The 65999-nt window shown below is 38.5% G+C and overlaps 2 protein-coding genes across 2 annotated transcripts in view; both read right to left on the bottom strand.

Moving 5' to 3' along the window:
- Nucleotides 1-5627: 5627 nt before the first annotated feature.
- Nucleotides 5628-40705, bottom strand: SUSD1 (sushi domain containing 1). Its single transcript, XM_029284727.1, has 15 exons — nucleotides 40576-40705; nucleotides 40122-40132; nucleotides 38492-38611; nucleotides 34511-34657; nucleotides 33300-33479; nucleotides 27478-27657; nucleotides 26095-26274; nucleotides 20649-20740; nucleotides 17265-17460; nucleotides 14962-15056; nucleotides 13243-13429; nucleotides 11684-11777; nucleotides 8474-8732; nucleotides 7183-7222; nucleotides 5628-5726 (listed from the first exon to the last, which is right to left on the bottom strand). The coding sequence occupies exons 1-15, from the start codon at nucleotides 40692-40694 to the stop codon at nucleotides 5629-5631; spliced, it is 1998 nt and encodes a 665-aa protein (XP_029140560.1). The 5' UTR covers nucleotides 40695-40705; the 3' UTR covers nucleotide 5628.
- A 16367-nt stretch (nucleotides 40706-57072) lies between these two features.
- Nucleotides 57073-65999, bottom strand: part of PTBP3 (polypyrimidine tract binding protein 3) — a 57577-nt gene continuing 48650 nt past the window's right edge. Inside the window, exons 10-15 of the mRNA XM_015819208.1 lie at nucleotides 65429-65562; nucleotides 63714-63747; nucleotides 63378-63470; nucleotides 62456-62672; nucleotides 58686-58763; nucleotides 57073-57710 (exon numbers count right to left, since the gene is read on the bottom strand). Of these exons, the coding sequence (XP_015674694.1) occupies nucleotides 57578-57710; nucleotides 58686-58763; nucleotides 62456-62672; nucleotides 63378-63470; nucleotides 63714-63747; nucleotides 65429-65562 (689 nt within the window). The 3' untranslated portion in view covers nucleotides 57073-57577. The remainder of the gene's footprint in view (nucleotides 57711-58685; nucleotides 58764-62455; nucleotides 62673-63377; nucleotides 63471-63713; nucleotides 63748-65428; nucleotides 65563-65999) is intronic.

Here is a 65999-nt window from a genome sequence, read left to right as displayed (position 1 = left end):
ATAGCTTTGGAATTTGGCATTGAAGAGACTGAGAATGCTGTGGGCAGACAAGAAAACAAACCAATGGATCGTCAAAGAAATCATCCAGGGTTGAGTTCTCATTCAAGCCACAAATGATCAGGCTCAAATTATCCTACTTCATGCACATTACAGGTAAACATCAACTTATAACCATTCATTTAGTGACCGTTCAAAGTTACAATAGTATTATGACTGTTTTTCCCACTTACAACCGTGGCACCATCCCCATCGTCATGTGATCAAAGTTCAGATGTTTGGCAACCGGGATATATTTATAACGATTGCACTGTCCTGGGGTGATGTGATCACCTTTCTGACAAGCAAAGTCATTGCGGGGGATATGAAGTCTTTTAAGGGTGATGATGAGAACAGTTTATCTCCTAGAGCTCACCCAGCCCCACACCCATATTGCTACTCCCCTACCCCAAAATAAAAACATGCCATAAATGCAATATTACCCCAGTTGGGTATGGGTAACTTCATAGTAACAGCAGAAGATCAATTGCACATCTTCAGAAGGAAAGGAGGCCAAAATGAGGCCCCTGACCTCTCAAGTGTTGTGCCCATCTAATATCTTTTACCTGCAGCCCCTGGGAAAGTACAACCCTGACAAAAGATATTATGCCTCCCTGATCTTGAGAGATGATACTTTGAGATGGTGCTGCTGTCTTGATGGAGCCCACCATGCATAAATAACTTTTCAGTTGTCCTCCAAAGTTAAGATAGGACTTCTGCTGTAACTATAAGCCTGGGGGTTTCCATCACTATTCGCAAGTGATGGAATTATAGTTGTCATATGTGAATCAGGGAATGTTCTCTTATGAAAATCACTCTCTTCACATTGAAACTGGAGCGTTTGGATTTTTATGTCTGCCATCCTATGTTTACTGAGTGATACTCAAGGGTCATTGCAAATATCCTATTACTAGGAGTCCCAAAAGTGCTTTTTCAAGAGGCAAGTGGACTTTCTTGTTTTTCTTTGAAGACATTTCCCTTCTCATCGAAGAAGCTTCTTCAGCTCTGACTGGATGGTGGGGAGTCCACGAGTCTTAAAGTTGCCATTCCCTACCATCCAGCCAGAGCTGAAGAAGCTTCTTGGATGAGAAGGGAAATGTCTTCAAAGAAAAACAAGAAAGCCCAGTTGCCTCTTGAAAAAGCACCATTGGGACAAACATGACCTGGATGATTGAGAATTTCCAGAAACCTATTACAAGGACTTCCAGAATTCCTAGTATAAAATAGAAGAGGCTAAAAGGAACCAAGTTTTTCCAGTTAAAAAGGTCCTGTTATCTCGCAAAACAAGCAGGCATCCTGTCAACCTAATATGTACACCTTGCTGATATGACCCTCTGATTGGAGCCTGTGGATGGCTTTGTCAGTACATTTGTCTAAAATAACTCTTAACAAGGCCATATCCTGCTCAGAGTGATTTATTTTGCCTTATTATGCCAGCGCAATCGGTTCTGTAAACTCAATTTGGCTCAGAAATGTCTTTAAGCAGCCAGGCTCAACCTGTTGCTTGATATGTATCCTAAATGACTACAACCTTGTCATACCCACAAAGTAATTGCTGGGATGAAGGGAACTATAAGTGAATCAGGCTTTATCTAAAGATTACTTTAGTGGTAGAAAAAGCAAAAAGTTATATTGTAGGTGGGAAGAAAATCTGGATTAAGGTACTACTTTATCCAGGTGAATAAAGGTGGATAAATCAGGATAAAGGTGCTGCTAGGAGCTGTGGTAGCTCAGTACAGTATTGCAGGCTAATTCTACTGACTGCAGGCTAATTCTACTTACCGGCTCAAGATTGACTCAGCCTTCTGTCCTTCCAATGGGTAGGTAAAATGAGGACCCAGATTGTTGGGGGCAATACGCTGACTCTGGAAACTGCTCAGAGGGCTGTAAAGCACTACGAAGCGGTATATAAGTCTAAGTGATATTACTATTGCTGTCCAGCATTAATAAACTATACTCTTGTGGAAAACGAAAGAACTCTTACGAATTCCAGAGGGGTTAGCAGAGAAGTTTAATTGCGCAAGGTCCAGAGCATATTAGAGATAGGCAATTCTGTGGTTTGTAATTCCAATTTCCCAAAGAAAAAAAATAACATGAATACAGGTATATGGTTGATTTTCTCCTTGAGCACTTTCTTTTTTATCCAAGTTCCAATGAATGCCAGTGTCACATGCTTAAAAATGGTGCTCGCTGTTTTTAATAATTGATCTTATCAGGTGCCCAGCGAAGAAAATTCCTGATGCCTGCAGTAGGGATGTGGGTGCCGTGACGCGAAAATTAGGACAAACTAGCAATAAAGTTCTAGATTTCTTTGCAGAATTGTACCATCTTACAGATGAAAATACCCAATAGGTTCACCAGAGGTGATTTATATCTAGACATTAGTGATACTAAGAGCCTGAGAGGGCTCCAAAATTTGTCAAAGCGCCAAGGAGTGTAATATACAATAGCTAATGTACTTGGTTGGAAAGCGAGTGAGCGAGAAAAAAAAAGTAGACTTTATAAAATAATGTAAGTTACTTGTAACTGGAATCATTTTGAATGTATACACATTCTTACTGTTCTAACAGGTCATACATAGGCCTGGTTACCTCAGGAAGGAAAGCTGTATGATGTGAAACATTACTAAAACGACAATACATTTCAAAATAAGGAAGAAAAGGATAACTCAAGTGAAAAATAAATGCTTTTCTTTAATAATCAAGTGATCATCAAAGTTCTGTAAACATTTCTGCTTAACTGCTTTCTATCAATTATTTCTTAAAATCGTACGTCAAAAACTACATTTAAAAAAAATTCTAATGACAAATGCATCTCAATTAGAAATTCCCTGGATTTGAGAGTGGGTTGAAATATAGCTTCCAAGTTGCCCAACGTTTTCTTCCATGGAAGAGGCTTGTCTTTTCTCTTGCATTTTGTTTGTAAAATTCTTTTGGGTTTTTTTCTATTTTGAAATAATTTTACTTTTGAACAGAAAATGCAATTTATTTATTTATTTGGCAGATCATTGAACATCAGGGGTGAGCTATTTGCAGCACAAAGCTACAAAACGTCTAATCTAAAAAACCCTTTGAAAGATATTCCATTATAATTTTAAGTGTAATGTGAAAAGTGTGGAAGGCTACAAAATACTGTAGTTCTTGCAGTAAAATTTTCCAAAAATCATGAGAAATGGTAAAAAAAAAATCTTCTAACTTTTTAGCTTGGCCTTATTAAACAACTCAGTAGATATGAACACCTACTGAGTGGATGCAAATTACAAAAGTAAGGATAAATTCTATTAAAATAAAGGGAAAAGTCCTCTTGATTTCAAAAGAAAAGAAATCCAACGTTACATGATTTTCGGAAAAGTGTATTTCTGGTTTTAACTTGGGCTTCTAATATAAATGTTCTATTTTATTTCTGAAAGAAGAGTTACTAAAGGTTCTTATTTTAAAAATATTCAGTAACTCCCCATCCAAAAATAAATTCAGTGTCTTAACATGAACTGAAACAGAAGATACACAAGTTTGCTATGGATGTAAAATGGGTATGTGTGTAAACAAATATAACAAGCTTCTAGACTGAAAACTACATGAAGAAAACAAGATATCAAAACCCATTTTCTAAATGGGAAGGCAGGAAATGGTATTTTGCATATGGATTTCCTTCTCTTGAGCACTGAAGGATTGCTCCATATTTCTGTGTCTTGTTTTTATTCTCTTCCAAATGATCAGGAGTCGTACCTATTAGATAAAAGCATTTGCAGAATTCGTTTGCAGAATGCATTGCTTTCCTAGGCGGTACTAAGAGTAGTTGATAAATATCCAGTCTATCAAAAACATTTCCTTAGTGGTTCAGCTGGAGTTGAATGTACTGCTGCAGAAAAACATCGGGGAAAGGTTGAAAAGAGTTAAGCACAGTTAAACCAGTTGAAGCACAGAAATACAGAAAATAAGATAAAGTATCTAGGACGGTCATTTAGTTAAATGGAAATGTAGTTAACTCTGATATTTTGAGCAGCTTAGCTTTCTCAGCAGCAAAATTTGCCATGTTTGTTTGGTTGACAAATATATAATCTGTCTGAATGCCTTATAAAGTGGCAGAATATAATATTTCTAGCGATAAGGTTTTACAAGATTCACACAAATAATAATTTTGAAAAAGTCAAACATATAGGCAGATCCTATTAAGAGTTTTACATGAATATATACTTTTATAATACACTAGAAAAATCAAAAGGTAAATTTTTACAAAGTTATTATTTATATTGCTCTTCAGAGTAGTCATATAATATTATAGTTTGATAGATAGATAGATAAGATATATATATATATATATAGATAGATAGATAGATAGATAGATAGATAGATAGATAGATAGATAGATAGATAGATAGATAGATAGATAGATAGATAGATAGATATACATATAGATATACAGTAATATATTGCATGTATTGTATATCACACGTATACTATATATTGCACAGGTCAGAACGAAAACTGAGAAGTTATTTACAGACCCCTCACATCTTGGTCATAAACTGCTTTGACTCTTCCCCTCGGGATGGCGCTACAGGGCACTGCATGCCAAAACAACAGGGACAGGTTTTTCCCTCAGACCATCAATCTGATGAGCACCTAATTCTCATAGTGCTGTCTAATGTCTATGTATAATTGTGGTGGCACAGTGGTTAGAGTGCAGTATTGCAGGCTAACTCTGCTGACTGCCAGCAGTTCGATCTTGACCGGTTCAAGGTTGACTCAGCCTTCCAGCCTTCCGAGTTCGATAAAATAAGGACCTAGATTGTGGGGGCTATAGACTGGCTCTGTAAACCGCTTAGCGAGGCTGTAAAGCACTATGAAGCAGTACATAAGACTAAGTGCTATTGTTAGTGCTATAGTTACACATGTAGTATGGCTGTAGTATTATCATTTAGTCTTATTATCTTCTTTACTCCACCGTTATTGAGATGATGATGATGATGATGATGATGATGATGATGATGATGATGATGATGATGATGATGATTCTATTGCTTTGCATGTAGACTGAGAGCTTCTGCTCTGGAGACAAATTCCTTGTCTGTCTAATCACACTTGCCAAATAAAGTATTTTATTCTATTCTATTCTATAAAATATTAGCAACATTCACAAAAAGTATTGAGAAAAAATAGATAAAAGGGGCAGTGAAATCCAAGACAGTTAAAGATGTGAAAAAAATAGCTTTCCACTAATTCCATTGTTAATAAGCAGGCAAAAAAGCTTTTGAGTTTCCTACCTTTCCCCAACTATTCCCTAGATAGAATCTTATTCATTTTGCAGCAAGGAGACTTAGTAAACTATCAATTGTTCTTTCTTCTTTTTAATAATTTGAGTGGTGCAAAGCATCAGTGACATGGCCAATATACTACTCCTGGAACATTTTTCTAAGCAAAATATATAAACCAGCTTTTGCATTTTTTGCTAACAGGGTTTAATTATATGACTGCTGGAGAATTTTATCTTTATAAATCAATTATTGCTTATCTGATTGAATGCATTGTGAAAGGAATAACTGGTCTTTGACTTTAAATAAGGTATAATTTCAAGTAAGTCACGTAATGTTACCTACCATGCTAGGCAGAGTAATAATAAAAAGATGGTACTGATAGCAGCAACTGAGCTTAAAATAACAATAGTCAAATGCTGTATTGGGAATGATATATCTGAAAGAAAGAAAAAATAAAACAGCATTTACCAATTGTAAAACATGTAATGAACTCAGAAAATAAGAGTCTGTAACCATTTGAAACACACACACACACACACACACACACACACCTTATGCTTTGTTTTCCCATACTTTGCAGTGGGAATTGCCCAGAAATCTCCCCTTTGATCTGCAATTTGCGCTGAACAAGCTGTACAAGTCAAGTACAAGCAAAAAACCATCATCAGATCTGCGTGTAGCTCTTTAGTTGTTATTTAAAAAAATAGGAAGAATATCAGAGATGGAGGCAAAGCTAAATTGAGAGGCTCCTTGTTCTGACATGAAGACCATCTCTTACATACAAAGATTAGATGCAATTACCTCCGAAAACAAACAAAAAACAACGATTCAAAAACCTGAACTGTTTCTGGGGGGGGGGGAGGAAAGTTCATGAAGAGATAAGCAAATAAATTTCAACATTTGCAACCACGACCAAATTACAACTTATAACTGCAAATGGTCCTCGATAAAGAAAAAACATTCCAGCAATCCACAAAAGATCTGCCCGCTGACAATTTCATCCTCATCGCAATTTCAATCTTACATCAATTGAGCCACTCCGCTGCATCTGATAAAGCGAGCTATGCCTTTTAATAACCTTTGTTAGTTGGAAAAAGATGCCATCAGACTCCTAATATTGGGATACAACAGGCTTGTAGCTTTCCTCCTACAATTAAATGTGACACATCATGGTCCATATTTAATAGACTGAGAGGGAAACTTTTGAGGATGAGGGAACCAGTTTTCAGAATAGATTTCTGTTGACTGGGGTCATTCAAGACATTTCAATTACAAAGCATCATTTGTAAAACACTTAAGTTATGCTACACACTACATCCTAAATTAGCAAACCACATTTTCACTTAATGTATTGTGTAGGCCTAGGCCTCAGTGTTCAGTTGAATGTGATTTGCATGTCAACATTTTAGCCATTGTCTATCCACTGCAGGGTGAAGGCTCCTTCCACATGTTTCCAACCTTTTGCCAATTGGGCCCTTACTTTTTTCACCATTGAATTTCATTTTGTTAGATAGCGCCCAATGTTCAAGTCTGTCAAGATCCTTCTGTATCTTCCAGAGTGTTGGCTATTCCTGCTAGCTTGGTGTTGTCTGCAAATTTGATGACTTCCCCATCTATCCCCTCATCCAAATCATTGATGAAGATGTCGAAGAGCACTGGGCCCAGAGCAGAGCACTGGGGCACCCCACTACACACTTCCCTCATAGGAATGTAGCTTGTTTAGAAATTTGTTATGGTGTTATTGATGTTAATGGGTCTAGCTCTTAAATCTAGATTTGCAACAGTGTGGGGTGATAATAAATTTAATAGTAGTTCACGTGACAATTTTTTTCCCTATCATTTTGTCTCCTTGCCTCAACAGTGCAGCACTATTTTTTCAGCAGAAAACCTACCTCTAATATGGGCCCATATTACACAGGACTGTGTTCTCATCTGAGGGGAAAAAACACACATAAATTTACATTATTTTTTTCTCAATACATAAAAACTCTAATTCTCAATAAGGATGGGCAGATCTTTAAATTTTAGAACACAGGCGCTCCTCACTTTCTTATATATCATCTTACATTTTTCTACCCAGTCTCACAATTTAAATTTAAAACTTTAAAAAAAAACCAATATTTGCATGCATTTCACAGAATTTCTACATTTTTGCATGGCACTCTGCCATAATATGCAAATAAAGCAAGAAAAAGCTATTTTTACATATTCATTTCTCCATCTTTTGGTATGCAGTTTTTCTTAGCATACAATAAATATTCATTAAAATGAAAATTAGAATTGATCTGATCCTTAGTTCCACCTGACCACAGGATGCTGAGATCATAGTAAAAGTGTGCCAGTTGCGATTCCGGTCTGACACCATGGGTGGAAGAAACAGGGGCTCCGGCTTCTTAGCCTGATTTTGTTCGGTCCGGCAACCCCCAATCTTATTTGATCACACATGATCTCTATCTGGAATCTTAAAACAGGTTGCATCACATTTCCTGCCCTGTACTTCTGAATTTATTTATTTATTTACCAAAATAAGGAAATAATACAAACCGGTCAACACAATATCCCAATATATCAATACTGAGTTGACTAACTATCAATTCAATATCATCTAAATTTGACTTTGGGGGATAGGGGAGAGGTCTTATAAAATGGGGGAGAAACATGGCCCTGCTCTTGTTCCCACACATCCCTGACAGTAAATATATTCAAAGTCTTAAGGATCTTGGGATTGAAGGTTTGATTGGTGATCCATTTGGTGGTCATGCTCTAATTATTGATTTTTTTAAAAAAAAAATATTTCACTTCATTTACCAACTACCTCATTCAGTGACCATTTGAAGTCATGATGGCATTGCAAACATAGGGGCTATGTCCGGTCCTCAACCTGTGGCTGTGGCAGTTCTCCCTGAGCTAATATCATTTCAATTTAACTGAAATTTTTAAAAATTTTAAAAAAGACAGGTAAATATCTTTCTATATTCTCAGGCTTTCTTATCCTCCGTAAATTGTTTCAATTGTTTTGCATTCTTCTAAATATTATACTCTTTTTGGCATGGTCATGTTTGAAAGCGTTTGTTTTCAATTTATTTTATTACCAACATCTATTTTGCAAGCTGCCCAGGAATCTGTTGAAATGCAAATATAAATGGAGCAAAAGAATGGGAAGAATTTTAACAATATTCTTACCCCGTTCCACTTGCTGACAGTCCTAAGTACAATACAGTATGCTTTACTTGGTTTCAAGGGAGCGTTATAAAATCCTCCATAATATAGCCGGTCTCCGGGAACAAAACTCAACCTGTTCTCAGGAATGCTCTTGGCCGAGAATTCAGCTGTCACATAGCTATCAGATTCTGAACCTTTGCTGAAGTAGGAGAGGTTGGTCAAGGAGTAGCAATTAAAGTTGCAGAGTGGAATCCCAGGAATGACAATCACTTGGTAAGAACTAGAAATAGGAAGATAAAAGCATCAAGTCATGCTAAGAATTGTTTTTATTGCTACTGAATTTTGCAGCCTAGCCTGACTTTCTTCAAGATGCTGCTTTCAATGTCAGTTGCTCAGATGGCCAACATTAAATGGTTTGTGTACACCTGATCCATCTTATTTGCAAGGGCTGCATTCCAGCCCTAGCCACAAGAGACAATAATAGCTTGACTAAATGTACTTCCTGCACAAACAAAAGTCATCTGCCTTTTGTGCATGTGCAAAGTAACAAAAACAAGCCAAAACTTATGAACATACGAAAACCTCTTTTGTGGATATCCGGTTGCATTCTTTTTTTTTAAGTGTGGATATATAAAACTGCAAGTAATAGAACAGTAGATAATATTCTAGTAAAGCAATCTAAAATCCTAAGCACCTGACCAATACATGTAGTCCAAGACTTACGATCACAATTGAGCCCAAAATTACTGTTGTTAAATGAGACATTTGTTAAGGGAATTTCCTCCATTTTACGACCTTTCTTGCGACAGCTGTTAAGTGAATCACTGTGGTTGATAAGTTAGTAACACGGTTGTTAAGTGAATCTGGCTTCCCCATTGACTTTGCTCATCAGAAGGTCGCAAAAGGTGATCACATGACCTTGGGACACAGCAACGGTCATAAGTATGAACCAGTTGCCAAGCGTCTGAATTTTGATCACGTGATTATGGGAATGCTGCAAAGGTCATAACTGTGAAAGAAATGGTCATAAGTCACATTTTTCAGTTATAACTTTGAATGGTTACTAAATGAACTGTTGTAAGTAGAGGACTGTCTGTACTAATGAAAGCCAATTAAGGATTTGCAAAGAACAAATAACTGTAGAACTTTCACTTGGAAAGGCCCTGGGCTACAGAAGAAGCTCACATATTACTGGATATCTATTTTGCGTAATGCATTTCTATGTTGTCCAAATGGAAATACGAGCCATCTCTCTGTTCTGAAGGCCTAATTTAACTGAAGGCTGGAATACTTGGGTCCCTCAGTGATGCTTACATGCAATGGCTACAATTTTGGACATAAACTGAGGACATTAAGCATCAAATCAATTAAGAAGCTAAAGAAAAAGTTGCATTAGAAAGTTTTGATTTTAGAAATGTGTTTAAAGGAAAGTTTAGCAGTTTAATTTATTTTATTTATTTTTATTTTTTATTTTATTTATTAAATTTATATACCGCCCTATCTCCCTTATGGGACTCAGGGTGGTGAACAGGCGATACTAAAAACCACGATAATAAATAAATAGTTTCTGTTCTAAAATCGAATTAAATAATAGGCCTGTTCTAAAAACACACCCATACAAAAACCCCCACTGAAACATAATCAAACTACGCCAGGCCGGCCGCACGGAATAGATGGGCCTTCAGGGATCGGCGAAAAAGGTGCAGGTCCGCAACTGTACGTAGGTCGGGGGGGTAGGTCATTCCAGAGGGCAGGAGCTGCCCTTAAAAAGGGTAAAAAGGAAAAAGAGTATTTTTCGCTGTAAGGTCAACGAACCTGAAAGAATACAGTGAACCTTGTTAATAAAAATGGTGATAGTTCACAAAGATTATTAGGCGCAAACAGAAATACACACTATTTCCATAGCAAGGAAGATAAAGCAGGAATGAGTACACTGTTCGTTTTATTCAAAGAGGAGAATATATTTAAGTACTTTTTTCACTTGTATATCACTTCTGGATTTTGGGAGTGTGATGAAAAAAAAATGAAACGTTGACTTTAGTTTTGTCGATCAGATAGCTTTGTCGTTATAGAAATGGCTAGTTATATACTAATGCAGGGGTCCCCAACCCCCAGTCTGTGGACCGGTACCGGGCAGTGGCATGCCAGCAACCGGGCCGCACAATCAAGCAGCACACAAAACCATGTCCCCTCCGGTCCGTGGAAAAACCTCTCTCCACATAACCGGTCCCTGGTGTCCAAAAGGCTGGGGACCTCTGTACTAATATGTAAAAGCAAAAAGTTGAGGCTGGAGTATTTTTATCTTATATTGTGCTAAAAAGAGTTGGAAGTCAATGTGTTTTTTTTTTCTTTTTTCCTTTGTATCTCACCTTTTTTCTCTCCCCCTCTCTTTTTCCTTCCCCTAATTTCTTATTTCTATTTTTCTTTGTATTTTACATATTAAATAAATATAAAAGATTAAAAATAGAAGGATCAAATCAGTTGTGAACCTCACTGGGTTATTTCAATGAACAAGATTAAACTCCCCAAATCCACTTTTGCAAAGAAGCAAACTTGCCCTTAATCCGGTAACCAGCACTGCTAAAAAGCATTCTGAGACAATGATACCAGCTTACCCATTCCAACAACAGCCTCATAGAAAACAGCCCTTCTTTTTGAATGCTGCCCAGACTTCATGCAATTACGCTGAGGTGCCTTATACAGGTAGTCCTCGGCTTACGACCACAATTGAGCCCAAAATTTCTACTTCTATGCACCTTGTGAAGTGACTTTTGTCCCACTTTATGGCCTTTCTTGCCACAGTTGTTAAGTGAATCATTGTGCTTGTTAAGTTAGTAACACAGATGTTTAGCGAATCTGATTTCCCACACTGACTTTGCTTGTCGGAAGCTTACCAATGGTGATCACAGAACCCTGGGACAGGGCAACCGTCAAAAATACAGGCCAGTTGCCAAAAACCCAAATTTTGGTCCTGTAAACATAGGGAAGCTGCAATGGTTGTAAATGTGAAAACCAGGTCACTTTTTTCAGTGCCGTTGTAACTTCAAAAGGTCATTAAATGAATGGTTGTTAAGTTGAGGATTTAACACTTCCTTGAACGATAGTGATATTTGAAAGGAGAGGAAACAAAATAATCAAAGCCAGTAACATTAAAACAAAACAAAACCAAAACAATTACATGGAAGTAAGTGTTGTTGGGTGTCTGAAATATGTAGCGTAAAAGCCAGAGACCTGATTGGACCATTTCTTCCTTCAGCTTTCAGAAAGCTCAATAATGGTATAAAGTCTTGTGCTGATCTGAATTCTACTTGTGGCGATGGTGGATCTAAAAAAAATAAATACACGGTCCTTATTATTATAGCATTTTTAAAAATTTATTCATTCAGCATTGATTCATTCATTCTTTTTAAAATTTCATACTCTTCTTCATTAGGAATCCAAACCAACTTGCAAGCAGCAAAATTAAATCATACCAGATCTGGCAACAATAAAATAGAACAAAAATACTGTTAACAGAAAATTCAGCTTTATTTATAAAAATGAGATTAGTCTACACCAAAAGATTTTTTTATCTGTTGGCTGAAAAAGCCAAGCCTGCCGGTACTTTTGGCAACTACTGTCTATTCTCCCAAAATGCCTATCTCCTCATACAGGCCCCAAACCTCAGTCCTTAAACTCTATATGAAGGGGAAAAATGACGAATATTTCTCCTCGACCAGAAGTTTTCCCATTGTCCCAAAGCTTTAAAAAACCCAAACAGATGTAAATTACATTTAACAGCACGTTGTTATTGGGAGAAAGCAATCAGTAATGTTTTATATACCTTTATTAGTACCTAAAATGCTGCCAGTATGCATTTTATCATTATTTGGTCCTTGTCCTATAAATAAACTATTGACCACCATTAATTCTGTTATGCGTTAATAATTATATCCATAGGGCACTCTAGAAAGACTCAATATACCTGATGGATTCAGCAAGATTACAGATGGCACTTGAGGAGTTTCCCAGTGACCTGGGGGAATATTATTTTAATTTTAAATTGTTTTCGGTACCTGATATATGATAGGGATGAGTAAAACTCACTGATTCAAAAATAAAATATTGCGCAGAACTCTGGTATGCTCTGTTTCCCTTCTGGACCAATCTGAACTCCTCCTGAATCACTAGTAGTTTGCCCAACCTGTGGTCTTCCGGATATTTTCAAATTCAGTTTATATAATTTGGGATGGGAATTTTGGAAAGAGAAGAAACAGGACAGATAGTTTGATGTTACAACAGACCTCCCCAGAGCTACTTATGACCCAGTGTCAAAGTTCCAAAGGCTGCTCTCCCCACAATCAATGATTGAATTTGGGGTGCTTGGCAACCGGCCCGCATTTACGACTATTTGCAGCATCCCACATGAGCATAATTTACAATGTTTTTTTTGCTGGAAACGGGCCTGCTTCACAACTATGCCCAGGCATGGCAAGCATGCTCATTAATAAGGGATGAAGAGCCACTGGAGGAAGGACTGTTCAACAATAACGCTCCACTTTTATTAACTTTTAAAGATCTTCTACCTTGCTTCTTATGTACAAATAAGATTCCTGGTGAGAACAGGTCGTGTTTGAGGTCTTATTTGTGCAGAAATATTGAAAATGTGTCTGTATATAAAATTATTTAATCAAACATGGAAGCAAGGCTCTGGAGAATGTCAAGTATATTCAGTTGCTATAGATTCTCATACTGAAGGAACCACCTCGGGATAAGAAAAACAAGAAAAAAAGTGTAAATCAAGGCATTACCTGCTAATGGGATGCTCAAATGGAGGGGGACACTATGATTTAGGTCAGCAGTGGAGATATTTACAGTGTAATTGCTGCCTGAAGATAAATTGAGGCACAATTCTGGATTCCATGAATTTGTGGTAAAGTTAAGAATCATTTTATGACTGAATTCCTCCTGATACCAGCGTAGACCCACTAGGTGAATCTATAAAAAGAAATGCATAATTAAACATATCTGACACTGTGGATTATGCTGTGAATCAAACAGGTATGACACTAATGGACAGTCTAAATATAAGTGTACTGAAAAAGTGTCTAATTTAATAGAGAAAAATTGTATACAAGGCATGATGGGTAAGACGTTTTCCGTAACCTGATGCTTCCTGATCAATTGGGACTACAATCCCCAGCCAACATGGATCATTCCAAATCATCTGGAAGGTATGGATTGAGGAAGACAGGGGGAAAAACCCAGAAAGTGCCAAACTAGATAGTAATAGCACTTCGACTTATATACCTCTTCATAGTGCTGTACAGCCCTAACAGGTTTATAGAGTTAACATATTGCCCCAAACAATCTAGGTCCTCATTTTACCGACCTTGGAAGAATGGAAGGCTGAGTCAACCTTGAGCCGGTCAGGATCAAACTCCTGGCAGTGGGCAGAGTTAGCCTGCAATACTGTACTCTAAACACTGCACCACCATGGCTCTTGATAAGTAATCCATGCCTTGGGCCTTATTTCAAAATTCTTGAAAGTGATTTGTTCAGACTTCTGACAAGAACAATCCACCAGGTAGAGAGGAAAAAGTAAAAAGATCAATTTCACAATCCATGATATGCATGCATGAGCAAGTTAAAGGCTGCATGTGCAAATCATTCACCAGACCCAGGAAGCACACAAGGCCACTCCATTCCCCCCTTCACATGTTTCTGTGTCAAGAGATAGATTGTCTTGTTCTTTAAAGGCTGGCAGGTGCTATTGGGATCTGTAGTTCTGCAACATCTGAAGGGTCCCTGCTTTATACCTTACAGGCCTATACAAATCTTGATACAGTTTACCACAATCTACGAAGGAAAAAGGCATAACATAATAGTTTTTCATAAAAGGTATAAGAATACTTGTAATTCTATGCTATCGGACAAAAAGACTTCAGTCAAAATGAAACGTCTTTCCTTACATAAATCTACATTACTCCTACGAGTTCTCAACTTATGACTGGTCACTTAGCAACTCTTTGAAGTTTTGACGGACCTAGAAAAAGGAAGTTCTAACTTGATTCTGATGGTTGGCCCCATCTCCCATGTGACTACACTTCTGCTTGGTATTTGCAGCAACCTGTAGTGATGCGACTGTGTTTTTATGACAGTTTTGCCACCAAATCACGCCATAGTGTGATTTGCTTAAAGACACTTGTGTTCATATAACAATCACTGCAAAAAAGGTCACAAAATTGAGTTGATCACATGACAACCCAATTTATGACTGTAACAACATACAACCATAACGGGCAGGCTCCATTACAGTTGTATGTCAAGGACTACCTGTATTTCCACTTCAACTTCTGAAGTGGCAGCTAAAGAGCTACCAAAATCAACAAAGTCTATGACTCTGAAGAGATAATGGGCCAGTCTGTGTATTTCAGACAACAATGTCACCATCAAAAGATGTGTGAAAAAAAGTATTCCTCAAAGTTTTTCCATTATTTTCCATTCAGTTACAACTGTGCCTAACTTACTAGGTAGGTTTCCTCAGTCTGTGTTCTTCTTGGGACTCTCTGCCATTTAATACAGGTGTCATTAAATATGGAAATGTTGTTGAATACTGTCTTTTCTGGAAAGAAAAAGGGAAGGAGAAAACACTGAAACTAAATACAAATATTATTTTTATTAGAATTATTTATTAATAAAGATATAGCATTAATATATAAAAGCATAGGCCTGGGGCCAAAACAACTGGTAAGTTAGAGCTACTCTTCTTGATTCTCATACGTCTTTTCAGATCAAAACACTGAAGTGCAGAGAAGATGTTACTGAAATATAATTCCCAAAATTCTAGCCAAGACATTCCCTATTGGCTGCTTATCTTGCCTGGTTACTTCTAGATCAAAAGAAACTGCCCTTCCTGTCTCTAAATACCACATACAGTATACTTATCCTCCAGTCCTATTTGCTCTTTTGCTCTATGGTTTTCTCAGCCTGTGAATGTATGTTTGATCCAGTATTTGAAATGTTTTTTTCCCTTTCTGAATCATATTCTGAATATTTGGTTCCTGATCAGAAGTAGTACTTGTTTTTTAAGTAAATCTCTTACACGAACCTCTTCTTGAGTTCAAGACCCAATTCTAACTTCATTGAAGCGTCATTACTTCATTATTGTTGTGCATAGTGCTTTAACTTTGCAATTTCTCAAGATTTCTTTTCAATCCACAGCATTCCAAGTAACATTTTAATTCTAGTTCCATTCACTCATTGAAAGCTGGCCACAAATTTTAGTTCTTACATTAATGGATTGATTAAATGCATTAAGTGATTGCATTAAATTAATCACTGAGTAACAATTCACCATTCAATAGACAAGGAAGAGAGGAGAGGAGAGGAGAGGAGAGGAGAGGAGCGGAGAGGAGAAGAGAAGAGAAGAGAAGAGAAGAGAAGAGAAGAGAAGAGAAGAGAAGAGAAGAGAAGAGAAGAGAAGAGAAGAGAAGAGAGGAGAGGAGAGGAGAGGAGAGGAGAGGAGAGGAGAGGAGAGGAGAAGAGAAGAGAAGAGAAGAGAAGAGAAGAGAATTTCTCCTATTTGCACATTTTCTGCAAGCAAACAACCTTTCAGGTTTAGACAATATCAAGGATTGCACAGTTTAATATTGAGTTAGATATTCTCTTTTCTTGGAACCACATATGGGCATCAAATGCTTCAGAAAGCATGCAAATGAGAGAAATTTGCATGTAAGCAAACTTGCATCAAGGAACATCTATTCTTTTTGCATAAATATCTAAACAGAGAGCAAAGCCCATACTTACTGAAGATGTTACCTAGTTGGATAATAAAATATCTGCAAACAAACAACCAGTTTCACAGAACACCAAGAACTCCACAATTCACTATCCAATTTTGCACTGTAAATTCTACAGTATATTTCAGCCAAACTAAGTACCACCTAGCTAATTAATCTTGGTTGATCTTGAAAAGCACTGGGCATGGTTATATACCAGGATAGGAGATTACCAAGCTGTACCAGGACTATAGAGTGCATTGGAAAGTTGAAAAAACATCAAAGTCAATGGCAAATCACAGGAGTAAAGCATGATTAAATGCAAACATTACCTTTACCTTTTAATTTTGTTAGTAAAAAGTGTTCATGTTCTTTAAACAGAAACAATGTTGCTTGCCAAATCTTATTTGGTATCCTCCAAAAGTGATAGAATTGCACAACAATATCTGGGTTATTTGGAAATACTATATTAATAAACCCTGTAGTGCGGTTCTTGTCATGTTCATTGTAATTTTAAGTCACAAAGAATGGTTTTTTTTCTTCAAAATTATCTTAGGAAGTATTCATACTACAATGAATTGATGGAATAGTTGCTACCATTTCCCAAAGAACTCTAGAAATTATAGCCTTAGAAGTAGAATCTAAAGCTCTCTAAGAGACATAGACTTCATTTTTCCAAGGCAATTAATTATTAAAACTGTCCCAAATTGCACAGGTATATAAAAAATCAAATATGGGATCATCTTTTACATACAAATTTAAGAACATGGGTTCTTCTCCCTCCCAGGCTGCTTCCTTTACCTATTTGCTTCTAAACCACTTTGTGTCATTGTATGTACATTTCAGAATCACATTTCTATACAATACAAACATTTTTTTTCCCCTGAGAGAAGTATCAACATCAGTGCAATATACTGGGGAAAAAATTGAACTTCCTTTTCTTTCTTATTACCACAAGATCTGGAAGAGTAGTTTGTGTACCACAATAATAATTTAAGGCAAATTTTCTATTTATTACTAATGTTAATATTTTCTAGAAGTACAGAACCTACCAGCCAATGGATGAATTACTGGATGTGCTATTCTCAACCGTAAAAGCAAATTAATGGAGTCTGCAATAATTTCCACAGTGTAATTTGTGTGTTGCTGTAATTGCAAACACACATTTACAGCCAGCTCAGTGGCAGGAGGTTTGATCAACATATCTGTCATTTCCTTTGATTCATTTCCTAGCATCAACACAGTAACCTGTTAGCAAGAAAAAAAGAGAAATAAATTCTAAAAAGCAGGAGTCTGCGGTCTATCTCTATAATGTAATATTTTTAAATTTTCAATTCCAAATCTCCAGAGAATTCTAGAGACTGTAGTTCTGCAAAACTAGCATCACAATACAGGTTCCCGAAGTTATTCGAAGAGAAAAGTTATGGCAATTGGTTAAATTGCGTGACACTGAGTTGGGCTCAACTTTTGGTACATACATGGATGAAGGCTCATCATCTCTTTCTGTAATCTGCTTAACCCCATCCACTTGCTATCTTTCCCTTTCTCAAATTCTCTCAGCCTTGTCAAGCATAGTCACTATTTTCACACCATCTGCACAAAAGATCACTATGGGTTTGCTCAGTGGTGGGATTCAAAATGTGAACAACCGGTTCTCTGTGTGGATGCTGCTTCTGGAAGTCCATTCTAGGCCTGGGCAACAAAAAATTAGCTACCGGTTCTGCTGAAATGGTGCGAACTGGCTGAATCCCACCACTGGGTTTGCTTCATGCCTTCCTTTTTTGCTCCTACAAGCAAGGGTAACTGTATCAGAAGCTCATACTCCTGCTGGCATCACTCTCAGAGCTACCCTCATGACATTGAACCCTCTGACCACGGAATGGGACAACTCGCCCGCAGCCAACTCGCTGTGGCGAACTCATCACGGTCAACTCACTGCGGGACAACTTGCCACGGGACAACTCGCCATGGGACAATTTAACAATTCAATTTAATTATTTAAAATAATTTTTTTAAAAAATATGGATTTAAACTATTGATTTAATGAAAAAAATGACAGACAATGTAGAATACTGGAAATTTCACTTTGTAAGACCGTAAGAAAACGTATCCAAGAAACAACGTGTCAATTTAATGTGAAGCTTGTGAAAAAGGCAATTGAAGAAAACAAAGAGATCAACAGAGCAAAATGCAAGCCTATAAATATATGAAAGAAGGCTTTTTGCATTAAAACGTGAAGATGGCTTTGTGTGCAGAACAAAACAGGCAATATTAAAAATAACTGAAAAATTCTATACACAGCTATACAAAGATCAAGATCACTCAAAAGTAACAACACCCACGAAAGAGGAAATGCCAGCTATCCTGGTGAAGGAAGTATCAAGTGCCATAAAATCAATGAAAAATGGCAAAGCTTCAGGAAATGACTGTGTTACGGTTGAAATGCTGAAAACTGGTGATCACAATTTACATGATACTAGCAAAATTGTATTTGAGATGCCTCAGAGAAGAAAAAATACCCGATGCATGGAAAAATACTGAAGTGATTCTTATACACAGAAATGGGCCTAAGATGATTTAAAGAACTATAGCCCAATAAGCCTTCTTTCAGTCATCTCTAAGGTTTTCATCAATTTAATAGCAAAAAGAATATTGAGAACATTAAATGATGCACAACCAAAGGAGGAGGCAGGGTTTAGAAGTGGCTACAGCACAATGGATCATATCCAGATTGTTCAGCAAGTCATTGAAAGGCACGTACACCATGTCTCTGTGCATGGCTTTCATCGACTACAAAAAGTTGTTTGACTCAGTATTCCAGCAAGCAATAATTAATGCATTGCTCAACCAAGGCGTAGACACTGCTTACAAAAATTTTACTACAATCAATATATGAAAAAACACTGGCAACAATTTGCCTTAATGATCCTAAAATGGAAATCAACATGGAACGAGGTGTACGACAAGGCGATACAATATCACCTATCCTTGTCTCAGCCTGCCTTGAAGAAGTATTTCGCAAATTAGACTGGGCAAAAGATGGAATAAAAATTAATGGTACCTATTTAAATCACTTAAGATTTGTGTGATGTTGTTCTCTTCTCACAGGACCCAGAAGAGCTACAAAGACACATACAGGAACTGTACAAAGCAGGAGAAACCATTTGGCTTAAAAATAAACCTGAAAAAGAGCCAGGTTATGTTTAATAAATTCACCAAAGAAAGAAAAAATATTATATCTGGAGAAGAATTAGACGTAGTAGACCACTACATATACCTTGGCCAATGAATCTCAATGGAAAGTGATACAATAAAGGAAATTGAATGACGTTTAAATGTGGTTGGCAGGCATTCAACAAGCTAAGCATAATTTTCAAGAACAACCTCCCCCTACACCCAAACAGAAAATTTTTCGATCATGTTCTAACATATGCCGGTGAAACATGGATACTAACCTCACAATCAATACAAAAGCTACGAGTAGCACAAAGAGTCATGGAAAGATACATGCATGCATTAAAAGAGAAGATCGAAAGACCTGCATATGGATTAGAGAACAAACAGAAGTATATAATATCATCAAGAAAGTAAAAGAATTGAAATGGAAATAGGCTGGTCACATAGCAAGAAGACCTGATGGCGGGTGGACCAAGGCAGACACAGAATGGATCCCACTTGATAAAAAGCGTCCACGAAAGAGACCTAAAACAAGATGGATCGATGACATCGAAGAGTACTGCAGGCCCAATTAGCAAAAGAAAGCTCAGGCCTTGTGGGTTGAAAATATGTGGAAGAGGCCTTCAGCTTGCAGTAGATAGATAATGGCTAAAATGATGATGAAATAAAAAAAAATTTAATTTTTGTCATCCACATTTCATTCTGTCCCTCCTTTTGCATCCTTTCTTTAATGATTCTATTCCACCATGTCTTTGATTTTACTGTAACTCTTGTCCCGCAGCGAGTTGTCTTGTGGCAAGTTGCCCGCGGCAAGTTGGCTGTGGTGAGTTGGCTGTCCCTGTCCACGTGGTAATCCTCTGGGAGGGCATGGCAATTAAATTGGCAAAAAAATTAAATGTTTTTATAATGTAGATATATTTTTATAACTCTGAAGACAGCAAGAAACTAGACCAAGATAGTAAATCTGCATTAAAAATGGTTTTTGTTTTACCAAAGCCTCCCAGTTTAGAAGTACAAGTACAATTGTCTCCAGAATATTTACGATGAATGCAGAACGATGCTATCCATTGCCCAGCTAGAGAAAATTATAGCCATCCAAATAGTTCCATTTCAAAAATTACTTGCCTTTATAACCAGCGTTTTAATAAATGTTTATATTGTGTGTAGAAAGTCTGTAGGTATGAGTGTATAAAGTGTTAGTAAGTAACAAAGACAATTGTTATCTTTTAAAGACAGAAAATATCAAATGTCTCACGAACTTGATAGGTTTCATTTACTCCAGCACTTCCGTAATGTCTCTTCCATGACACACAAGGATCTTTCCATGTAACATTAACAAAGTCTTGCACTTCTACAAGACCAAAAAAAGCATATACATTACTTAGAAAACTTTTAAGAAATAGTCATTTATCAACCAAATTTCTTATTTTTATCATGTACTGCTAACCAATTGTAAATTAAAATGGCAAGAATGTAAGAAGAGCAATCAAAGCCTTATCTCAGTGATGGCGAACCTTTTAGAGACCGAGTGCCCAAAAACTGGCCCCGCCCCCACTCCACCTCCCTGCTCCGCCCCCGCTCCACCCCCCACAGGACCACTCACCGCCTCCAGGGCCCGCTGCAGATCGCCCACGCAGCCCAGCAGCGCTATGGCGACCACACCCTCTGCCCGCGCCCTGCAGCATCAACTGCATGATGGAGTGTGAGGGCAGAGTCTTGTCTACGCTGCCTGGCTGCCATGTCCTTGGCTGCGCTGCTCCGTGTGGGCCACGCTCGAGGGCGACTCTCCTTCAGGGGGGCTGCTGGAGAGGAGGGGGTCGCAGGGGAAGGCAAGGCTGAGGCAACAGCACGTGTGCCCATAGAGAGGGCTCCGAGTGCCGCCTCTGGCACCCGTGCCATTGGTTCGCCACCACTGCCTTATCTTGTCCAGTATTGTTATTTTTTTCTTCTTTTTATGACCCTGTAGTCCCTTAATTCAGGGTAGAGTCAGGGCGATTGGATGGAGCTGAGCATTTATTGATTGGATATTTTTTTCTTTGCACCCTAAGAAACATCTGCTGCTACCTAGGATTAAACAATCAACCTTCCAAGTAGGAAGCAAGTGTCTTCACAACTAGGCCACCACACCGTTCATTCAGTATTCTGTTATTACTATTATTATTATTAATTAAACTCTTCCATGATGGTCAACCAAATGCCTATTAAAAGCTGAAAAGTTAGATAGTTCCCAACTTACGACCACAATTGAACCTAAAATTTCTGTTGCTCGGTGAATTTTGCCACATTTTATGACCTTTCTTGCCCCAATTGTTATGGGAATCACTACAGTTGTTAAGCTAAGTAACATAGTTAGCTGAATCTAGCTTCCCTATGGATTTTGTTTTTCAGAAAGTTGCAAAAGGTGATCACGTGACCCCAGGAGACTGCAACCGTCATAAATATGAATCTTGATCTTTTGTCCCTTTAAATAATGTAATATCTTTTAATTTTTTCTTTGTCCATTTTCGCAAAATTCTTCAAAGCTTTAACAAGCTTCTTTTGTTAATCCAATATAGGAAAATTAGCTAGGTGACTCTCTTAGTTATTATTTGTATATGCCTTTTAATGATTAAAACATGAGCTGATTTCTTTTGTATGTTCGCTGTAACATTTTTCCATATCATCCTTGTAGTCTGACATTTTTAAATCCACTTTCAAATCAGTCTCAATCATCTCAGGTAACACTTGTTCCTCTTCTCTAGCATCTTTTAAACACAACTTTCTACAGAGGCAAAAACTCTTAAAATTAATTTCTGGCTCCATTGTTCAAAAATTTCCTTTAGTTATGTCCAATGTTAAAATATTTTGCTTCATTCAGCATTTGTAAGTTTGAGTATTCTTCTTCTTTAATTGTAATCTTTAGTTCCTTCTAGTTCCCTCTTTTGTGTGAGTTTTTATAGCCTTATCTTAGTATGTTTTTTAAATAATTCAAAACCAAACCATTTTCCTATGGGACGTGTTTTTTTTATAATTAATTCCAAAATCTTATTTCAAATTTATCTGGACCCTTAGGTTGTTTGTAACTTTATAAAATCAACGTTTCAATCATCCATTTGCTATTTATTCCAGAAAAAAAAGTCCTTAAATTTGTATTTAAAGCTTATTTTGCTAAGGACTGAAGGAAACTTAACAATCCCAGCACGGTTAAACTTGTCGATCTAAAGTTTCCTAACAGATGAAAAGCAGTTAACAAACAATCATTGAAAGTGATTAGAACAGGAAGTAGGTGAACCCAGTGTCTGTTCAAAGGTGCAGACCGCAGGATAGCAAGATAGCTATTCCCTTGTCTCCTAGAGTTCTGGAGACCGTTGTCTTACAGTCTCCCTAGAAGAAGCAGCTGTTTGGAGCACTTGTGAGTGATCTCAAGTTCTTTCTTTGTCTGGGGAGGAATTACAAAGAGCCGATCTACGTGCTGGCTTTTTATTCCACTGCAGTTTTCAGTTAGCTTTTCATCGAGCAGTCTTCAATTCACCATTTCTTCCAACATGACTGAAAATAATTTTCTGGCCTTTTTCATGGTGATTATTAAGCAAATGCTGTGATGATTAAGTGAACCCGTTAATTTGAATGAATGCTTTTTGCTGAAACTGGCAAAAAATGCCAGAAGCTGGTCAAAAAACATCACAAATCACATGACTGCAGCCCAGCGTAAGTTATAACATGTTCTGGCGATGGCGGAAAGGAGTTTGAGAGGCAGGAGACAGGCATCCCAAACACTTTTTGCCCCGAAAATCGAGGTTTCTGGGCTCTGTGATCTTGTGAGAGTCCAGGCACCCGTTCTCTTCAAAAGAAGATGGGTGCCTGAACTCATGCAATTATTACGGCACCCAAGAGTTTCCATTGACTCTCCTCTCCCGCAAAGAGGCAGAGAGGAGAAACAGCAGCCGAGAGGATTTTTGCAAGGTAAGTGAATCCGGCATGGCAGAATGGGAGGGGGAAGCAGTTGTGGGGAACAGGGGAGGGACTAGGGTGAATGTTGCAGAGCCTCTGCAGCCATTTGTAAGGGCGAAAAACTGCTGTAGTGCTTCAACATTCATAATTTTGGGAGTTGCTCGTAAACAGTAGGGGGCGCTTATCGCATAACTTCGAACAAGCGCTAAGTGAATGCTCGTAACTCGGGGATTACCTGTATAGAATTTTCCTTCTCCCTTCACCACTCACATGCACACAGAAGAAATATGTCTTAGATACTACAAGAGTTTGGAAATCACTTCAAACTATTTCCATATTTAGGAATATAAAGTTCAAGTATACTTTACTGCAAATCAAACAGTAATTAAATTGATTAAACAAAAAAATCAGTAAAGATGAAGTTATAATGCCAATTAGTAGTATTTAAATGCAATATGCATTAAATATATAACTTAAAAGCACATTCTGCTTCAGTTTATAAATAAGTAATTACTTCTTATCTTCCAAATCACTAATCTAAAGCATGATATCAAACACCACAATTTCTTCCAGATCAAAAAGAAGTTCCAATAGGCACAGATATATGGCAAAATATAAGCTTCACTTTTCCCCACCACAATGAAACCAAGAGGTTTCCTCTGTGAATTATTGAAAATGAAGCTCTTGCAAGATATTGGAGTTCCAGAAGAATCATATTCTCTTAACTTCACATTATGTCTGTGCCCTGTTTAGTTTTAATCTGCAATACTAGATTTATCATATGCGTGCTGTTAATAAAGAAGGCCACTGGATGCCAGTATTGTTCTATTAAAATGCAAAAGAACAAAACTGTACCATTTAAAAAATAAACAATCCTTCTTTTCAAACCAGTCTTATAAGTAAGAAAATCAAAAAGTTTAGATGGTTTTAAGTGAAATTTTAATGGAAATGTTATGCTTGGATCCAAGAAGTTCTTGAAGTTTACAATGGAAATAAAAGGTACTATTGAAGAGGAAGAAACCCTACTGAATGAAATTGAAATGAACTTTAAGGTGGATTTAAAAACTTCACTTTATAAGAAAGAGATGGAAATACTGGATTTACAAATGAAATTGAATTATGAATTTAAAATGTTAAAAGATACACAAATAATAAACCAAAAGAAGGATGTGCATTATTTTTTAGAATTGGACTTTGTGAGAGCAGTTTCAGTGGGACTGCAAAAGGATTTTAATAAAGATGACAAGAATTCTGAAAGAAGCAAAGATACTATAAGAAAGTAGTTGTTGGAATTGTATTGGTGAAACTTAAAGATCACTGGTGGAAAGAAATAAAAATGCAAAATTGGTTTTACCTGATTGGCATTAAAATAATGGCCTGTTATCCCTGGTGATCTTTAATGGGTTTTTTTTCACAGGGATTGGATGATGATTGTTAGTTTTGGTAATGTTTAATAAAGTGGAATGGATTCATTTGTAAAACTATCTATTACAATATTTAATTGTTAATTGGGGTTGTATTTTGAGTATTGGAAGAGATAGTTGGGGCAAATTTGCTTAAGTGGAGAAATATAAATATTTAAGTTATTATTTCTGTTAAGTCTTAGTGGACTTTTCCTGATTAATAAGGGTAATTGAAAATTTAGAGATGGGTTTATAGAAAATTGGGTCAGGTATGGAATGTAGAAGTGTTTTGTATTTTAAGAGACAGTGATAAAATGTTAATGTTGCTAGAGATGAAAGGGGAAGTTTTTTCTTCCAATTTTTGCTCTCTCTGTATGCATTTGTGTGTGTATTTCTGCATTAGCTTTTTGTATTTCCTTTATTTCTTAAATGCAATTTTTAATAAAATTATTGGGGGGGGGGAATTTGGGATGGCAAATGTGTCATTGATAATACACTTCATTTCACTGTAGTTTAACTTAGTGGTCCCCTCTACAGTATATCACAGTGTAAAGTAATCTAATAAATTAATATTAACCCTGTTCTTAGGATATTGTTATTTAAAATTTGAGAGTCAGTGCTATAATTAACTACTAAATAGATTTTTTAAAAAAACCTAATCTGATAGCTGGTCTTATAATTTAATATATTATATAGCATCAGGCTATATAATATATTAAATTATTGTTCTAAATATTCACCTCTAGGTCTACTATGTTTGTCAAGAACCTTTTTGTTAGAATTATACATGACTATGTCCTTATGCATCTTAACTTGAGACTGTGTAGGCCTGCCTTTCCTAAACTGTCTGATTGAGGATGTTCAAAAGAAAAGACAGATTTAGCCTCAAGTCAAGCTCAATTCTTGACAATTAATATGGACTCATCCATGCATTTCCTTTTTAGGATGTCTTTTCTATTTCACTATCTGGGCTCCAAAATCCTAGAATTCTCTGGTGATTTTCCATCAAAACACTAACCAGGTCTAACCTAGCTTAGCTTCTGAATCTAAAAAGATCAGTCAAGGGCTGCCAGCTGCTACACACACACACACACACACACACACACACACACACACACACACACACACAGACTCTAAATGAATTCTGGGGAACTGGAAGATCTCTTAGAAAAACTTGAAATTGTAGCTCAGATATTTGGGAATTCAAACAAATTGCTTCTGTTCATAGATCAGGAAATACCTGTAATATCGTTCTCCTTCTGTTTTCAGAGTGATATTCCTACTGTAACATTGTGAATGTAACAAGGAAGTAAAATAAATCATGTATACAACTTCTAGAACAATCATACTAAGGATTTCATTAGGCACTTACTTTTACATCTTAAATCCAACATTTCCCAAGATCCATTTCTGGTGCAAACAGAATGACTTTTTGTCCCTGTGGAATAGAAACCTTTCATGCAGTTGTATTTTACGGTGCTTCCTGGATGAGTAGATCCATCCCATATCATGTTTGAGAAAGACAATACAGGAGGTTGGCCACAGGTGATTTCTAAATGGGATGAGAAGGAATTTTTATTAAGAAATACACTTGGCAATTCTATACTACATCATGAGGGTTTATTCCTTTATTTTAAATGGATTCTTTTTAACAGTCCAATATTTAGACTATGTTCTATAATTTGTCTCGAATTCCCACTAACTGTGGCAAGCAGGGTAAGGTGGAGAGACCACTACTATAAAACTCCCTTCTAATTCCCAGTCAATGGACTATAATCAGCTTTGGACAAGAATAAGCTTCCTACTTTGGGGATTGGTTTTTAAGGATAAAGTGGAAATAAGACAATGTAAAATGAATAATATCTATGAAAGGCGCACCATTGTCTGTAATTTTACAGCCCTGATCTGGTGACCCTAATATTAGCCTCATTTAGACATTTGTTACCTGGAGCCTTCAAAAACACCAAATAAAACTCCCCTGCAACCAGTATCATTTCAGTGGCACTGGCCACAGAGACACGTACATTCGGCATAAATGTTTGCAGCATGAAGCTACATTGGGTTTTATGTGAAGTGACAGAGAAAACAGTGTTTGAACACTTGTATACGTGAAGGCTTCCATGTTGCAAACACTTACATTCAGTGGGTAGATGGTTGCAGCAGTTAATGCTTAACAGTTAAACAATTAATGTAATGTTGGCAGGAAAATATGGTTGTCTGGATAAGGAACATCTGCCTACAACCAAAGATAAAATGGAAACTATGAATCAGCCATTGGAATGGATAGGATGAGAGTCATCTGCCGAAAATGTACTTTTCATGCAACCATTCTGATTCTAAACTAGTTACTGGTCAGGTTATCAGGCATGAACAACTTGACAATAATCATGAGACTTTTTTCCCCCAGAAAGAAAATTTTATTTATGATGTAAAAGCAGCCTCCTGGTACCATGACAATGGACAGGATGTGGGCAAGGTCACGTCACTATGTAGTGGGAATTGAATTTTCTGTTTTTTCCTATTAAGGAGGGGAATGTTTTTATATATTCAAAATATTAACCTTTGTTAGGGTATATGCTGCAGTTTTCAGCATTACTCTCTTAAGATTGTGTCACCAATTTTGGACCGTATGGTAAGAAGTGGCTCCAGAGGCTGGAGAAGAGGAATCAAGTATGATCCTAGACTTTGGGGCTGATATTTGATTTTATTCACCCATAAAGAATATTTGAACAAAAGTAACAGATAATATATTTACCTTTGCATTCAAAAGTAATGTTTTCCCATTTGTGAGATATTTTACATTGTGAAAAATTATGTTCTCCAAAAGACTGAAATCCATCTTTGCATTTATAGTATACGGTGCTCCCTAAAGTTGTGCTGTTATCCCAGATAATGTCTGCATTTGGCAGCCTCGGTGGTTTTCCACAGTCTATTTCTAAAGGAGATAAAACAAAAATATGAGTATTGAAAATGGAATGCATATCAAATAGTTTAATAAGAAACTACACGTTACATTGATTTGTATAATTGACTTCACGTAAATAGACCCTTGCCACTGCAATGGGACTTCTGTTTTCCATCTCTTCCTTCCCAAATCTGTTCACAAAATCTGAGTTATGAGAGAGCTGAAGGGAGGTATTTCACCAACATTACCCATGCCACTGATAAACAATTACCAATTGTTTAACTATTGTTTTCATTTAAGAAAATTCAGTACACGTAGTCTTTGACATACGGCCATTTATTTAGTGACTGTACAATGGCGCTGAAAAGCAACAAAGAGAAGAGTATCAGAAGAACAACAAAGCTGATTAGGGGGACTGGAGGCTAAAACATATAAGGAACGGTTGCTGGAATTGGGCATGTCTCGTTTAATGAAGAGAAGGACGAGGGGGGACATGATAGCAGTCTTCCGATATCTCAGGGGCTGCCCACAAAGAAGAGGGAGTCAACCTATTCTCCAAAGCACCTGAAGGCAGAGATGGAAACTAATCAAGGAGAGAACCAACCTAGAATTAAGGAGAAATTTCCTGACGTTAATGAGTGGAATGACTTGGTCCCAGAAGTTTGAGTGCTCCGACACTGGAGGTTTTAAAGAAGAGATTGGACGACCATTTTTCTGAAATGGTATAGGGTTTCCTGCTTGAGCAGGGGGTTGGACTAGAAGAACTTCAAGGTCCCTTCCAACTCTGTTGTTTGGTTATTGTGAAAAAAATGACTTATGACCAGTTTTCACACTTCTGACCTTTGCAGTATTTGCAGCATCCCCATGGTCACTTAATCAAAATTTGGGCACTTGATAACTGGTATGTGTTTATGACAGTTGCACTGTCCTGGGATCATGTGATCACCATTTGTAATCTTCCCAGCCAGCTTCTGTCAAGTAAAGTCAATGGAAGAAGTCAGATTGCTTAATGACTGCATGATTCACTTAACAACTGCAATAATTCACTTAACAATTGTGGGGGGGGAAAAGGTCACAAAATGGGTCAAAACTCATTTAACAACTGAAATGTTGGGCTCAGTTGTGGCCCTAAGTTGAGGACTATCATAGCTGCTTTTCAACTGAAGAATGTATCATTTATCATAATCCTGAATACAACTTTGGGTCATTGTTCTATCTATCACAACCAAACCCCCACACACACATTTTTTCCTCTTTTTAAAAAATTCTTTTTTTTTAAACAAAGATAATAGTCAGAAGTTGCTTTTATTTCTAGCTTCTGGGTTCAATGACATAACCAGATCAGTGTTGAGGAAAAAGCCCTTTTCCATGCCAAAAACATCATGGCCTCTTCAGCCAGCAGGAGATATCTTGAAGGACAACATGTCAGACTGAGACTATCGCATAGTCAGTGGGAACCACAGTCCTGTTTGAATTCCAGAACTTAAAAACAGAACTTAAAAGAACACATGGAAGAAAACATTTAAAAATTGGAACTGGAGATCTTAAAAAAAATTAATTGGGAAAGAGGAGGAGAAATGAAGCTAGAATTTAAAAGACTGGGTATAGACAGAGAGAGAATAGGCAGCACGCTTAACAGTTAAAGAGGGAGAGGCTGAGTTGCTGAGTGTCTTCTACTACAACCAATTCAATACAGTACTCCCAGAGCTGTCTAAATTTTTAAAGGACTTGCCACTATGGGGTGTGTGTGGGGGGGAGGACAGATGGTCCAGATGCACTGCAGTACAACTTTAAGTATATTTAAGGGACGGTAAGCAGGATGTGATGCATTTTCAGAGAGCTTTTAAAGACGCCAGTGATCCATAGGAACCGTGAGGCAAAGTGGATTCAGTAATGCAGGGATAGTGTCTACCACACATGGATATATGTTCCTTTATTGGCATATTCTCTGTATAATGTGTGCATGTCAAGTTTAAGCATGATTGTCTACTTCACAAGTACTCCTAAATGACATCAAGCTAGTTGACCTATTATATCTCTTTTAAACGGGCTACATGTCCTGTCTGCAGTTTGCACAAGTTGGTAGCTCAGGCACAGAATTTCCATCTTCTTAAACAGATTACAGACATTCTCAATCCACATCCACAAGTGAAGCATAGCTAGTGCACATGGCCAGTGCACAAGGAGTCAGCTTTCAACTTCTCTCTCTTCTCCCTCTTGTGCACTGCAAGTGTGAGTGTGGTGTTTCTCCCATGGACCCCAGTAGCTGCTCTACTCATGAGAAACCGCAAGACCTCCATTCTTCAGTATCTTTCTGAGGAGCAGCTGCTTGGAATTCAGATGGGCGATCTCTCCTTCTCTCCTTCATTTGGAAAGACTTTCACTGATCAGAAATCAGTGCTAGCCAGTGTTCACTTCACTGATCTGCTACTTCGGAGACAAAAGGTCCGCCACAGAACCTCACCTAGGAATCTCACTGATTATTTTTGAGGCAGAATCAGAGCAGAGAACAAAGTGAGGAGTTGAATATCAGGGCTAGGAAAAAGACATAACTAACACAGTTTTTCTGAGATTTTGATTAAAGTACAGAGAAATGAGCAGAAATCTAGGCAGAAAATTGTGTTAGGATGTACCTCTTTGTCTGTTGCTTCTTAGCCCTTATTGTCTCTTCTGATTATTTCTTATAGAAATAAGATATTTTAGGTCAACTCAGCGTTCCTTTCTATTCCTCCCTCAGGCTGTGACCAAGATGATTTATTGTTTTCTTCATTAATATCTTGTGGCCTGAAATATAGCAATAGCAATAGACTTATATACTGCTCTATAGTGCTTTACAGCACTCTCTGAGCAGTTTACAATGTTACTATATTGCCTCCAACAATCTGGGTCTTCATTTTACTGACCTCGGAAGGATGGAAGGCTGAGTCAACTTTGAGTCAGTCAGGATCGAACTCCAGGTTGTAGGCAGAGTCAGCCTGCAATACTGCATTCTAACCATTGCACCACCAGAGTTCTTATATAATCTAGAAGCTGTGTCTCTTCTAATCTTGTTTCCCCCCCCCCTCATTTTTACCTTTTAGTCACAACAGGCAGCACAGAAACTGAGAGATCTAACTGTCACACCCAGCAGGTTTAGAGAGAAGTTGCCAGGATAGGCACACAATAGAGTAGAAATGGTGGCAGTGTGAACTACCAAGTAACTGAAGGCTAAAAGCTGGGCTAGGATGCGAAGTCTCAGAAGGTTTCCAAAAGAGGAGATTCGATTCCAAAAGCTCAGTTATGCTGTTATACCCATTACTTCAATATAAATGGTATAAAGAGTTTCAGAAAGCTGCATGAAATATTCTGAAAGTAGCTTAGCACTAGCCATATTCAGATACCATGTTATGAAATATCTATTATATTTTACCCGTCCTCTCTCTTCTATTATAGCTATAATTAGGTATTGGGGAAATTCATTTCTGTGGTGATTAACCACAGCTTGTGTAAAAATTGGTTCTCAGACTGATAAAGATTCAATTGACTGTTATGTCAACAGCTAGCTGTAGACTTCTCTGTTATCAAGAAAGGGAGGCACCATGCCTTCAGTTCACAATAAGGCTATGAGAAACAGATTCAACAAGTCTTTGTCCTGATATACACAGAAAGAAATTGGTTCCACATTAAAAAATTAGTTCCCTTGCTGGAATTCTTATATCCCTATTCCTTTCATTCAAATAAATCTTGCTAAGTGAACTCTGAGAATTATGTTTGGAAAAGAATCATTTTCAGTTCATGCAATCAGGCATATTTGGAACAATAAACCATTAACTATTGTTAAAAAGTTAATGTTGTGAACTATTACTCATTAAAACAAAAGCAGCATCTAAATTTTAACTGAGCTGCACATAAAATTATTTTGTAGAGATTATGAGTTGACAACACCCTGGGTCTATCAGTAAAAACAAATTCCAAAAAGGCCGTAGTTTATGTAGCAATAATAACCAGTATGAGAAGGTATGCTTTATGCATATTTATTTGCTTTTTTATCTGTAGTATATTAAAAAAAAATCAAAACAGCTATTTTAATATTTAATATTTTAAATGCCCCAGGAAAGGGCATTTCTTAAGGGCATTTCCCTTAAGCTTTTTTGATACAGTTTTAATCCTATTAACTATTTTATACAGCTTTTGTGCTTTATAGGTTTAGGGATTTTTTTATATACATTTAATTTTTTTTCTACTTTATGAAAACCACCGTGAGAATATAACTGAAGCACAATATGAAAATAGTATGTAAACAAGCAAGCCTGGATCAGTATGTCAGAGCCAAAGAGTACACCGCGGGATATTCATTAAAAATAATTTTAAAATAACATAGTAAAAGTTGTTTTTAGAAATAAAGATAAATAAATAGAGCTGATGCTATCATTAGGCAGAGGGAGGTGTTTGCCTCAGCTGGCTGATGCCAGGAGAAGAAAGAAAAGGAATGATCATAAAATGCTATCTCTGACCTGCAGAGACAGCACAGTTTCAACCCTGCCAATGGGGAAGGATTGTCTCCTGTAGGAAAGGTAAAAGCCTCAATTATCATTACATCACAGAGAGATGCTGTCTAATGGTCAGCACTGAACTAAAAGTCAACTGCCAAATCATTTTGCTTCTCTAGGAAAAATTTTGGGGAACTCTCTCCTTCGCATTATAGTCTTAGGCTAGCCCAGTGATGGCGAACCTTTTAGAGTGTCCAAAAACCGCCCCTGCCTCCACTCCCGCCCCACTCCGCTCCGCACCCGCTCCGCACCCACAAGGCCACCCACCGCCTCCACGGCCCACCACAGTAGATCGCCCAGGCGGCCCAGCAGCGTGGTGGCAGCCACGCCCTCCGCCCATAACCCGCAGCATCTGTGTGCGACGGGGCGTGAGGGCGGAGTCTTGTCCCTGCTGCCTAGCTGCCATGTGCTTGGCTGTGCTGCTCCATGTGGTCCGTGCCTGGGGGTGACTCCCCTCCAGGGGGGCTGCTGGTGAGAAGGGGGCCATGGGGAGAGGCGGGGCTGGGGCGACAGTGCGTGTGCCCACAGAGAGGGCTCTGAGTGCCGCCTCTGGCACGCGTGCCATAGGTTCGCCACCACTGGACTAGCCTAAGCAACAGGCAATCAAACAACAACCATCAGCCAAGATTAAAATAGGGCTGTCCAACCTTGGCGACTTTAAGATTTGTGAACTTCAACTCCCACAATTCCCCCAAGCAGCCCTCCTGGCTAGGGAATTCTGGGAATTGAAGTCCACAAGTCTTAAAGTTACAAAAGATGGACACCCCTATCTTAAAACATCAACGGGAAAAAGTTGTGTTTCCAGTACTGAATGCATGGTTTTGTTTATAATCTCTACCCCTATTATAAATTAAGAATAACATAAGAGGCAGGAGGTACGTTCACTGCTTTAAATTATATATTAAACAGGACAGATAAAAACCCAATAATAATAGGTAAATTTTAAAAAAATCTAGAGGACCTGGAAAGCATTGTATGGTTTTCCTGGGCAGGTACAACACAGAAAATCTTGAAATTATATAAATTTGGCTTTGATTTCTGTGAGGTTTAAAGGAACCATTTTTTTTTCAAATGGACTGACAAGTGACTACTCTCATGGGAACAATTAGATTTATCAATGGATTTTTCAGATGCTCTCTTTACCTTTACACACCATATCTGCACCTTCCCATTTTCCTTTGGCATTGCAAACCGCAGTTGAGTTCCCACTTTCAAGGACATAATTAGGCTGACAGGTATAAAGGACTTGGTTTCCATAAGTGGTTTTATCCACAGGAGCTGACAGAGCATTTGGAATATAAGGTGGAGGTCCACAATCCACAACTGCAGTAAAGGGAAAGGAAAAATAAAATTTGAGATGCTTCTCCCCAATTTCTTTGACTTCCCGAGATCTACCAACTGGCGTTCTCTGAGAGAAAATATAAAACTCCAAGTCTCATTTTCCTCAGAATCAAATCCTTGGAACGCCACCAAGTGAACAAAATTTGAAGAATTTCACTTGCTTAAGAAGAAAAGCAACTTTGAAGGAAATGGCATTCCCTTCCCATTTTTTTTTAGTTATTCCCATGTGAATAGTTCTTTCCCCTACAGGGTTCAAATCTGTAGCAGACTCAGACTTATTGTGAGAAAAATACTGCTTTCCTTGGTAATATAAGAAAAAATAAATTAAAAATTAAATTAAATGGAGTTTTAAGACATTGAGCACCCTCTGCAGTTTTAAACCAATGTATTCTAACTTGATATGTTTAAATAACTGATAATCAGTAAATGCAGGGCTTTTTTTGTCATAGAACGCCCAGAACGGAGTTCCGGCACCTTTTTTGGATGGAACCTTGTAGGGTAGGCAAGGCGGGTTGTATGACGTGTGTGAATTCCGGCACCTTTTGTTTTTACAAAAAAAGCACTGAGTAAATGTAAGAAATGTGTTATTGACAGATGAGGAATACAAACCTTAAGTACAGAAAGATGAACTAATAAGGGAAAAAGAAATGAACACACTTAGTGTGGTTTATTCTGACACATCCAAAGAATAAATAAGTAATATATTAATTTTAGCAGAGCTAAGTAGTGTTCCATAAGGATGATCCATGCAGTGCCAATACTATACAAGTATATTTTACTGTTTCTGCTAAATATTGCAGATGTAAATTTAACTTGCACTACGTTCACTGTTTAATCTATTAATTATATGAGACTTTAAGAGAATCAGACACAAATGTGTTTTGCTCACAAAGTTTAAAATATACACAGTGAAAACAATCCATAACTGAAAACTAAAACTAATTGTACCAAGTGCTCTTTAAATTAAATGAAAACAGAAAAACATACGAATGATTTATCGTTGCGGTACTTACCTATACATGTTGTGCCATCATTGGGAATAAATGTTCCATGTTTATTGGAGGCCTGGAAGCCTACATGGCAAACACAGTAATAGCTTCCGTGTGTATTATGACATACAGCGTGCTCTCCACAAATGCCAGAAAGACATTCATTTTTATCTGACAATATATTTAAAATATATAACAGAGGTTAATCACATTAATAAAGAGTACAATTAGTATTATATAATAGGACCAATAATATTGTTCTACCACTCTAATAATGGATGAAAATATCCCATATGTGTCAGTATAATACATATACATCTAATCTGGAGCAAGTAGGCAATATTATTTTGTTACAATTAGCATGAATTAACAAGTGAAATAAAACTATGTATATTGTGAGACTGCAAAACTAACTGAAAAGGAGAGGATACAGTAGATCTGAATAAAGAGTCTGATTTTTGGAAGTGGAATTGATAAACACATTCAGGGAAGTAAAAGTATAGGCTTAATTATGAATGAAAGGGATAATATGTATGTTAGAAATTATAAACTAGCATCATCTGAGCTGTCATAGGGAAGTATCTACAGATTGGTGAATGTTGATAATGGAAGAACCAGATATGAGTTTGGGGGGAAATTGTGTAAGATGTTTAACAAATATGATCCAGAGAAAAATTATTAGGTGAGGCAAACGTATGGAAACGTTTGACGACCCAAGAATAAGAAAGGTGACTGATTCTTAAAAAAAAATGTTTGTTTCAAACACAGCTACACAGGGAGCAACAAAAAAGGTAAGATAGCAGAAGATCTGTTCTGATACAAACCATAGACCATTTGTTCATGTGAATAAAAGTGCAGGAATCTTCTCCTCCTTGGACATTGGTCCCTTGAGTATTAGATTGCTTGCATGATACAAGTAAAACAAATACATCAAAGCAGAAGGCAGTTGTGACTGACAGGAAGAATATCATAACTTGGTTACAAAGATCTTGTTGACCATAAATGGCAGCAAGGGAATAAAGTTTTCTGCATCTCTTTGCTGCCATCTAGTGGTCACTGGGCTCTTGCAGTTCAGATAAGAGGCATCTATTCTAGTCCCTTCTTGATTAATAAGCTAAATGATACTAGAGAACTCATCATCTCTCAAACTTATGTCTCAGGCTGGCGAGAATAAATGTTTCTATGTGTGTATGAGGATAGCATCGGCACTAGCAATAAGCTCCATTCATTGAACTTAGAGACTCTTTGAGACTCTTTAAAATCCTGACCACAATGCATGAAAAAATGGTTCAGAAATTTTGTCACATCGAAAGTCTGACTTACACCCTATTTTTAGATCCATATTGTATTAACTTGTCTATCTTTCTAAGAAGAAGAAGCAATTTTAGGAAGTGATGACATAGTGAAATAAATAACTGAAAACTGCATGCCAGAAATGATTACCATGCAATTTGTTCAGCAAAAAACATTTTTGTGTTGGATATGTGAGAAACTGAGAAAACACCAGCAATGTGGTCCTCGACAAGGCCTATAAATAAAAGAAGAAATGTCCCCCACCATCACCAAAGCCCTACCAAAGTTCCAGTCTTGAGTTTGCTTGTCCATTTACAGGTGGTCCTCGACTTACAACAGTTCATTTAATGATTATTCAAAGTTACAACGGCACTAAAATGTGACTTATGACCATTTTTCGCACTTACGACCTTGGCAGCATCCTCATGGTCATGTGATCAAAATTCAGATGCTTGGCAACTGGTTCATACTTTTGACTGTTGCTGTGTCCCAAGGTCATGTGATCTCCTTTTGCAATCTTCTAATAAGCAAAGTCAATGTGGAAGCCAGATTCACTTAACAACCGGGTTACTCACTTATCAACCGCAGTGATTCACTTAACAACTGTGGCAAGAAAAATAGGGCAAAACTCACTTAACAAATTTCTCACTTAACAACATAAATATTTGGGCTCAATTGTGGCTGTAAGTCGAGGACTACCTGTATTCATGTCAGAAGCATCACAATTAAAATAAGGCTTACTGTACAATATAAAATTTAAAATATAAAATACGAAATTAAAATATGTACAAGTTAAACCAGTGGTTCTCAACCTGTGGGTCGGGACCCCATTTGGGGTCGATCGACCATTTCACGGGGGTCACCAAGCAAGGCTGTCCGCCATTTTTTTTCCCTTTTCCGGCGGGTGCCTTACCTCCCTTGGGCTGGGCCAGCTAGTGGTCGGCCTGCTCCGTCTCTGCCCTTGCCAGCTACGCTTCGGCCGGTGCAGTGGGCGGAACCACGCATGCGCGGCACTCCAGGGCAGGGAAAGTCCTCGACTTACGACCGCTTGGGTAGTCCTCGACTTACGACCGGTTTAGTCCTCGACGTACGACCGGTTTAGTCCTCGACTTACGACCGTTTGGGGTCGCGGCATTAAAAAGGTTGAGAACCACTGAGTTAAACAATCTTGCCCAGAAACTAACATTAATGGCGTAGTGTCGTGCTGCCATGAGGTCAAGTATGCACTGATCAAGACACAAAGGACAGATATACATATGTCACATATACATATATCAAGCTAGGGTGAGTGAGACCCTTCCCTTCGTTCCATCCATCTGTTTCACTTGGCATCGTTTGTCTTCTACCTTTATCTTTTACGCTTTACTGATTTTAATGTATTTTTTTTAATTGTTGTGAACTGCCCAATTAAAATTGGGAGCATACACCTTTAATAAATTATTATTATTTTAGAAATCTTCAAAAGGGCTTCACGACATGACACAAGAAAGTTCAAGCAAAGCACCTCTCTTCAAATGGTTAAAGTAGCCACTTTCTTCCCAAGTTCACGTGGCAGCTTGAGAAGCTGTTCCTAGCTGTCTCTGCTTGCACAGCCATGCATAGCCTCTGATCTACAGAGGGGGGGGGGGGAGGAAATCCAAAAATGTGCATGGACAGGCCTGCTGAGATCCATGGGAGCAGCTCCTGAAGCAGAAAGGCAAACCTATAAATGTGCCTGCTTTGATGAATGAAAGAGAGGAGTTTTATTAGGAGTTTTATAAGAAGCATACTGAGAGATGCTTCTTAGGAAGGATTTGCAAAGCTGTCTTAGGAGGCAGGCAGACATTGAACTTGCCAGATTATATAATCAGCCCTCTAATCACATCATTACCTCCTAGCCTCCCCAGGGAATGGAGGCTGCCAAAGATCTATATAGGTAGTCCTCGACTTACAGCCACAATTGAGCCCAAAATTTCTGTTGCTAAGTGAGACATTTGTTAAGTGAGTTTTGCCCCATTTTAAGACTTTCCTTGCCACTGTTGTTAAGTGAACCAGTTAACACGCTTGTTAAGTGAATCTGGCTTCCACGGTGACTTTGCTTGTCAGAAGGTCTCAAAAGCTGATCACATGATCCCGGGACACTGCGACCGTCATAAATATGAACCAGTAGCCAAGCATCTGAATTTTGATCATGTGACCATGGGGGGGAGGTGCTGCAACGGTTGTTAAGTAATTTTTTCACTGCTTTTGTAACTTTGAAGGTCACTAAATGAACTGTTGTAAGTCGAGGTCTACCTACAGTTGAGTGTAGAGCAGATGCTCTGAAAAAGGACCCATTTTCCCCAATACAATAGCCCAGGCTAGAAAAACTTTTTAGATCAAAGATGGAAAACAAATTACCCTCACAATCCCCAGTGCCTGGACAAAGGGAAAAAAAACAGCCCTTGTTTTTGCCTTAGGAACGTATGAGAGAGGGAGTTAAGGGGAAATGGGTGAAGAGACTTACAAGGATCGATTCCAATGTTTAAACAGCAATGGATCAGGTTGATCTCATTCTTACTATTTGCTGGGAATCTACATAACAAAATGGGTACAGGTAGTCCTTGGCTTATGTTATTGTGGTCCCTAGTTGCAAGGCAGTGGTCTGTGCCTCCATGATCTGACTATCATTTTCAATGTATTTAAAAGCATATTGCTGTAGAAGTTGGATGCTGTTTGCAAATATTCACCTACCATGACAGATTGTTCTCCCATTTCCAATAAATCCATAGTTGCACTCACAGATATCTTTGCCATCTTTTTGTACACATGTGGCATTTGCATGGCAAGTAGCACAAACATCAAAAATTACATCTCTGGTGTTTTCTGCAAAAAAAGGGGAGTAAATTAAGATGGGAAGATAATCTATTTAGTAACCTAGACCACATTTTTCAAACATTTCCACAGAACCTTAGGATCCCCAAAAAGAGACTTCTGATAAGAGACTTCTAGGCGCAGTAATTAACTGACTGTACCCTAAAAATAGGGTAAACCTAAAAACCTAAAAAAACATGGTGAACTTGGAAAGAGTAGCAAAGAAGAGAAAAAGCAGGCATATATTTTAAAACGCATTAGAATAAAATATTTTAAATGGTTAGAATTTTTAGTGTTCTGTACATTGCTTTGGGCTCAATGAAATGCAGGATTTAATTTAATAAAGCAGTAAGAGAAATGCACCCAATATGTAATTAGCAGGGGATACTGACACACACAAGGGATTCTCAGATTAGGATTGTTAGATGAGGAGACCTAGATTCAATCCCTCATGGGCCAGTTGCTTTACCGCAGTCTAAGTTATTTCATAAGGCTGTTGTGAGAATAAATCATATCATGTTAATGACAGTTAATAACAATACAATGCACTGGATTATGATCCTTAAATTTAAAATCAGTAGTCAGCATGCCAAAAGATTATCTGGCTATCCGTGCTCAATTGTAGTGCAACACATTTGGAAGAAAGATGATCTGTACCAGTGTTTCCAAGACTGGGTTACTTCCAGATATGTGGACCAACTCAGCATATTTGTTGCTGAGAATTCTGGGACTTGAAGTTTACACATCCAGAAATCACCAAGATTTGGAAATAGTATCAGCTTAAAAGGTGTGCACAATAGGAATCATTAGAATCACCTAAAGAAACAAGGGAGGGAGGGAATTTTGGCATCCTCTGTTAATGAATTGCAACTCCCAGCATCCTTCACTACTAGATAAACTGGCTGGGTCTGCTGGAAGCTCCCCATATAAATCTTGCAGACTGGGGAAGTTTTGCATAACATATCTAGAAGAAAATTTTGCAATTTGGCATGAAGTACTAGGTGGCTTCCACCCACTTTTTAGCATGCAGAAAATAACTTCAACACATGCAAGGCAACATCCTCATTTTGGAGATGTTGGGCAAGCTCAATGAGTTCACAAACATCTCTCTCTCTCTCCACATAGTTTGCCACTGCTATATTTGGGGTTTCTTTCTATCGAGATTAGGACCCATCTTATGAAAAGGGAGGCACTGTTGTATTATTTTAAGGGTACTTTTACTCACTGAACAGAAGGAGGCTTGAAAGTTAGGGGGAAAATAGAATATGTCGGGGAAAATGTAATCAAAAAGTAGAAATCATTGTTATATACTACTCAGATAGGTTTTCCCTCCAAAACAACAGACACCTGATGCATTCTTGAGCCATTTATCCATGTGCATTCTACACATGACCAGAGATACTCTCTCAGCACTATTCAGTCAGACAGCAGAAGAGTAAGCAGGTGACTGGCCTTGACTTCACATCTGGAAGTCAACATCTGGGTTGCTTTATCATGTTGTTCTAGGGACTTGATGCAGCCCTGCTTAATAACAGAATTGGAAGGGATCTTAGAGGTCTTCTAGTCCAACCCCCTGCTCAGGCAGGAAACCCTATACCATTTCAGGCAAATGCTTGTCCAATCTCTTCTTAAAAACCTCCAGTGTTGGAGCATTCACAGCTTCTGGAGGCAAGTCGTTCCACTGATGAGTTGTTCTAACTGTCAGGAAAAAAATATTTTGCCACCTTGGGATAACTTGGAAAAAGCCGTAACCATAACGAGTAATATTTCTATTAATTAGGAGAGAGAGAGAGAGAGAGAGAAGCAGCAAATGTTAAGTCAAAATTTACCCCTGGCTCCGCCTGTAATTTACCCAACCCTACGCCGAATCCGGCCTCGGCTGCTTCAAAAAGCCAAGATCTTGGAGTCGGTGCTCCGAATTAAACGCTAAACTGAGCCGAAGTGTTGGATTTCAATGTGAACGCTTACCCCGTTTCTCCTCTTCCGCCGAATAGCGGGTCAGAAGCAGCAGCGCCCACAAGACCAGCAGCGGGGAGTCGGGACGCGGACTGCCCTGCCTGGCCCCAACAGGCCACGAGTTCATGTCGCCTCCTGCAGCGACCGGTTCCCGCCTCAATTCGTCTCGGCTCCGGGAGGCCCTGGCGCAGGAGAGAAGCCCGGCCTAGGCGCGGTCACCTTCCACTTCCTCCTCCCTCCGCTCCAATCTGTCTTTGCCCCCTTCCTCCCGCCGCTTGTCACCCTTTGTGAGTTGCAGGAAGGAAGCGCTCAGTCCCGCCGAGCGTGGGGAGTTGCTTGGCTCGACCTTTCCTGCCCCTTATATTGGGGTGCTCTCCTTAGACCCCCCCCCCGAGCCTCCTGGCATCTGAATTGCTCCCCATCGCCGCTCAAGTACCCCCCTCTTCCGCCTCCCTTTTGTGGCTTTTCTTTCTGCGAGCCCCCAACGAGCTTAACTGTTGCCCTTGAGTCTGCAGCAAAAAGCCTTTTTTATAGTTTGCAGAATTGGAGATCTGGGAAGGTCCCCCACACACACACACACACACCCCATTCCCCACTTTGCCCATGGCTGGAGTGGGAAAGTGAAATTAGTAGGCTGGGAACTGGCTGCACTGTTTTCATTTTTTATTTTATTTTTTAATAGGATCGATTTGCCAAGCGTTTGAGATCCAAAGTCTTTTGAGGAGTCCATCAATACCGTTTCTAAAGTGACAGTGTTGGAGCAGAGACTGTTGGAAATTCTCACCTTTCAGCAGAATTAATCAGCTGGAAAAAAATAAGGACGAAGCTCCCCTCAAAGAAAGTTGCAAATATAATATAAGTTATTATGTAAACTCTCCCACGGATACCAGCGAAGGGTTTAAACAACAAAATACCGTATCTTGATCTTTCAGTTCTGAACTATTTTTCGATAGGGTCATTCTATCCAAGTGGCTGAACTGATAAGAGTATCAGTTGACTTTACAAGGGAGTAGTTACTTTCAACTACCAGCCAGAAAGAAGATAGTATAGTGGTTTCTTATAGGATTTCATACATTTCATTGCTGTATGATTTTTCTTTTTCTAGCAGGTACTGTAATCCCTTTTCTTTTTCAGATAATCACACTTCAAAAAATATGTTAATACATATTTTTTAAAGGTTTGGGGAGTATTTCTAGCCTCCTTATCCCTTTCTCCAGAAGGTGCAACTGATAATAGTATGATTTAGAGCAGAGTTTTCAAACTGAGCAAGAAAGCAGCATACGCTGCCTTGTGTGTTAAAAAAACCACCTTCAATAGTGCAGTTCTAATCCAATGAAAGGTAGTGGGAATTCTGATGTAACACAAATAAACAACTTTGAGACTTCTAATGTAATTTGCTCATGGATCTCTTGTGTTGCCTTTGGCAACCTTCTTTCCCTTTACAAGTGTGGAAACAGCGTTTGCATTTACTTTTTACAATCAGTACCTAAATATAGCTTATGTTGACAATCTTACCTGTAAAGACAGAGGCGACATTAACTACACTCAATAGACTAGAGCAGAAAATCAACTCCACAGTTAGGGTAGAATTACACTTTATAGAGGTAGACTTTGATGACAGAATTTTCAAGTCTGCCTGTGCTGTACCTCTCCTCCAGGAATCCGGGAGGGAAGGAAGTCAGGCATTTGCCTAAACCACTTCTGAATATTATTTTGTTTCCCAGGTTTTAAAAAATGCTCCAGCCGCCTTGACTAGGTAACAGTTCCTACATATTTCTGTCAAGGTTACCTCCCTTATTCTCTACAGGTAGTACCTGAGGAGTAGCTGTCCAAGAAGGATCTGCCTACAATCAATCTTTGCAGAGTCATGCTGTCATTTCCTGAATGGTGCAGCTAGGATTTTGCTGAGTATCAAAACCCAAGAATTCCCCATGTAGTCCAACAAAGTGTGAGACAAGGGAGTTACAAATGGCCTCCCCAATCTGGCCTTGCATATTATTAATATGTTTTAGTCAGGTGGTCATCTGGAACAGTGTTCCAGATAAATCTATAAATTACAGCTTGCTTTCTTGCTTAGGTACCATCAAGTCAATGCCAATTCTTAGTGAGCACATGGATAGATTTTTCTCTCCAGGTGGATCCGTCCCCAACTTATCCTTCAGGGGTTTGAATGGTGCACCTATCCCCACTGTAGTTGAGTCCATACATTTTGCTTTTGGTTGCTCTCTTTTCTTTCACCATTCCCAGCATAATAGATTTTTCCAGAGAGGTAGGTCTTTTTAAAGTGTGTCTGATATATGAAGCCTCTGAAGTATGATAGCGGCGAAGTGATTTGTTCAATGATGTATTTTCTTAGCTATCCATGGTATTCTCAGGAGTGTTCTCCAGCACCAAAGTCCAAAAGCACCAACACACTTTCTATTCTGCTTCTTCAAATGTCCAACTTTTGCTTTCACAGACTAGCGCAGGGAAAAATATGGATTTCAGATTCTCATTTCACTTGGAGTTATTTTTTCTAAACCCAAGTGCTATTCCGCTGTGAGCATTGGAGAGCATAACCAGACTCCCTTTTACTCCTGTCATTCTGATCATTGTCTTTGATTTGTTCTACATCACGAGTACAGAAGTGGTTGTGACATTTAGGATGGAGGAAGGGGAGAAAGAGAAGAAAAACATTAGAAGTGTGCTTAAAAATAAAAGCAATAAAATAAAGCTTCCGAAGAAGCTCTTACAAAACCACTAATTCCAAGGTCTAAAGTTCTAAATGGAAAGATTGATTTCCATATTGGAGAAGAACCAGTTCAGGGGGGAGGGGGGGAATAAGGCTTACTCTGTTACTCAACTACAATTCACAGCAGCCTCAGCCAACCTAGTTACCATTAAGAAATGTTGAGTGTGACAATTTAGGAACATTAGGAGGTACATGTAATGACAGGAAATGGCCATAAAACTGGCCTTGATGGTCAAAATCGGTTGTTATGAATCTGACATTGTCCCCTCAAGGTTTTTTGTTTCACCTTGTAAAGAATTATAAATTCCACATGCCTAACGGCTTTTGCAGCCCCATCCCAACGAGAAGTTCCTGAATGGGCTCCTTTTTACAAGCCAGAAACAAGGGGATATAGGTGGCAAAGTAGTGATATGGTATCACTGGCAGGGAGTGGGTGGAAATATTTTGCTTGTTGTTAATTGCGAAGTCGTGTCCAACCCATCACGACCCCATGGACAACGTTCCTCCAGGCCTTCCTGTCCTCTACCATCTTCTGGAGTCCATTTAAGTTCACGCCTACTGCTTCAGTGACTCCATCCAGCCACCTCATTCTCTGTCGTCCCCTTCTTCTATTGCCCTCAATCTTTCCCAGCATTAGGCCCTTCTCCAATGATTACTTCCTTCTCATTAGGTGGCCAAAGTATTTGAGTTTCAACTTCAGGATCTGTCCTTCTAAAGAGCAGTCGGGGTTGATCTCTTCTAGGACTGACTGGTTTGAACGCCTTGCAGTCCAAGGGACTCGCAGGAGTCTTTTCCAGCACCATAGTTCAAAGGGCTCAATTCTTTGTCGCTCAGCCTTTCTATGGTCCAACTTTCACATCCATACATTGCAACTGGGAAAACCATGGCCTTGACTATACGCACTTTTGTTGGCAGAGTGATGTCTCTGCTTTTTAGTATACTGTCTAGATTTGCCATAGCTTTCCTCCCCAGGAGCAAGCGTCTTTTAATTTCTTGGCTGCAGTTTTTTTGCTTAACATGATGTTTGCAATTTTGCTTGGGGGTGGGTTTTTTTTTAAAAAAGAAGTTTGAGAGAACTCTATTTTCCTTTTATTTTTCTACCAGCTAAACTCCCCAGTTTCAGTAGAACATTCCATAAAGCCTTCATATCCTTCATCAACACTGTTAGAAATGAAACACAACCCTCTTGTGTTGTGTCGTGACATATCGCACTGGAGCAGAATTATTTGACTTTGCTAATGCTAATTTGGGGATACCTGTATGTGCCACTCCCTCAATTAACACAAATGTCTGGCCAGTGAAAGATTTAATCTAATCTTCCATCTGAGACGCAGGTAGAAAGATCCCTTGGTGCTCTCTGAACTTGGTTGTTTTCTTGAAGATGTAGATCCAAGCTAGGTAATGTCATCAGTGCTAGTAAGGAGTGGGGTTTACTCTCAGTTTGCTGAAATGTCCCTATGATGTCCTCACCAATAAAACACTGGTCATTTTGAAATCAGTCTTAGGAGAGCTTTGGCACTGAAATCTGCAGAAAACCTTTTGTTCAAACATTACAGTCTTGTCTTTAAAAGGATAATACAAGTTAACAATATCTCTTGTGCCCTTCAACATTTTACATTCTTCCAAGCAAAAACAAAAATAACAAAACTAAACAAAAAAAAGGCATAAATCTCTACACTGCAAGCTACCAAATAAATATGAAAGACATGAATGGTTTGGGCAGCAGTTGCCTTTTCTTAAAAAAAAAAATAATGCAATAAAAATTATTCTTCTCTAACTCAGATAAATGGAAGTGAGCCCAGAGCCCCAGTGAATACAGATTACCCATTCACAATGGAACTTAACATTTATTTTTATACGCTTTGCTGTCACTTGCTTCCTGCTGAAGGGCTGAGATGAGAACAGTGGAGCATGATGAGAGGACTGCCATTGTGCACATGAAATAAAGAGCAAATACTGTCCTTCTGGCTTGGTTGTAATCAGATTAATTAACAATTGCCTCCTGGTTTGCTGATTAGACAACCAGGCAAGCATAAGCAATAAAGTGTGCTGGAGCAGATAGAAATGAAAGTGTGTGTGTGTGTGAGAGAGAGGGGGGGGGGGAGGGAACTGGCTGGAGTCTCGGTTCCCATCCAAATGCTTCAGTGGTTATTGTGATGCTTGAGCATTTTTTCTGTAATAACATTGGCTGCAAAGGGAATACAATACGACACCCCTTATGATGTTAAGCAACATCTCTGTTCCATGGACAGTGTTTATTGCTTAGCATGCAGCTGTTGTGCTAGATTTAACTTAAACTGTAGAAATAGTCGTCAAGTGAAATCAGCATACTACAGGAAAAAGGAGGCTAGTGATGCTACAGTATATAGGAATATTAAGCAAAGCCAGACACAACAGCAAAGCTATTAGGAACCTTCCCTCACAATCTAAAACAAGGATACATGGCTAAAGTTAGTATCTAAACACAGCATGTCCAATAAAAAACCTGGGGCAGCTGGACATAGCATTTTGTAAGCGCATTTCAAATTTCCTCCTCTCTGTTTTCACCAGAGTTCTTCCTCTTCTCTCCCAGAGCCTGGAGAGGTTTTTTTTTTAATGATGCTGATGCAGGAACTGTAACTATAGAGACCTCTAATAGGCTCCCTTAACATGTATTGTTTCAGCCTTTAGAATTAAAAGCAAGAAATGGTCATTTCCCTTGTTATACCTGCTATCTGTGGGACCCCAGTGTCTGTCCTGAAGATACAGTATACTTCAGTTACCTAAGCCTCAGACAGTTATTCTCCTTTTTTACTATCATTATTTTTAAAGGCATATTACATTTTAATGCAGCAATACGCATCTGCACAGGTAGTCCTCCACTGACAACTATTTGTTTAGCAACCGTTCAAAGTTACAATGGCACCAAAAAAAAAAGTGACTTAAAACTGCTCGTTGCGCTTCCAGCCAACTTTCAACAAACAAAGAGGAAGCTGGATTTGCTTAACAACTGCAACGATTCCCTTAATGACCACGGCAAAAAAAAAAAAAGATCATAAAATTGGACACAACTCACTTAGCAGGGGAAATTCTGGTCCCAACGATGGCCATACATCGGGGATTGCTTGCATTTTTATACTCTTAGTTTAGCTTAAAATTAATTTTAAAAAGAAATTATGAAACACTAACGATTGACCCTTGAGTTTTCCTTTTCCCTCTTCATCTTCATTCCTCTTGTGTAATTTTTTTTTAAAAAAAAGATTAGAAGCCCCATAGCAGAAATTGCTGGCTGTTTGTTACATCGTAAGCTGCTTTGGAATCCTTTCAAACAGATGGAAATTTTGCAAGTTGAAATTTAGCCAGTCTAGGAAATGCTGCCCTCCAGAACAGTTACACACAGTGGTGGGAATTCAGCCAGTTCGCACCAGTTCGGCAGAACCGGTAGCTAATATTTTGTTGCCCAGTCCCAGAGCGGACTTCCGGAAGCGGCATCCACAAAGAGAACCGGTTGTTCACATATTTGAATCCCACCACTGGTTACACATGAATATAGGGGAGAAAATAGGAAAGGTACTCTTGCGTATTTTTAATGTATCTGTTTTTCAGTTAGGTTCACTAGATTTTTTTTTTTACCCATTTCCTCAATTAATCGTTTTTATATATAATTTCATCAAAGGTTTTTTTTAAAAAAAGATAAAAACGAAAAGAAACTAAAATGAAGTAAGAAAAGGAAAAGTAGAAAGAAATCAAAGATAAAAGTAAAAATTTCAAGAAAGGAAAAAAGTAATGGAAAAATAGAATTTGAAAAGACACAAGGAAGTAGCTTTACAGCATCTTCTTTAGAGGGCATTCATTTCCCTTTTTTATGTACAGGTAAAAAGTACATACATTTACTGCAACCAATTGATTCAGAGGCTGTTCATTGAACTGATTAAATGAGTGGCCTTTGATTTAAATCTGCAGTAGAAGCATAGTATGTTTTCACCTTTAAAAAATATTAATCTATTTGACTCCAATGTTGTTTGGATGACCTCTTTTTTTGTAGAGTGGGCCTTTATGGCTGGAAATTTAAATAAATTAAAATCAGAAAGCCAAGGGCAGAATGCCAGTCTTGTATGTTCACTAGGATGTCTTCACCTCTCAGTCTCTGAAGACAACACCAATATTGATCTTTTGTGTTTGGTGAAACTGAAGGCAGCAGGTAAGTAGATGTTGATCAAAAGCATGGGGAATAGGACACATGGTGTCAGGGCTGCCATCCTGCCGCATCAGCCATGCTCCGCCAGATGCCAGTCTGCCATAAATCATAGGGGGAGGGAGTTGCGGAGAGGTGAAGGGTGGTTGGAATAAGGGGTATCAAAACCACAGTTCTTCCGTCCTGTGAGACCAAGTTGGGATGGCTTCTATTTATTTATTTGTATCCTGCAAATAGTTCAAGGCAGCAAACATATCCAACACATTTTCCTCCTCCTATTTTCCCCACAACAACCCTGTGAGGTGGGTTGGGCTGAGAGAGAATGACTGGCTCATCATGGCCTTCCACTTTCTAGCCTGGTGCCTTAACCACTAGACCAGTGATGGCGAACCTTTTAGAGACCGAGTGCCCAAACTGCTACCCAAAACCCACTTATGCATCGTCGGGTGCCGGGTGGGTGTGGCCCATTGGGTGGGCGTGGCTGCGGTGGTAACGGCAGGCTGGGTGGGACTAAAAAGGTCAATCAATCAATTCCAACTTTGCAAGATCTTTTTTTTTTCACGAGAAGTTGAAATTGACTGATTGAACCTTTTTTTTTTGTACACGGCGGCGGAGGCCTAAAGCGAAAAGGTTTTATAAAACTCAGCTGAAGGCCTAAGACTGGGGCGATGGCGCGCGTGCCCACAGAGAGGGCTCTGAGTGCCGCCTCTGGCACACGTGCCATAGGTTCGCCACCACTGCACTAGACCAAACTAGCTCTCAATAGAGGCAATCAATCATGCTAAATAGAGAAATAGCCCTTATTCGACTTTCTCACAGAGAATGCCTTGTGTCTCTGGAGTTTTTCAAAGCGATGTTGGGTCAAAAAGCACGTGTGCAAAAAAAAGATAATTCATCAGTTTTACCTTCCAATATTTGACTTGTAGATGTACGGAAAGTGCCAAAACTTGTATAATAATTTATGAAGGCTAGAACAACTAAACTAAAAGGAGAAACCATGGTTTTGTCCTCTTCTCAAAAAATGGTATGCATCAATTCAGCTATTGCCAGAACAAGGGCTGTATTGCACAAGTGCCCAATTGTCTCCTCTTATTTTCTACCACCTCAGCCAAGGTCACTCAGAAAAAGGCCCCAGTATCTAGAAAAAACTGTTGCACTTGAAAATCTCCAATTGACTACTAAACAACCTGTCACCTTTTGGGTCATCATTTCAGAGATATTTCTTTACCTAAACAGGAAAACATGGATTTATTTATTTTCTAATAAATATATGTATACATATGTTAACAAATAAAAGAAAAAACGAACACCAGGATATAATAAACCAGCCTGTTTAATATAAACAAGCCTGTGGTTAAGAAGAGTCACTAAGCTTTCGTCCGGCCAAAAACTGCCAGCGTCATCAGAGTTAGCAGATCGGGAAGGCAGCTCATTTAGCCTCCTGCCTCTGCGCCCGGCTCCTTGTGCGCGTCATCGGCCCGTTGATTGTATTAATCCATATCGCACAGAGTTGTTCCGCATCAGGCAAACTGTCTTTGACTCCACTGGTTGTTTTACGATCCTCAAGTGCTCTTTTAGAGCGTGTGCAAGCACTTGGAGGGCGGCTGTCAATCCGTCCCTGCGCCCAGTCCCCCTCCCTCCCAGGGCCATTATCCTCCCCCACCCCCAAGGCCGTTGTCGTAATTCCTCCACCCCAGTCCTGCAACAAGCAGCTGTTCCGGCATTCCTGCTCTCTGTATATATATATATGTATATATATTATAAATATGTAATATATGCCTTTCTCTCTGGCACACACACACTTTGTTTTAAATCATATCTGTATTCTGCCCTTGAATTGGGCTTGGTATGGTGTGCTGGTATGGTGTGCAGATAGCTCTGCTCTGGAGAATGGAGGGAGGCAATGCTCAAATTGGTGGAGGGGGTGCTGTGGTGCATGCTGGGAAAGAAGGTACATGTTGCTTGTGAGCACAGGAAGGGCAGCAAGGAGGGTTGCAGGTGGATCTGTGCATGTGTGGGAGTGCAAGGTGACTGGGGAAAGAAAGCACAGGATGCGTGGGAGTGCAGAAAGGCCCAGAAAGAAAGGTGCTGGTGAATGTATATGCAAGTGCAGGGAAGCTTATCAAGTATCATATAGGGCAGTGGTGGCGAACCTATGGCACGGGTGCCAGAGGCGGCACTCAGAGCCCTCTCTATGGGCACGCGCGCCATCGCCCCAGTCTTAGGCCTTCAGCTGAGTTTTATAAAACCTTTTCGCTTTAGGCCTCCGCCGCCGTGTACAAAAAAAAAAGGTTCAATCAGTCAATTTCAACTTCTCGTGAAAAAAAAAAGATCTTGCAAAGTTGGAATTGATTGATTGACCTTTTTAGTCCCACCCAGCCTGCTGTTACCACCGCAGCCACGCCCACCCAATGGGCCACACCCACCCAATAGGCCACACCCACCCGGCACCAGACGATGCACAAGTGGGTTTTGGGTTGCAGTTTGGGCACTCGGTCTCTAAAAGGTTCGCCATCACTGATATAGGGTGCATGCGAATGCAAGAAGGGCCCACAAGCACAGAGAAGCCAAGAAAGGAGGGTGCTTGTAGGTGTGTGTGAATTGTGGGTGGCTAACATTAAAGTTAACATTACTACTCCAGAATTAGCAGAAGAATAGTGGATGCGTTCTAACTGGATGATCCAACATTGCAATTTAATCCCGGTCCCCATTTTCATATATCCAGTACACCGTTGGAAGTTATTTAGGGACCTTAGTCATAGAACGTTGACAAAAGGAAAATAGAGGTCTATTCTTTTTTCTTTTTCTTTTACACTTTGCAAAACTTCCACAGCTTTCCCATAAGTTAAAGGAGCTGGAACATACGGTAACTGGGCAGCTTATGAAAGCAGGATGCAATTGTTACATCACTGCAGCTCTCATCAGGAACCTCTTGTGCAGTGTAATTATTGCCCCATCATGCTTCAGCTTCCCCCCCCCCCATCCCTAACTTTTTTTATTGCAAAGTTAACAACTGGAGTGCAAGAGCTGGGAACGAACATGCCTCAGCACAACTCTGAACTTCCAGTTCTTGATATTTATATCACACCTTTCATCCTCCTCCAAAGAGCTCAGGATTATTTTATCACATTTTTGAATTACCCATCTCCCTCACAGGGATGCTGTAAAAAGCCCTTTCTGATGTCATCCTCAGTCAGCCTCTGAGGTAGAATGAGCAAATTACCTAGTAATTTCAAGATAAGATAGAATTTCAAGGATCAAGTTACAACTAGTGAATTAGGAAAGAAATAAGCATCAAACACATTTGTAGCAAAGGCTACTTTTAAATGGTGATCAGGGTCTGCGTGCAAGAGCTTGGATACATAAAAATGTTGAGAAAAGAGATAATGGGATGCGCTGGGGGACAAAGGAGAAATGGGAGAGATTTATGTAATTGCTGCATTTGCACAACGATATCACTCCACATATGTCACCATTGCAGTCTCCTGTGACCACAGCTGGATAATGCAATGGCATTTGATAAATTCCTAGCTAGCTTGTCACTGCTGTTAACAGTTTTGCAAATGCTTTCATGACCTTTGGAATATTCATACAATAAGTTATAATCAGCTATTCTTGTGTGCTTTAACAACACAGCATTGGTGTACAGCAAATACAATAGCATGACTTTAGTCTGGTGGAATGGCAAGCCAATCTGGTGTCCAAAGAGAGAGGGGCAAGAATATAAGATAATCTCTGTTGGGACTTTGCTAAATGTCAATGCAAAGAAAATATTTGCCCTATTTTCCTCCAGCCGCTCGCCCAAATGAAACAGATTAGAGTTAAGAGGTTGGTGATGGAATTCTGACTTGCTGAAATGAACAAGGACAAAACAGTTCAGAATATTTTACTAGAGGCAAAATGTTTCTCATGTTTGCTGGCTTGGGGTGGCAAGTGATAACTTGTAACGGATGAACTATGTGCTGTTACACTTTCTCTGCTGTTAAGTAGGCTCAGATGGCGTGTGAACTAAACTGGATAACTATTTTCTTCTAAAAGTAATTTGTCCCAGAACAAATTAAAACAAAACAGTAAATTATTTGTCTTATATCATACATTATTTTTTATAAGGTGGTTTTGTGAAAACATGATTATCAAAGACTTGAGACAAAATCCAAAGAGAGCAAGTATAGATGGCCAATAGAAGAAAGAAACACAAAAAGAGACAGACATTAGCTTAACAATTAAAAAGGGAAACCTAAAGTAATAGACAAGAACGCAGAAAAATTTGAGAGTACAGATGTCATGACATTTATTAAGAGGCATGCTACAACTAGAGTTTTAGAAAAAGAGTTAGGTAGATACTCAAGTAATAATCAGCAAGTACACAAAACTTAAAAGAAATGGAATAAAACGGCAGTGTACAGAAATTCAAATTAACCATGCACTACACAGTTAGAAAATAGGTTTCTTTAATATTTCAACTTCTTTGCATTTATAACATCAAGTCATCTCAACAACACGGAATCCTTTCTCCCTTCCAATGCCACAAGCTGCTTAACAAACAAAAGCTGGTACTGTTGCTTATCAAAATATACAAGACAATTGATGTTCTTTTTATTAATAATATAAAACCATTTTATACTTGTTCCCAAAAACCTTTTTTTTTTTGCCAGGTAAAAAAATGTTGTTACAAATATTTACAGCATTTTCTTGTTAGATGAATATTTTTACAAACTTAAAAGGGGATTTGTGAACACATGAAAAATTAGGGAATGTCTGGCTCCCGTAATTGTGTGCCTTTATTTGTCTGAATATACCCCCTTCCCCTTAGACCATGTTATTTGGTTCACATTTTTAGAAAATCTTGTCTCTCGTTTCATTGATTAGTCTGTTCACCACCCACAATCACATAAAAGGCCACTTTACATGGAGTCTTTCAAGAAAAATACCTCAAGGACAGAACTGGCAAGATGTTTCAGAAAAACCAGAGCAAGCAATCTTTGGTCATTGCAAATGAGGTGACAATCTAATGCAACATTTTGTTTGGTCAGCAACCGTTATCTTGAGAAAGTGGGAGGATTGTTTCTCCAGAAACTGGAGAATGAATTGGGGGAAGAATGAAAACACAATCAAAGAGATGAATTAAAAGTATAAGCGATTGGGTGTTTTCTTCCTATCTTCACTAATAATGCACATTAATCCAAGAATGGGAATTTCTGCAAGAGCTCACTTATAAAAGAGGACGAAGTATTCTCCTCACTAATTTATTATTTTCCAGGTTAAAACTTACTGTGAGAACTGTAAAGCCAGATGTCTTGAAATCCTATATGGTGCAGCATGGTTCATGTTACAATGGTAGACAGCAAAAGAGTTATAAACTGAAACAGTAAGCAATCAACTGCACATAAGGACATTATATGTTCATGGGTCATTTGGTATTTTAGTCTATATAAATACACATTTCCTTGAACACAAGAGTACTGATTTTAAAGACTGAGAGAGATAGCAAAGAAAAAAAAATACAGAATCTACTGAAGGCACATAAACTTTGGTCCCATTTTGTTTTCTTCTTTGTAAAACCCTGAAATTAAGATTTATGAAGCTTTTGTTTTTTAAAAAATAATTCCTAATTGTTAAGATTTGCTTTAAAAATTAAGAACAGTTTCATATACTACATACATATTTTTGCAAAGACAATTAGGAGTTTGCTAAAAAACGTATTTGTGCAAACTTCAACAGTTTTCAGCATAATAATTCAAATCTGGCAGTTGTAATTAAAATTACCAGTCCACAAAAGTGTCAAGGCAAACAAAATGGCTTTTAATAGAGTTATCTACTCAGGTCTGCTCCTTTGAAAATAGCAATATATATATTATATTTGTGACAAGATGAAGACTGCAATGGCACAGCTCAGATTTGCTATTCCCAGAAGTACCACTATGGTCTTACTCGGACATACTTAAATAGGCAGCAATAGATTTGGTTCACAAAATGCCCCCTACGTGCTAAACTTTAGAGTAAGTATCCATTGCAAGTGGAGCCTTTTAGTCTGGAAGAAGAGGTGCTACACAGACAATTCAAGGCTACTTTTGAAAATATAGGCACACAGAGCCTACAGAGTATCCTTCAAGCACAGTCAGAGTACAGAAAGTGAGAAACAGGACAGGCAACCAACTTTGGGCAAGGCTTCAAATTAATGTTGTTTTGACATTCAGAAACCTGCAAATATGTTGGATAGAAAATTGTAGGGCAATACTGAAATTAAACCATATTAAAACTTGGGCACGTATATACCAATTATTACTAAAGACAGAATGCATGGTATATGAAGACATTGTAAGAGATTGCAGCTCTGCCAGCATACTGCAGTTATCCTTCTCGAGTCAGCTTTGAAAGAAAAAAATAGTCTCTTTTTCCCCCTAGTTTATAGTCTAAGACAGGGGTCCCCAACCCCCGATCCATGGACCAGTACTGGGCCGCGGCATGCCAGCATCCGGTCCACACAAAGCCCCATCCGTGGGGTGCAGGCAGCACATAAAACCACGCACCCTCCGGCCCGCAGAAAAACCTATCTCCACAGAACCGGTCCCTGGTGCCCAAAAGGTTGGGGACCTCTGGTCTAAGATATCCGGTTTGCATTTCACTGTTAAACTATTATGGCTTTACCTCTAGGAATAAGAAGCCTAAGGACTGTGGGTAATTACTTGATTGAAAACTTGAGCCAATACTGTTTCAAATTAGCCTCTCTACAGCCCTGAGGTTTGAACTTGGTTGTTTCTGAAGGCATTTTAGCTTTGATGCATTGCTATCAGATGAAGAATGTGCCGCAATTCCCTATTTAGAAAGCATTTCCATCACAAATGTTGATTTATGGAACTGCAAATCCCTCTTCATAAAAGGCGCTAATCAGTTTACTAAAAGGGCATCTTTGCTACTGCTGTTATGTATAAATATGCTCTATACATTGATAAAAACCAATTACCTTCAATTCTTCAACCCAAATACTAGAGGTCACAAAAATGCCTGACAAGGAAGATTGTTACTTCAACTGCACTTCCAAAGGAATTGCACTTCCAAAGGAATTGTAAGGGCCACAGAGCTTTACAGCTTAATAGAAAATAAAGGATAAGACAACAAAAAGTGATGAGAATGATCAAATAATTTGGAAAATTAATTTCCTATACTCGGGTGCTTGATAAGGCAATATCTGCAAAAAATATGTTACCCAATAACCACATCCTTAATTAAGTCACTTGCTATTCTATGATAACATTTGTTGCTAATGTTCTGCAGCAAACGAATAAAAGGACAAGAAAATGGTAGTATCTGTTTTTATCTTAATCCAAATTCAAGAGGTTGCCTTCTAAAACATTCCACAGAAGGAAAAAAAATAAGCTAACTATTGCTATAAATGGAATTCCTGTTTTAAACGCAAAGTTTGTACTGCCTTTTCTTATATTTGCAACTCATGGAAAAAAACAAGCTTGACAAGTAAAATCAAATGCAAAATGTTAAACACATACACTACAACCACGATTTATACAGAATATAATGCAATTATGATGAGACCTCACTAAAAGAGTATATCCAAAATAAAATCCAAAACATTTGCCAGCATGTAACTATAATTGTAGGTCTAAAAACTCAAGACTGAAAGTAGGAAGTTTTATAGGAACTATGGTATTTTTTTAAATCTTAAATTGACCATTTATTTCCCTTAACACTACAAAATTGTTTTTAAGATTAGTAAAATCAATAAATTAAATGCTTGCAATGTTTTATCAGCATAAAGCATAAGGTATTTCACATCCAACATGCGCGCACGCACGCACACACACACAAAACACTCTTGATATTATACATGTTAATTCTCACTCTCATTTTTTCCTGCTTCTGTTACATTCATCAAGTCCAACTACATCCCCCTCTGTAGCAGCATTAAACACATGGTGACCAAGCCTAAAAATAATTTAGCAAGTTACAATACAAGGCAAATTTACTGTTTCTCTAATCCAAGAAGCTATTTAATGGCTTAAGGGGCTGTCATCCTGAATATACTTATTTTGAGCCATGGTTCGTTAAAATTGATAGCATGGAAGGGAAATACTAAGGCTCATGTGCCATACCAGAATCAGGCACTCCTTTCAATCACTTTGCTAAACTAAGAAAATGTGTTGCTACTCTAGAGTTGGCTTGTTTTAACAGACTTATTATTTTCAAACAGCTGCAAGTCATAGCTAAAATGGGATCAGATCCTACTGGACACTAACGTAGCTTTACATGAAGAAACATACATGTTGACAAAACAAAACATACACATGCTAATCAAGTGTCCAAACTGTGATTATCAACAAACTATCTTCCACGCACAACTATATAAATTTAAGGCAGCCAGTGTCTCACTGCGTATCCTTTCATGCTACAGCAATGTTAGTAAGGAACTCGCATTTCAAAAGTAACTTATAATTTTATCAGTTTAAAGGAGTTTAGAGATTGATCTAAAGCTGTGAAATTCTTTTTGCCAAGCAAAAGCTGGTATTCACAGAACGATCTGACCTACTAAACGTTCCAAAGACAATGAGCACACTTCATATTGTCACATTCCATTTCTTTTTTTAAATCTTTGTCTCCATTTTCAAATCCATGGAAAGGATTAACCATCCTTATTGACGAGAGGAATATTTTATAAAACAATGCATTTTTTTTTCAGTAGACGTAACATCTTGAGACCCCCTCTAAAAACATTGTATTACAATCATAGAAATAACTTGAGTATACCTATATTTCACAAAAAAATAGTTAAGATTGCATCTTTCTCTCCAAAGAGGAGTGAACATTCAGTCCTGAAGTTTTGACATTTATGAAAGTAAGCCCGTCTGCACTGAGCACAACAAGCCCATTACTGTTGGGTGAAAAGAATCCTGAGACAAAATATTCTCAGAGTCAATAAATCAACTGTTAGATATCAACCAGAAACTGAGAACATTCTCTAAAGCCCAACAAGGGCATCACTCAACTGCAACCCCTAAAATATTGTGAAGAGGCCTAGAAGCAGGTGCACTGAGTTATCTTCATTCCCAACCTACCCATCCCTATACCAAAGCACCAAAATCTGGTTTGACTATTACTTATTAAAAACATCTTTAAAATCACCAAATGTTTAAAAACTAAGACAAAGGGAAAAAATTTCACAAAGCCACAATACAGTTAAAGATACTTCAGATAAAACTCTAAACTATTATATCATTTATAAGCACATAATAAGGCACATAAGAAATTAAGTAAATACACAGTAATTCTGATTTAAGTATTAGAGATTATAGTGGTACAAAAAACCCTTGAGGTTTAATTTTATAAGTTTAAACAAGACCTTACCAAAAAAATAACCTTTCTTAAAATTTGTCAAACCATATGACAGACCTGATTTTTTTTTTCCTTAGGAGTGTAAACAATTATTTTTCTGAAAGAAATGTACAAAACTTGAAATCAGGACATATTTCTTCTTTCATTTTCTCCAATATCTCATTACACTTCATCTCATAGTAACAACAGTTATCTCTCATACCGTGATTTAATGCCTAGTTAGAACTGTCAACAGGGTCACCTTAGGACAATTTATCTGTGTGGGTTACAGAATTTATTGGATATCATTACATTACTCCAAGGAGAAATAAGGCACTGCCTTTCCTCCAATATTTTCAATAGAGAATGATTAAAACATTAATTGGTAAAAAAAAAAACTATTCCCACCAAAATATTTTGGATGTAACTGACAAATAATTTGTCAAAATTATTTTTAAAACATTCCATCGAGCACATTGTTTGACAAGGAACACAAATATTGTCTGGGAATAAAAGCTTAGACCATGTTCCTGAAATCACCCCCCCCCCAAAAAAAAGGGTTCTGCTAAAGGTAAGATTATTAACAGAAAATTTTGTGTAGGACCATTTGCCATTATAGCAAAAGGTAAACCCACGATTTGTTACAAAGTACAGAATTACACATGACGCACACAAGTTTCATTGTTCAAGGATGCCGCCTTGGTTTGGCCTATTATGGTCTCTGCCTGAAAGTTTTTACTGGAACTAACGGCAATGCGTTGAACTCCTCAATGCATCAGATTCAGATTGTAGATTTAGAAAAGGAAACTCTGAGGTGATGATTTTCTCCAAGATCATGATTATGAAGCTCAGTGAGGGCTTGGATTGCTTCTTCCATAGTGCCCAATTGGATAAGAGCCATTTTGCGGTCTTTTCTGGAAGCAAAAAGGGTAACAAATAAGTTCATATATTTATAATGCACCATTCTGCCTGTATAGTACTTATTTCTAAAAATCTTCAGAGCTTCTTCATTCTGCTTACATTGCAAGAGAAAAACAATGCTAAAAATCTTGGTTGTTATTTAGACTATTTCTGATTTTTTCCCCTTCTATTTCAGTGTGCTAAAACAGGGGTCCCCAACCTTTCAGGGTTGGTGGCCCGGGGGGGATGGGGGGGTGGAGGCATCTTTATGCGTGCGAGCACGCGCCCGTGCAAACAAGGCTGTGCACGCACAAATGGGGCCATGATTGTGTACGCAACGCAAATGGGGTCACAAGCGCCCACGCGATGCTCAGGCAATGCTAGCGCCCATGAATGCCGCGATGCTAGCGTGAGTGGGGATGTTGTGCTTGCAGTGACAACAGTGCCGGCATGCCGCATCACTAGCTCGAGTGGGGGGGTGCTGGTGGCGATGCTAGCACCCGCCTGACACTCACATTGCTAACGCCTGCACAACGCCATGATACTAGCATGAGGGGAGTGCACTCATGGCAACGCTAGCGTCCATCTGATGCTCACGGCATTGCTAGTGCCCATGCGATGTCACGCTAGTGCGAGTGGGGAGGGTGCGAGCACGCACATGCGCGTGCGCTGGCCAGCCACTCACGCGGCCCAGTGGCCAACAGCCCATGGCCCAGTAGTGGGCCGCGGATCCCAGGTTGACGACCGCTGTGCTAAAGCATGCTACTGTTAATTCTGTTAAAGCAAACACTTTTCAGCTTCCTAGTTCTATGCTTTTAATTTCAGAAAAAGACATTCAAAGATACAACCAAGCTTTTAAGTTTATGTAACTATGTTCCTTTCTCCCCCCCCCCCAAGAGGTCAACCAATATTAATTCAATATCGTATGATCTTTTCCTATTCTTATGGATGACAAGAATGCATTCTTTACACAATGTACAGAAACTTACGGAAAGAATTTGAAGGCTTTCACAGTACACCCAGTACCAGCAAAAAGATCCTTCAGGTCATCCACTGTGACAGAAGGCCTGTAACATGGAATTAAGTGCCCAACGTTAGCAAATATTCATGGAATCTAAAAAGAAAAATATTCTTCCCATTTGTACTTAACAATAAGATAACCCTGTGCTGATGACACCAATCTCCCACTTTTCCTCAGGATATTCTTATCTCATTAGATAAGCAAGCCCATAAGTAAGGCAAGTGTGAGCAGAACCAGTATAAAAATTCTATTATTAGCCTCCTCCTTTGGCATTATCTAAATACAGCTTCAAGATACATAAAATCATTACCAATTATCATGGAGCCGGGTGTGATGGGATGTGCTGGCATGGCCCATCTGCTCAGGTCTCTAATCAGCCTGCACTGCAGCTATTTCTCTCCCAGCTCTTGCTCTGGCTATGGTGCTTTTGCTTCCTGAATGCTTTTCATATCTTTCACCCCACCTCCATTTTTGAAAACTCCTCTCCAGGCTTTCAACAAGTAAAGGACAGGGACAACTCTTTGATTTGGGGAAAGAAGGGATTTTTTTTTCATTATTTCCCTTTAGCATTTTTACTTTTAGAAGCAGCAACTCCACTTTTTCTCCTTGCAGTATCCAGAACATAAGTAAGAAATTTGAATTGGGCTTTTTTTTTTTTTTTTGCTTATTTTGTTGTTCCCTCCACTTGTCAGTTTCAATTACTCACATGCAAACAGAGGCAGGGACATCTTTACACAGCTAGTTCATTTTTCTGCTTTGACAGAATTTAGCTTGTTGCACAATCAAGGCAGAATCTGACTCTCTTCTCCCAGAAGCTACCCTGAACAGCGGAGAAGTGAATTCAGTGAAACCCAGCAAGACTCTGTACAATCTTGCTGCAGATTGGTGGATATTTTCCCTGCTGATTTGTGAGGTACTGAAAGGAGAATCATCTTGCCTGTAAGAATTGGCCTGTTCATAGTTCAAAACAACCTCCAGCACTAACTCAGAAAAGTTCAGTATAGTGATAGGGATTGTCTAGGGCAGGGGTAGGCAACCTTGGCTCTTTTATGACTCATGGACTTCAACTCCCAGAATTTCTGAGCCAGTGTTTGCCAACCATGGCAACTTCCAGATGTATAGATTTCAACTCTCAGCATTCTCACAAGTGGCCGTATTCGCTGTGGAGTTGCAAGTCCTTACATCTGGAAATTGCCATGTTTGGAAAATGCTGGTCTGGGGGACAGCATATGTTCTATCAGCATTGTTTTGGGCCAACTGAAGGATGAGTAGATAGCACTTTAATTTAGAGGTCCATTACAGTATCAGGTGCATCAAGTGACACCAATCCATGACTGTTTATGACACAATAGAGCAGCGGTCTTCAAACTTGGTCCTTTTATGACTTGTGGACTTCAACTCCCACAATTCCTCAGCCAGGCATGCTGGCTGAGGAATTCTGGGAGTTGAAGTCCATAAGTCATAAAAGGGCCAAGTTTGAAGAGCCCTGCAATAGAGGGTTACTATTAAAGTTGCCAAGAGGATTTTTTTTGTCACTGCATCAAATGAATACGTTTCCCTCTGAAAATAAAACAATAGTTTTTAGATTATGAAGGCCAAGAATGGAAACAACTTTATTCCTGTAGGAGTCAAATTCCCTTGAGCTAAGGCTGTCATGTGTCTGATTAACGAAACATTTCAAAGAACTTTCAGGCATTTTTTTTAACCTAAAAAGCTTTTATTAGTATTACAGAGTGTCAGCACAACATGGTGGATGCTAAGATCTGAATTTCCCTTCCTTTGCGCATAACATTCCAGGCATTTCCCCTCCCCTATTTTGGGGTCATGATTCACATCTTCCAATTAACTTGGAAGGCAAAGATTCACTTCCGTTTCTTTTTCCCGGGCTTTCCTTATATTCTCTTCCCCTTTCCCTGTCACCTGATTTAACTCTAAAGATACCAGACAATTCTGCATATATTGTCAAAGCAAGAATATTCAATATTAGCAGCGTTGACAAAGGCACTAAGTAATGTATCAGAACTATGCCTTATGTTCCTCATTCCATGCCAAATGTACTTCTTTGGCTGGAACTGGGCTGTGTCTCTGGGTAAACCAGCATGAAAATGCAATATAGACTAACATGGATTTTCTGCTATAGGTCCCTTATTCCGTTAATGCTTGTAGGTACATTTGCCTCCTGGAAAAAGGTATAACCCCAGATTTGCCTCCAGGCTTTCAACTCAATCCCTGCTAATATTTAGACCAGGGAAACAGGTCAAATTAAATTTGATTTGGATATGTAGAATGATAAAGTCTCAGATTACAAATGGGGCCTATATAGTAGACTTCGTGCTATTCCTAACATTTTCTCCACCAGTCTCTCCTATTTAATATTTTCAACAACAAGGCTTAAGTTTTTGCCATTACATGTATAGTATAAAAGGCATCACACACTCAGAGTATGCAACTGGCCATGTTTGAATGAGATCACTGCAACAATTTTAAATGTCTTATTGTGCTTCCCTTTATATCATAGGAGCACTTGACACTCCAAGTTAATATTTCCCTACTTACTAAATGTACAGGTTAGCCTGATCTCGAAGTTGCACACCTTTTCCTCAGAGATCAATCTAGTGAGATATCTCTGTTCTCAAAACTTGTCCAATTTTGTCCAAGTGCAATTGCTGTTAGAAGATGCTGGATTTGAATTATGCTCAAGCTTGGATGTTCTGGCTAAATATGCCTTACACAGAAGATTGTCAATATTTATGATTGCCACTACGTCTACCATCTCTAATATGCTAATTTCTCATCTAGTTTTATTAGCTAATAGTTTTACTGCTTTCCTTTTGGTCCCTGACTGTAAACAAATACACTCCTTTGAAGTTTTATTTATTGTCTCACAGATAATTAAAGCTTTTTATAGGCTTGTGGCATTATAAATACATTTTATGGTACAACATTGCAATGAGACAGCGTTGAGTCGTATTTAGGGCAAAAATTAAAAAAAGGTTCTTGGCATTAATGATTTTACCACTCTGATGTTTCTAATCTACTATAGAAATTATTTAATTTATGCATATGAAACTACAACTTATAAACAGGCACAAGAATTCTGTGATTCAGATACCTGTAGCTTTCCAAAACAGCTTTCCTATCATATGTTCCAACAATTCCAACAATTAACCAGTGGAGCAACCTGCCTCCAGAAGTGGTGAATGCTCCAACACTGGAAGTTTTTAAGAAGAAACTGGACAGCCATTTGTCCGAAATGGTATAGGGTTTCCTGCCTGAGCAGGGGGTTGGACTAGATGACCTCCAAGGTCCCTTCCACCTTTATCACTATTATTATAGCACAAACTGCTACTGGCAAAAAGAAACTTCAGACGAAAACAACCCCATGTGCAAATGTATAAATTCAGGGTGGGTTTTTTTTTGCAATATTATCATATCCTGGTAATAAAATTGACAGGACAATAATACAATGGTCTCTGGATGCTCCAAATATAATGAGAAACATTATATCTTTTAAAACTCAGAAGTGTGAGTTTTTTCCACTATCATAAACTTAGAAGCGTGTTACCATTACCAACCTCTCAAATCAGCTACTCATATCCTGAACTAGCCTATGATGCAGCAGATTCCCTCCAACATCCGATGAAGAGGGCAACAAATCACATTTTTAGGCTGAATGGAAAGGAGGGAGAAAACAACAGCCCTCTTGAGCATGCCTTCCTTATATCTGGATGTACTTACGGAATGTTGGAGAGGTGAAGAGTGGCCGACGGTGGGAAGATATTTTGGAAGTTTTTGGAGCCAGGCTTCTTAAAGCGATGCAAAGGGCTATTGCCATAGTCCTTAGTTAGACCCTGGTCCTCTTGACCCTCACGAGGGAGCTGTACTGTTTGATGCTTTGAGAGTGTAATACGGAGTGTTTTCCCATATAGTTTTTGTCCATTTAAATGATTCATGGCTGAAGTATTTAAGACAATGAAGTTAAGATTGGGGGAAATTAAATAAAAAGATACTGTACCAAGGGGTACTTTTAAAAGATCTGTTCCAATAATCAGTTAGTATATTAGATTCACTTTTTGCTAATTTTCAACTACGCTGATTTCCAATATGCTATTTATAGCAAAAATAGCAATAGCAATAGCACTTAGATTTATATACCATTTCATAGTGCCCCCCCCCCCAAATCTGGGTCCTCGTTTTACCGGCCTTGGAAGTATGGAAGGATGAGTCAACCTTCAGCCGGTCAGGATCAAACTCCTGGCAGTGGGCAGAGTCAGCCTGCAATGCTGCATTCTAACCACTGCACCACCATGGCTGTTTCATTTTATAATGTTTCTGAATTAGGATCAGGTGTACTCTAATTATTATTTATGAGAGAAGCAGATCACTATGCACAATTAATAAAGTATAGAAAATGAAGCATGCATTAACTTCCCATTAAAGAATCTTCAGTTGAAAAAAATAATCAAATGAATTTTTAATCAAATGAAAATCAATATCTTGTTGCAGAGGTAAAAGTAGCAGTAACATTTAACTTCAATTCTTAAGAGTTTTGCTGTTTGTTTTTTTTAAAAAGGAAAATCATAGATGTTTACTATAAAGTAAATGAAATAAGCAGTTTGTACAATGCAATCACACTATATTTGATTAGCACTGTTCATACCTAGTTGGGCTTGAGTTGCATCTGCCATTTGAACTAAGGCATTTTCCTTCTTATTAAACATGATTTTTACACGGTGGACATCACCATAAACACCTGCAAAGTAAAACGCATTTGAATTCATATATACAAAACAACATAGATATGAAAATCTACAAGTCAAGATAGATTCTAATTATTATTTACAAAAGAATCAGGTTCCTATACATAAACCAACACATATATAGATGTCACCCAGTATTTTTAAGAACATAAACCAATTACAATTTGTATTTCAACATGAAATATTAGCTTATCAAACAATGTTATGTATTTTCTGTATATAGAAACTAAACTTACCAAACAAGATAAAAAGCCCATCTGGTGTGATTGCCTGCACAGAATAACAAGACAATAATTTTGTACTGTGTAATTTGTAAATCTGGAATTATCATATAGTTACTGTGTATGTTTGTTTTAACATATTCTATACCAGTGATGGCGAACCTATGGCACACGTGACAGAGGCGGCACTCAAAGCCCTCTCTCTGGGCACACCTGCCGCCACCAGCTCACGCAAGTCCATTAGGCCACCGCTGGCACCCGGAGCGGCAGCCTCACCCAGCACAAAAGAGGCAAAGCAGCTGGCTAGCAAACTCGAGTAGAGGTGGTAGAGCACGCCTCCATGTGCTCGCTGGCCTCTGTGTGCGGGGGCTGATGGTGTCAGGCAGCAGCCGCCCCTGCCTCGCTCTGCAGCAATGGCATCCCCGCCCTACCCCCTGCTTCACCCCGCAGGACGAGCCTCCTGCCCACTGCCCCACCCACCAGAGATCCCCTGGATCTCCCCCAATCCTGCCCAGCCCCTATAAGCATCCCCCCCCACGAGCAACATCAAGGTGGCCATGGCTACCCCAGCCACGCCCACTCAGTCTGCCATGACCGCCACAGCCACACCCACCCAGTGGGCCACGCCCCCCACCCCGAGGGCACTATGCTGATGCGGCTCTGGCACTTTGCGATAAATAAGTGGGTTTTGGGTTGCAGTTTGGGCACTCGGTCTCTGTTCTATACTGTAGTACTGTATATAATTCACATCATTTAGCCATGTTTTTCATTGGTAAGGCCATGTAATTGTTTAGATTTTAACAAATAGCATAAATTTAATTATAATAGTTGGTAGTTCAACTAGGTTTAAAATGAGATAATGGGGGCTGCAATGTTATTAAAATCAGCTTTGTTATATATCTATGGCTGAATTTAAATGCATTTTTATTGGGAAAAGAGAATTGTTCTAGCACTAGAAAGTTTAACATCTTTTTATACAACCTGCCATATCAGATAGTCAAGATCATAAGGAGGTACAGTACAAGAAACTGGAATGTCTGGTATACCAATGTAATAAAGGCCATTCTGGGTATATGTCACGTTATTATACATTTACAATTAATTAAAAAATACTATTGCATGTCACAACTTTTTAGGAAAAAAGTGGCAAGTTCAGTTAATAGTGAAAATATAATGGGTTGCTAACAATGAGGATACGCATTATAATATTCCCTTTTGAAAATAAGTTACTTAATATACTGATTTTGTTCTGAAAGAATCAGTGGTTTTTGAGGAAGCTTACATTCTTTTACCAGCTATTCAGAAAGTAACAGGAAGACAATGGAAAATGTCACTGCTTTTATACACACGCACATATACAAACCTTGATAACTACAGGGTTGGAATGACTCTCATGTTCAGTGAATTATCCAATGGTGTGAAGAGCTTACCTTTTTTTCTTTATTTGAGCAAATACTTCAGTAGGAGTCCAACTCGGAGGATTACTTAATATTTGTATATATTAGTTTCTATGTTTAATTACCCCCTTTCCTTGTTTTCAAGTGCACTAGCAGATGTTAATTAAGGACATGAATGTCACATTAGCATATACATATCAGGTTTTTTGTTTACAATGTAAGATATACATTCTTTTGTGGGTTTATGACTTTTTTTTCTTTTTCAAAAGAATAAAAACGATTAAAACAAAAACTATGTTTGAGTTGTGGTATATGCACATGTGTTAGCCTTACATCAGGATTAAGATTGCTAACAAGTAACACAGAATTTCCAGGTAATCCTGTAACTCCTGGGAGACCCATCCGCCCAGTCATTGCAGAGGTGGAAATTGCAAGAGGACCAAGTGCGCCAGCCGGGACCGATAAACCTGGAACAGCCAAGAGTTCCAAAAAGCATTTCAGTAAAAACAAAGGTAACTCCATTTTTATTTCTCATGTTAAAAGTAAATCTAATCTGGAAATGCACGGCAATCTATTTCTCCTCACTGGATTAAATATCATAGCTTATGTCTAAATTCCATTTTGAAACAGCAAACTGAATCAAATCAAACTCTCATCCCAATCTTTTAAACTTCTCCCCATGTTTTATGGAAGAAGGATTCCTTCAAAATGCCATATTACTCAAGACTTTGATTCTTGTGTTTCCTGCTAGTAGTTATATATGGATAAAACATTCTCTTATATTGTCCTGCCCAATTACAATCAAATAACTTAATTTTCTAACTGGAATTCAAAACATCAGGAATGGGAAAATAGTCAAGCAATATTAAAAGCTTTATTTTTAGTGCTTCATTAATGTGCTGTT

Source organism: Protobothrops mucrosquamatus, unplaced genomic scaffold (genome assembly GCF_001527695.2).
Source record: "Protobothrops mucrosquamatus isolate PMUCROS unplaced genomic scaffold, P.Mucros_1.0 scaffold874, whole genome shotgun sequence".
Classification (NCBI taxonomy): domain Eukaryota; kingdom Metazoa; phylum Chordata; class Lepidosauria; order Squamata; family Viperidae; genus Protobothrops; species Protobothrops mucrosquamatus.
The sequence above is the reverse complement of the archived record's forward strand: the minus strand, read 5'-3'. Positions and strand labels throughout refer to the sequence as shown.

What these genes read in the sequence shown, in the direction of transcription:
- SUSD1 (XM_029284727.1), bottom strand. Translation starts at nt 40,694, where the DNA reads ATGAACTCGTGGCCTGTTGGGGCCAGGCAGGGCAGTCCGCGTCCCGAC. An exon ending in GTTGGATTTAAGATGTAAAA is followed by an intron (nt 20,741 to 26,094) that starts GTAAGTGCCTAA and finishes TTGGTCTTGTAG; the next exon opens with AAGTGCAAGACTTTGTTAAT. An exon ending in AGTAATTCATCCATTGGCTG is followed by an intron (nt 15,057 to 17,264) that starts GTAGGTTCTGTA and finishes TTTTCTTTCCAG; the next exon opens with AAAAGACAGTATTCAACAAC.